General features: G+C 37.3%; 1 protein-coding gene across 2 annotated transcripts; it reads left to right on the top strand.

The window, feature by feature from the left end:
* Positions 1–55,476: 55,476 nt before the first annotated feature.
* ABCF1 (ABC transporter family protein) lies at positions 55,477–59,153 on the top strand. Of its 2 annotated transcripts, none has more exons than XM_086580062.1 (6): positions 55,477–55,759; positions 55,860–56,080; positions 56,215–56,288; positions 56,373–56,583; positions 56,678–56,912; positions 57,711–59,153. In XM_086580062.1, exons 2-6 carry the CDS (start codon positions 55,865–55,867, stop codon positions 58,766–58,768), a joined length of 1,794 nt encoding a protein of 597 aa, XP_086436188.1. In that variant the 5' UTR covers positions 55,477–55,759; positions 55,860–55,864; the 3' UTR covers positions 58,769–59,153. The 2 variants fall into 2 exon arrangements, with proteins under 2 accessions (XP_086436188.1, XP_086436189.1); XM_086580063.1 differs by having other exon boundaries at positions 55,482–55,759; positions 55,855–56,080.
* Positions 59,154–72,089: the final 12,936 nt, after the last annotated feature.

Raw genomic sequence — 72,089 nt, 5'->3', positions numbered from 1 at the left:
CTTACTACACCTCTAGCTAGTATACCACACACCACACCTAAAATAATGGCTGAAGAAAGAGAGTCTCCTCTCTCTGACTTTTACAAAGCCTTGAACGATAGCGCTAAATATTGAATTGTTCTATCAGACCTAGTGGGGGATTTTCGAATCCCCCCAAATATATTTAATTTGTTACCCGTTTTTCATGGGTTAGACCATGAAAACCTTTATCAGCACATGTGTAGGATTGACCAAGTCCTTACTACATTCCACCATCCTACGGTTGGTGCTGAACAAATTAAACTGAGGGTGTTTCCTTTCACCTTAGCCGATAAGGCGGCGTCTTGGTTAGCGCCCAAAGCGGCTTTAATTTCGTGGACTCGTGGGCTAAACTTGTTCAACTATTTATGGAACACTTTTACCCACCATCAAGATCGATGAAATGCTTTCCAAGATTCATTTCTTTTCGATTGTAATCCTCATGAATCATTTTCATAGGCTTGGAATCGTTTCACCGATCTTCTTATAGAGTGTCCACACCATAAACTCGAAAAGACACGTTAGTTCGTGCCTTTTTCAAAGGACTTTTACACCACCATAAAGAAGTCTTTGACATAATGAATGGGGTAGTTTCCTAAGTAAGGGAGCCTTAGAGGCTTATAAATTTTTAGAAGATCAAACTAAGCGTAATAATAACTGGCGGGGAGGTAGTGACGATATCTCCCGTTCCGCTAGTTCTTCTACAACAAAGCCGCCGGTATGTTTGAGATGAAACCCGATCCTGAACTTAAAAATTTAATCGAATCTCTCACTAAAAAGGTAGAGACTATTTCTGTTCAACAAAAGCTTATTCCTGTCATGAATGTCAACTCCAATCCATGTAATTTCTGTTTGAGTCCAGAGCATCCCGACTCCTATTGTCCACTCGCTTACGAACAACAAACAATACAACAAGATAACGTTTGCTCAATTAATAGTTATCCTATTCCTAACGCCCCTTGGAGATAACACCCCAACTTCAATTGGAGAAATAATCAACAAGTAACACCTCCAAGGTTTAATAATCAAAATGTTAAGCAAGCAAACAATTATAACCAAGCTCCACCACGACAAGGACAAGGTCAGGAAAATTATAATAATTATAACAATAATAATTATAATTCTAATAGTGGTATCATTCCGGTTAATAATAATAACTATCACAACCCACCCATTAATAATCAACGTAACATAGTTCCTGTCACACAATGATAAGAGCCTAAAACTATAGTTTTAACCCCTTAACAATCGTACTTTTAGACCAATTATGTGAATAATAAGTAAGAGTTAATACTGATTACGTATTTTTATGCATTTCAGGCTTCAAAGTCCATTATGTGCAGAAATGTGCCACTTTAGCAAGATAAAGGAGCAAAGGTCGGTTGCTAAGGAGTTCTGTGATTAAAGGCCAATTTTCAAGAAGACAAAGCCTCTGTAAAGCCCGGTCAAAAGATGAAAAGTCAAAGTCCACGCGGCGTAAATCAAGACAAAGTCGATGAGAACTTCCGAAGACCATATCTTTGGACTCAGACCTTGGAATTGGGCCTACCTTACGTCAAAACGACCGGCTCGGAAAGAGCTTTCCAATGGTCTATGCCTTGACCCAATCAGAGGAGTAAAAGTGGACGAAAAGTTTGTCAAAGGCAACTCCAGCTGAAGAGGCCTTTTTGGACTGAAAGAATTGGGTTTTGGGCCTGATTCTCTGGCCCAAAACATGGCTCCAAGCCCATGCACGATTTTGGATCTGAAACATATAAAAACAAAGAAAAGCTTAGTTCTTAAGTTATCTAATTTTATTTAGAAAACTAGTTCCTTGTAATGGTAGCTAGGGTTAGATTAGAATAATTTAGATCTAAATTTAGTTTTACATTAATTCATTAGTTAATTCTTGTTCAATTTCAGTATTACATTATTGTTATTCATTTGATTAGATTAATAAAATAGTTTATTATTATTCAATTCGTTTTTTTGTCATTACATTTATAGATCTAGTTTAAATTCTTGTTTATATAATTTCTTAATTATTAATTAGATTTCAATTATTGTTTGTTAAATTAGTAAAGTTGGAATCTTGATATTATATTTAGTTTAGATTCATATGGAAATGATTGCGGAATGATTCTCGGCTAAACCTCCATTAGAAGGGGTTGCGAAGCCTTGATGAAAGCTTGATTTGTGTTAGCGTAGAATAGTCGTAATTCCTTTCCACTCTAGAAATGATTAGTCACCATGAGAATGGGTTTAATCGTTCACATGCTAGTTATAATTGGTAGAAATGCCATGTGTAATTAGGGATTAGGAAGAACTAAATTGTTTTCCGGGCGATTGATTTGGATTACTGACGATTAGATGGATTAGCAAGTTAAGTTGAGTTAAGGTGGAATCAAATCCCCCCTAATTCCTTATCATAGAATCAACATAGTATTTCTGTAGTTGAATTATCGTATCTTGTTAGTATAAATTGAATCCGTAGTATAATCATAGATTAGAAATTTCACATAACACATTACTCTCACCATTGTTCTTTGTGTTTGTTCAATTGAATTTGTTTAAGTCTTGAGAGTTAAGAGTGGAATGAAACCTGACTCTATATATATTGTATGAATCTATATGTGAGAGTAGGAAATAAAATATTGATACCGTAAGAATAAGGTTAGAGTAATCTAATTGAGTTTTTACGGGTTATCACACAACCAGTAGCAAATACTACTCCACAACCGAATTGTTTCGATACCTTTATGTAATCTTAACACAGATTTTACAAGCCATCCAACTTTCCTTACAACAGTTAGCTCAAGAGAAAGTACAACCCAAATGTGTGTTTTCAGGTCAAGCAATAACTAATCCTAAAACAACAAACACAGCCTTTGAGGTGAACGGTAATACTAGTACGGAAAATACAAACGTAGGTGAGCTAAATGCCATCACCACTCTCCGTTCTGGGAGAGTGGTTGATAACAACGTAACTATGCCTATAGTTACCCCACCAGTTGTCCCTACACCATAGATTGATCTAGATACCGAAATAGAAACTGAAGAGCCTACCCCTGTAGAGGTACCAGTTAAACCACAACCTAAGAAACAGAAATCAAAGGTTAGACATCCAGTTGATCCATACGCTAAATATAGAAAGAAACAACCGTTTCCCCATAAATTAGCTATGTTAAACAGGGATACAAACTTTGACGAGATTAGGAAAGTTTTCAAAAATCTAACGATAAACCTACCCTTTCTCAAAGCAATTAAAAAATTACCTCACCACGCTAAGTTTCTTAAAGATTTGTGCACTACTAGGCGTACGACTAATATTCCTAAAGACGCCTTTCTAACTGAATAATTTCTAACTTAAACGAAACACAATGGAATCGTTAGGTACAAGGACCCTGGTCGTCCTACTATATAATGCATCTTAGGGGATACTCACACGACCACTGCTTTATTAGACCTGGGGGCGAGTGTTAACTTACTCCCTTATTATTTATATAAACAAATAGGTCTACAGGAAATGAAACCTATAACAATGACTTTGCAATTAGCTGATAGGTCTATCAAGTATCCTAAGGGTCTAGTGGAAAATGTGCTGGTTAAGGTTCAGGATTTCTACTATCCTGCGGATTTTGTTATCTTCGATACAGAAGTCGCTAACGGCTCTGTTCCGATCATTTTAGGGCACCCTTTCTTGGCAACTGCCAACGCACTTATAAACTGCCGCGATGGTTCGATGTCCTTGTCCTTTGGCCATCTTTCTGTTGAGGTCAATGTTTTTAAAACGATCAAACAGTTTCCTGATACGAATATCGAGGGAGAGGTTAGCATGATCGAGAGCTTAGCTCATGATTATTTCAAAACCATGTTTCCGAATGACCAGATGCACAAATTCCTTTCCTTTGGAAGTTCCAACTTTGACAAGGACTCCTTGGATGTAGATGAAATTGAGGAAGATTTTCTTAAACTCTTTTGCACCTCTTCCTTGCCACCTCGCGAGTCCCACCCTGCCAACATCCATTCATCCCTTGACACTATGACGGAAGATGAATTTTTCACCCTCTATCCTAGTGATTCATTTGACCCACCTATTGAGGAATGTCTGACATATCTCAAGGCTTCTACTGATGTAGACCTGAGAGCTTTAGCTGACACTCATTCATCTCCCATCATCAATTTTCCCCACCTTCCACCTTTTCAAAGGAACTTGGAGTTTGCGCTTGACCCTCTTATTTCTTCTGTGCTTAATGATTTTCTCAATCCTCTTAATATAGAAATAATTCCCAAGAGAAAGGCACTTGACACCTTTATTTTCAGAATTGAGACAGTTCCCACCTACACCATGAATGAGTTTTGTGCTAAACCTACATTCTCATTTTTTCCATTCCTTACTTCTAAAACTTATCCATATCCAACATATCTTCCACAAACATCCATTTTCTCATGATCATTCACTTGGACACCCTCTCATTCAAAGATAAAAAAGGTGCATGCTCGGTTACGTTTTAGATCTATCAAACGTCGCTTTCATTTCAATAAGTTGTGTCGTAGAAAATCTTGGTGCTTGATTCTGTTTGGGGGTGTATTCCATGTTATTTATTTATGGAAAGACCCACAACTCTTTAGGTTGTTGATATATGGAAAACTCGGTAGTATATATATATATATATATATATATATATATATATATATATATATATATTTATATATAATATCAATTATTTATTTTGATTTGACTATAAACGGCTCATTTTGTTGGTTGGTGTACTTCCTTACAATTCCATATATTGGTAAGTGCACCATTCAGGTAACTGAGCCATCTTTTTGGAGTGTGTGGCTGTAAGTACCGGATCCTAAGTCCACGTTGAACATAATTCACGTTTTCCACTCTTGCATGTTTTCTCGATTTTTGAGTCATGTTCCTCTATGGTGTGAATTATGTCCTTATTGCTTTTCATTTTTTTTTATAGTAAACATCATGCATAAAAATTAAAAAATTCTAAATCATAGAAATAGTAATTTAGGAAGTCTCGGGAATCTGACTTTAAAATACCACATTTAAAACAAATTTTCAAACTTCATTGCCAAAAATTTGTTTGGGGGTAGGGTATTCATTTTTCTGTCTGGGATTGTTCAACTTTCCATTTGTGTTGCTTAAGCTGTTTAATCGTATTTTGATTCGGGTTGACATTATCTATGAATTTAAATTTCATTCGTTCGCCTAACTTTCGTTATGCACACACTTTGAGGCATTTTCCATCTTTTAATATGTTACCCACAGTCAGAATAGAGTGTTATATAGATCATTGGATTGGAAATTCTCTCCTGATCATTTCCATAGCTCATTCGCAAAAATCGGACCGGTAACGAAGCGGCAATTTTAGTTTGAAGTTGCGCGAAAAATCGAAAAAAATTCGAAAAATCAAATTGGGCTTGGGCCCAATCTCGGGCGCACGTGCGTCTCCATCCTTCAAACCAACAATTCGTGTTTTCCATTTCCTACTGCCATTAACAAGCTTCAAACCCTAGAAACCAAATTTAATAAAAAAAAAAAAAAAAAAAAAAACCCTAACTAAACCCACGCCTAAAGTTTAAAACATCTCAAATCTTCTCCAAACCTCTCCCACACCAATTTCAAACAATTTCAACCACCGAAAAGATCCAAAAAACCAAGAATTTCGAACTGCCACCACCACCACCGTGCCTCCTCCCATTCTTTTAAGTGAGTTTGATTTTAACTCCATTCCCCACCTTATTCAAACCCATAAATCCACCCAAAACTTCAATGGCTCTAAGATGAAGAATTTTGCCGGAACAAGCTTTTACTGCCGCCCGCTTTACGCTATTTTTTCGTGACGAGATGATTAGGAGGAATTGGAATAGGTTGTGGTACTTGACAGATGATTTCTACCACTCCGATTTGGTCGAACAATTCTATAAGAAGAGAGAGTTGGATGGTCATAAAATTTTCATGAAGGTGGCTGGGACTAGGAGAGAATTATCGAGAGAGAAGTTGGCTGAGATTGTAGGCATTACGCCTGAACGCCACCTCGAAGCCAACGTGTAGGAATCCCAGTATACTGGAGTTCCTGCATTGATGAAAGACACTCTCATAGAGGGTCAATACAATTTGAATTCTCATTGTGCTTGACAATCATCTCTGTGAACCAACCAATTGGCTGTAGCTCAGTGGATTGGTAAGAACATCATTGGGAAGGAGAAAGTGAGCGACATCGGTTTGACATGTCTGCACGTTATCTGGATATTGCAAGAGAAGAGGTATGAATTCTCAGATCCTCGAAGTTTTGATAAATATGATTAGAGGAGTTGGGAAGAGTATTTCACCATTTCTGCTTTAATTACTTAAGATAATGTTGTCTTGGGGAGGAGGGGGAACCAAGAACTGAGCGGACTATATTGAAATTGCATTCAAATGAAATTATTTGTACGAAGTGTATCCAAAAGACTTGGATGTTGCCGGAGGATAGGGTGGTTGATTCGGATGAGGAAATGGAGGACATGACATGTTTGGATGAAGATGCCTTGGAGAGGTATACGTCTGATTCAGAATGCATCTCAGTGTTGCATACTGGTGTGCGTTGCATTTATGCTATTTGTGAAGATGTACGGGATAGGCAGATTATAATTCGAAATAAACAAATGAACCTTCAGACGAGTTTTGAAATCCTCGAAAAGGGTAAGGATGATCTCTTGTATAACATGGGGACACTCCTTCAGCGTCACGATGCGCATTATACAGAGATGAAGGCAGAGATGAAAGAAGCAATGGAAGCACAACTGCTTTGTTCAAGTAGAGATTCTACGACGCATGCCACCCCTGGAGGTTTCTGTTTCAGATGAGTCTGAGAGGCATGAGCGTCGTCGTCAAAGGACGGATGGCTCGGGCCCTTCTTCATCTTAGGCCCCATCTCCATCCCAAGGTCCATCTTCATCAGGTGGCTAGGTGTTTCGAAAAATTTGTTGTTTCGATGTTATTTAGTTGTTTTTATTATTTTTATTAGTTCGGATATTAAGTTTTTTTGAATTTAGTAGTTAAATTTAAATTCAGTAGTTAATTATATTTGAATTTGAATTTTAAATATAATGTGGTTCTTTTCAAATTGTGCATTGTTTTTATTGTTAATCTCACCTTCACAAATTGTTTGGGGGTGGTATTATTTATTCTAGCATAATTTTTATATGAACCTCAATTTTAGAAGTTGTTTTGGAATGATTGTTGGGAATATTGCCGATATTGGCATAACTATGATTAGATGTGGTGGTAGGATGAAATCTAAATGAGTTTAGAAATTACTATTCTAAATTCAGTATAAAAGATATTAGGGTTGTTTTAGAATAAAGAATATGGGTTGTTTCCGTTTTCGATTTCGGAAATATTTTGTTCCGGCAATTACCTTAAAACTTTTTGGCAACTTGCCGATTCGTTTTGGAAGCTCACAACCTATATTAACTTCTTTCATTCTACACTCACAACCCACACTACATCTGTCACACCCCGAATTTCGATAGAATTCGGAAAAACATTATTTGTCCCCGACTCTTCGATTTCCGAGGTGTGACGCACTCTCCACTCCCAAAAACCCATAAACAGTTTTTAAAATATGTGGATAATTAAAACCAATAAAATTTCAATTATACAAAAGTCCTCTTAATTACAAAATTCCCAATTAAGATTAGGTTACAAATCTCTTTTCAATAACTCTTTAATTAAAATATACAAATGAGAATACAAAAACATTGTCTAGACTGAAAAGTTATATCACCTCAAAGGAAAAACAAACGTGATCAGGAGATGTAACGCTAATGCAAACCACAAGCAAAGGCAGCCAACCTTCTTCAACACTAAACTCCGTCAAAACTTATCAACTATGTTCATTGAATGAACACACCCGATAAGCAAACATGCAAATCGGGTCCAAGATTATAAAAATCTTGGTGTGAGTAGCCCTAAAATACAACATATAATTATACATATACATACACAATCCATAACGACAGTTAGTTCCTCCATCGGCTTTAACTTTCAACGACTAATACAACATCCTTAAGTTCAATAACTAAGGCGTAGTTCCTCCACCGAGGCTTTAACTTCCCTACTAACCACACAACAACCTATACTCATAATAAATAAGGCATGTAGTTCCTCCATCGAGGCTTTAGGTTCTAACTAAACTATAACCAGCCCAAGCATATACAATCATCTATCTAAAGATACATCATTAACTAACATATTACCATAATTAGATTATTTCGGGGCTTTCTTTGTGTGTCCCTAAAATCACGCGTCAGATCTATGTCTTACCTAGTTTCCTGGCTACCACAATCGCAACCCAACGCCGAACATGTACATCCACATGCCTCCCCTTTACATAATGAGCCACTCCGTGCGTAACCACCACTGGCGGGATGCCGCGACACCGTAAATCCTCTCACACGGAAGCCAAATCTATGTAAGCCGCCCCATTATTCGGGCATAAAATATTATGATCATCGTTCTATTTTTGCTAACGGAATAATAAAGCCACTATTCGGCTTACGCCGGAGGGCCATTCAAACTTTTATCGAACGCCCGGAAGGGTCACCGGCGCCATTCAGATTAATCAAACGCCAGAGGGGCCAATCACATGAGTTGTGGTAGGTTCTAGGATTTTCGTTTCGTAATTTATTCAGTGTGTAATACATTAATGACTCATAAACATTTCTATTGTATCACGCGTGTGTCAATTACCTTATTGCACTAAGCCATAATATCTAGAAACATCTCAATTATATCTCATAGTCACTTTCATTCTTTCACGTGCCAATATATTATTGCACTACACCATCTCGTGGGCAAATATTCACCAATACTATGCTACCTCATAGTAGCATCTCACATATAAAATAATGGAGTGTATATACATTTCTCCAAGATATTGCATTAATATCAATATCCTAGCATATTATATCATGTCACAATGCTTCAACGTATCACATACGTTTTTTTATTATAATGTATTAGGAATATAATATCTCCTAACATCTCAATATCGATCCGTGTCAAAAAAATACACAACATCAATGTCAAATCTTTATTAGATAATGACAACCAAATATATACAAACTTCCACAAAGATTTTATTATTATAGTTGTCCATATAATATAACATACAACATAAAACGTGAAGCACAATTAGGCGATCCGGCGGTCCACAATCAAAGCCCAATATATATATGTTTTATACACTACTCACGTCAAATCTAAATTAGATAATGGCAACCAAGTTATACAATATCGACAATATTTTATTACTATATATATCCATATAAACAAACATATGAAAAACTGGGAAAGTCAACATTCACAGTCAACGGTCAACGGTCAAAGTCAACGGTCAAAGGTCAACACCTCATGGTCAAGGTCAAACTGTCATCGCCAAAGTCAAAGGCGAAAGTCAACCGTCCATGGTCAAAGGTCAAAGTCAACCGTCCATGGTCAAAGGTCAAAGTCAACGGTCGATGGTCAAAGGTCAAAGTCAACCATCAATGGTCAAAAGTCAAAGTCAACATGTCATGGTCAAAGTCAAACTGTCGTTTCCGTGTTCGACAGGTCCAGGGTCATAGCCATGGTTCATGGCTAAGGTCAAAGGTGCATGGTTCACGGGCTCGTGACCAGGGTAATGATTCGGACCCAACTGGCCAAGCCCAAACCTTAGAACCCGAAAGTCTAAAAGTCCACTTATTTATTCTACCTGACCCAATTAGATCTATTTTAAGTCCAATGGACTGGTCCATGCAATACTAGAAACGGGCCCAAAAATAGTTAAGTGGTTCGGTCCAAAAATTGAACTGATGCCGGACCAAAAACTTAACTTAAACCGGGTCCAAAGATTTAAACAAAACCGGCCCAAAAAACTTAAACATTTCGCCCAAGCAAACAAAAACAAAAGAAATGAAATTTGGCCCAAAATTCAGCCCAAGGAAACCGACCCCAGCCCAAGCCCACCGGTCATCCCCTTCCTCCAGTGACTCCACCATCATCACAACCGCCACCACACCTTCTAAACAACCACCCCTTTCAAACACACGGTTTTGATCCTCATCAAAACCCCTACCTCTTTAACAAAACCAAAACTCTAATATCGGTGATTCCATACCCTTCTTCAAACTAGATCTCGAGATTTTCTACCGCCATTAATGGCTTCTTTCACCTCCACTCGACCCCCCACGACTCAAACACACCCCTTCAATCCATCATCACTCAACCAACCAAAACAATCAACAAACAATCAAAACGTAAAAAAATCGATTCTTGGAGGGCGATGCAAGGCCCGCCATTAATGGCGTCAACCACCTCCGATGCCCTCCCACAATCCACTCAACCAATACACCAACACCCACACACCAAACAAACCAATCCAAATAAAAGCGATCCAACCACCGCCATTATTGCCGACAAAGACCACCAAACTTCCACTCACACCAATCTCCAAACCAACAATAACCCACCCAAAACAAAACAACAAACTAATAAAGGCAAGTAAGATAGAGTCATGGGTCGCTTTCCATGAATGCCCGATTTCACGATTCGACAGTTTTACATTTTAACGGTTTAAGTAGAGTTTTAACAACTCGATTTAAACACGACGTCGAATAAAAACAATATGATGAAACGATTACAAAAATGAAAAACCTTCGACAGTATACCGGTATTCGAAAACGATAAATTCGGTGATATAGCAAAATAGCTACTCACCTGTATGAACAGCTCGACGAATCCTCCTAGCCCGATTCGTCGCGCTCCAACGCTCCAGCAAACCAGCTTCTCTCTCTGCCTCCATTTTCATTATTTTATTCTTTTTATGAACCCTATTTTCTAGAAAAATGTGTTTATATACTTGGGTCCGAAACCCAAGCCCAACACCGACTCGGGCCCAAAACCAGGCCCACATATCCCGAGTCCGATCCGACGAATTTTGAAAATAAAATAATTTAATTAATTAATAAATAGAAAAAAATATATTTTAAAAATCACGAAGATTAAAAGCCTATACATATTCAAAAGAATCTCGTCCCGAGATTCGAAGTAAAGCTATACGAACAAGTAACGTTGGTTATTAACTTAGAACCTATACAAGAATGCACGTTGATTAAACTTAAACAAGATAACATTGGTACTAATTATTTTTTAAATAATACTCGAATATATATCCTCATGCCATTACAAAACCTATTATAGTTTAACTGTCTATATTAAAACACATTATTATTGTCACTTAAACGCAAGATAAATACATCCTTTCTCATTAGCATGCAGTTTCTTGACACGTAGCAAACTCTACGAAAATTAATATTTTACTTAAATTAATAAATACTATAGGGTAAGTTCATCCATGCATGAAACATTATAGAGTTCTCATTATCATGCATAAAAGAAAATTAGTGTCCGGATACACTTAAAACAAAATGTCACTCATGTCATTGATACTACAATAAACTTTATATTACTTTAGTCATGCTCTTAGAAATATTAAATTTAAAACACCCTTGAATCCTAATTCATGCTTGCAACTGGATCAAATATAGCACGTATCAAAAAAATAATTTTTTCATATTCAGGTATAAAAATCATATAGACTGAAACCAAACAAGTAAGAATAAATACTTGAATATGCCAAAATCATGTGAAACTAATTTAACGATATAAATCAATCATGTCATAATTTATAGGCACGACACACTTATATGACAAAATAAAAATCCGTTTGTTGTGGAAATACGATCATCATTATATTAAGACATCATCTACATAAATTCCAATCTAGTTTAAAAAAACAATTATCACCATTATATTAATTAATCATTAATAACGTGACATTTAGAAAACAACCTACACATGCATGTTTTCTTGGTAAAACAATTTTAATCATCACATACGCACGGTAATAGTTCCTCTATATATACAATAATATATAAGCGTGTATAAGGTATACACATCTCAAAAGAATACACGTGTATAATGCAAGTATACACACCTCAAAAGAATACACGCGGTATATCGCAAGTATACACATCTCAAAAAAATATACACATTATATTTTATTTATTATTCGGTCTATGTCTAACTAATCACCTCTAACAGATTAAGCTCTTATACTTTAAAATATTATTCATCCATTAAAGTGTAATGAGAGGAGGTGAGATAGTTCCTCCAACATCGAGGCAATTAGTTCCTTTCAAGACGTCACAAAACCATCGGATAATACAACTCATTCAATATAGATCAAAATATTTCATTATTTATTGAATAATAACATAACACTCAAATACAACATTCACAGACATGTTATCGCACTTAATCCATAATCCATGTGGAAATGAACACAAACAATAAAACAACATTGTAACAGCACACATCATCTTGATCAAACCCATTAATAATTAACATATTACACATATAACCACTCATCATATGATAAGAAAAATAAAAGCATTTCATATGCACTCCACAAGAGTAACTAATATAAATATACACATTACACGTACAAACAAATCAAGAAAAATATTGACTATCTTTATTTCTATATCTCTTTCATTTTCTTTGTAAAAACAAAACAACTAGCGGAAATAGTTTTGAAAATATTACTTCTTAAACACTACCCATAAACCACGATCCGAGAATCACCTAGACTCACCCTAGTCTAAGCTAACCAAATGCTCGATACCAAACTGTCACACCTTTAATTTAATTGCATCGGAAAAACATTATTTGTCCCCGACTCTTCGATTTCCGAGGTGTGACGCACTCTCCACTCCCAAAAACCCATAAACAGTTTTAAAATATGTGGATAATTAAAAACCAATAAAAATTTCAATTATACAAAAGTCCTCTTAATTACAAAAATTCCCAATTAAGATTAGGTTACAAATCTCTTTTCAATAACTCTTTAATTAAAATATACAAATGAGAATACAAAAACATTGTCTAGACTGAAAAGTTATATCACCTCGAGGAAAAACAAAACGATATCGAGGAGATGTACGCTAATGCAAACCACAAGCAAAGCATTAACCTTCTTCAACACTAAAACTGTCAAAACTTATCAACTATGTTCATTGAATGAACACACGAGATAAACAAACATGTAATCGGGTTGACATATAAAAAATCTTTGGTGTGAGTAGCCCTAAAATACAACATATAATTATACATATACATACACAATCCATACGACAGTTTAGTTCCTCCATCGAGCGCTTTAACTTTCAACGACTAATACAACATCCTTAAGTTCAATAATAACTAAGGCGGTAGTTCCTCCACCGAGGCCTTTTAACTTCCCACTAACCACACAATAACCTATACTCATAATAAATAAGGCATGTAGTTCCTCCATCGAGGCCTTAGGTTCTAACTAAACTATAACCCACCAAGCATATACAATCATCTATCTAAAGATACATCATTAACTAACATATTACCATAATTAGATTATTTCGGGCTTTCTTTTTGTGTGTCCCTAAAATCCGCGTCGTATCTATGTCTTACCTAGTTTCCCGGCTACCACAATCATGAACCAACGCCGAACATGTACATCCACATGCCTCCCCTTTACATAATGAGCCACTCCGTGCGTAACCACCTGGCGGGATGCCGCGACAGGTAAATCCTCACGCGGAAGCCAAATCTATGTAAAAACGCGCCACTATTCGACATAAAAATATTGCGCGATCATCGTTTCTATTTTGCGAACGGAATAATAATACCCACTATTATTCGGTTACGCCGGGAGGGCCATTCACTTTTATCGAACGCCGGAAGGGCAACCGAAGGCCATTCAGATTAACTGAAACGCCAGGAGGGCCAATCACATGAGTTGTGGTAGTCAGGTTCTAGGATTTTCGTTACGTAATTTATTCAGGTGTAATACATTAATGACTCATAAACATTTTATGTAGTATCGCGTGCGGTGTCAATTACCTTATTGCACTAAGCCATAATATCTAGAAACATCTCAATTATATCTCATAGTCACTTTCATTCTTTCACGTGCCAATATATTATTGCACTACACCACACTCCTGTGGGCAAATATTCACCAATACTATGCTACCTCATAGTAGCATCTCACATATAAAATAATGGAGTGTATATACATTTCTCCAAGATATTGCATTAATATCAATATCCTAGCATATTATATCATGTCACAATGCTTCAACGTATCACATACATTTTTATTATAATGTATTAGGAATATAATATCTCCTAACATCTCAATATCGTCACGTGTCAAAAATACACAACATCAATGTCAAATCTTTATTAGATAATGACAACCAAATATATACAAACTTCCACAGCATTTTATTATTATAGTTGTCCATATAACATACAACATAAAACGTAGCACAATTAGACAGTCCACAGTCCACAATCAAAGCCCAATATATATATGTTTTATACACTACTCACGTCAAATCTAAATTAGATAATGGCAACCAAGTTATACAATATCGACAATATTTTATTACTATATATATCCATATAAACAAACATATGAAAAACTGGGAAAGTCAACATTCACGGTCAACGGTCAACGGTCAAAGTCGGCGGTCAAAGGTCAACACCTCATGGTCAAGGTCAAACCGGCATCGCCAAAGTCAAAGGCGAAAGTCAATGATCCATGGTCAAAGGTCAAAGTCAACCGTCCATGGTCAAAGGTCAAAGTCAACGGTCGATGGTCAAAGGTCAAAGTCAACCATCAATGGTCAAAAGTCAAAGTCAACATGTCATGGTCAAAGTCAAACTGTCGTTTCCGTGTTCGACAGGTCCAAGGTCATAGCCATGGTTCATGGCTAAGGTCAAGGTGCATGGTTCACTTCGCTCGTGACCGGGGTAATGATTCGGACCTTGGCCAAGCCCAAACCTTAGAACCCGAAAAGTCTAAAAGTCCACTTATTTATTCTATTCGACCTAATTAGATCTATTTTAAGTCCAATGGGTGGGTCCATGCAATACTAGAAACGGGCCCCAAAATAGTTAAGTGGTTCGGTCCAAAAATTGAACCGATCTTGGGACCAAAAACTTAACTTAAACCGGTCCAAAGATTTAAACAAAACCGGCCCAAAAACTTAAACATTTCGCCCAAGCAAACAAAAACAAAAGAAATGAAATTTGGCCCCAAAATTCAAAGCCCAAGGGAAACCGACCAGAGCCCAAGCCCGGTCATCCCCTTCCTCCAAATGACTCCACCATCACCAAATCCGCCACCACACCTTCTAAACAACCACCATTTTCAAACACACGGTTTTGATCCTCATCGAAACCCCTACCTCTTTAACAAAACCAAAACTCTAATATCGGTGATTCCATACCCTTCTTCAAACTAGATCTGAGATTTTCTACCGCCATTAATGGCTTTTTCACCTCCACTGACACCCCCCACGACTCAAACACACCCCTTCAATCCATCATCACTCAACCAACCAAAACAATCAACAAACAATCAAAAGCGTAAAAAAAAAATCGATTTATTGGAGGGCGCCAAGGCCCGCCATTAATGGCGTCAACCACCTCCGACTGACCCTCCCACAATCCACTCAACCAATACACCAACACCCACACACCAAACAAACCAATCCAAATAAAAGCGACTCCAACCACTGGGCGCCATTAGTGCCGAAAAGACCGCAAACAAACTTCCACTCACACCAATCTCCAAACCAACAATAACCCACCCAAAACAAAACAACAAACTAATAAAGGCAAGAAGATAGAGTCATGGTCTGCGCCTCCATGAATGCCTTCCACGATTCGACAGTTTTTACATTTTAACGGTTTTAAGTAGAGTTTTAACAACTCGTGAAACACGACGTCGAATAAAACAATATGATGAGCGATAAAGACAAAACGTAAACCTTCGACAATTATACCGGTATTCGAAAACGATAAATTCGGTGATATAGCAAAATAGCTACTCACCAGTATGAACAACTCTCGACGAATCCTCCCCGATTGTCGTGATCCAACGCCTCCAAACAAAACCTTCTCTCTCGCCTCCATTTTCATTATTTTATTCTTTTTATGAACCCTATTTTCTAGAAAAATGTGTTTATATACTTGGGTGAACTTCGGCCCAAAACCGGGCCCACATATCCCGAGTCCGATCCAATTTAATTTTGAAAATAAAATAATTTAATTAATTAATAAATAGAAAAAATACGTATTTTAAAATACGGGCGTTACAACATCCCACTTTCATCTCTCACCTTTCACTCCCAAGTTTTCCCTTATTTCCTTCTCTCACTTCAAAGACTTCGAAGCGCTAAGGAGCCTGGCCTTTGGCTGAAGCCACTGGCGCTTTGAACCACCAAAAACTTCGAAAATCACCTGAGAGCGACCCCCCCATCAGTGCAAAAGTTAGCGCCCCCATGACTGAAGTGCCTAGAACTCGAAGTTTTTTCACGAGTGCGACCAGCCCATCAGGCAAGGGGTGGTGAAATGCGACGACTAAGTGCTTGGAACTTCGAAATTTCACCAAAGCATCCCTACCTGATAATTGGTAAAATGGTAGTTTACCCACGAAATGAACGATAAAACTCAAAACGTAAGTAAACTAAAACTTATTACGAAAGTCTATATTTATCAAGTTTTCTACTCTCAATTCTATCGAAATAGAGTGGAGTAACAAATTCGTTCCACTCCTAGTTCTCTAGCATGGAATGATTTCATAGTTAACTAATCGGTCTTAAGTCTAATGAGAGATTTACGAGGGGAATTCTATACTACGGGGGTGGATTCAATTGACAAGTTACTTAATAACGGAATGCTACGGAATCTTGAAATGTGAATCTAGATAAAGAATTAGAGGGGAAGTGAATCCACCTCGAATCCAACTTAATCACCTAGCATAGATCGTTGTAATCCAATTCTTATGTTCTTCACGGTAAGAATTGCTCGTTCTAATCCCTAATTAGCATGGCATTTTACGCCAATTATAACTAGCATGTGAGGTCGCCCACCCATTCTCATGGCTTAAACACGACCTTCTAGAATGGAATAGACTCTACAACGACTCTACACTATACAACGAAGTTTTCATCAAGGCTTCATCAACCCCTCTAATTGAGGTTTTAGCCTTGATTCATCAAACCATTATTTCTCATGGAATTATAACTAAACATCATACCAAAATTCTAACTTGGCTAATTTAACTAACAATACTTCAATCTAATTTAACAACTCAGAAATGATACTCAACAAGAATTAAAATTAGATCTATAAATTGAAATGACAAAATCGAAATTGACAAACTAGCTATTTTATTTATCAAACTAATGAAGAACAATGATTCTAAAGATTAATCTAAAACAAGAATTGAAATGAACTAAACTTAATTTTATTTAATGAAAACTAGATCTAGAATTATCTATAGTTTTAGGTATAACTAGCTACCTTTAACAAAAAGCTAAGCTTTAGTTTTTATATGTTCAAATCCAAAAATCGTGCATGGGCTTGGATCAATATTTTGGGCCAGAGAATCAGGCCCAAAACCTAATACTTTCAGTCCAAAAAGGCCTTTTCAGCTGCAGTTGACTTCGATAGACTTTTCATCCACTTCTGCTCCTTTGATTGGGCGAAGGCTTGGACCATTGGAAAGCTCTGCCAGAGCCGGTCGTTTTGACATAAGGTAGACCCAATTCCGAGATCTGAGTCCAAAGATACGGCCCCGGAAGTTCTCACGACTTTTTGTGTTGTTTACGCGCGTTGACTTTGACTTTCCAGCTTTGACCGGGCTTTAGAAAGGCTTTGTCTTCTTGAATCTTGGCCTTTAATCACAGAACTCCTTAGCAACCAACCATTGCTCTTTTATCTCATCAAAGTGGCACATTTTTGCACATAATTGACTTTGAAGCCTGAAACGCATAAAAACACGTAATTAGTATTAACTCTTAATTATTACTCACATAATTGGTCTAAAAGTATGACTGTTACAGGGTTAAAACTACAGTTTTGGGCTCTTATCAAACCACCCCCAAACAGCATTTTGCTTGTCCTCAAGCAAATATGAGAAATTAGAATAAGTGACCAAAAATGGAGTTCTAACTACTCTCGTTGAATTTGAGTTGCATTGCATTGACCATATGCAACAAGGCTTTAAACCACTAGGTATTCCCTAGTGGACGAGTTATAGCCTCGTAAGAGTTTTCTAGGGAAGGTACTCACAAACTTCATCTATACTACAACGACTAAGAAATAAAACTATTGTTTCCTCATTCATGTCTCAACTATCTATACATCTCACTAGCAAATGAATAAGAATAACCAAGTCAAAAACCTAAGCTAATATATGCATAATAATCAATCATCTATGATACAAATATATATACTATGAGTTATACTATGAAATGCCTAGCAGGTTTGTTTATGAAAACTCGGAATAACGTCCTTAAGTAGGTCCTCACATAAATGTCAAGACGAAAACCACTCTGATTTTTCCGCTTCAAGTTTTCTACTCCAATTAATGCGTGGGCACACTTTACCTTACAATCTCAATGACAACAAGGAAGCCGGAGTCGATCAAAACATCTGCCACTTACTATCACACTAACCTATTCCTAATTGAGCTAGAGGTCTTTATTAGGTGTTCAAGGGGATTAGGAGATGGTTTAAGAAGGAAGGAAATGGATATTCAAAAGGACAAGTCTGAGATAATAGAGTCTTCACATTATGTAACTTAGAGAAAACCTTGTTATTTTCTTTTGCTTCTATACTTTGTTTCCATCCTTAGCCATATTTTTCTTTTTCTTTTCTTTGGCTTTTGACTCCCTTTTATTCTATTTTTGGAGTTTTTATTTATTTCTATTTATTTATTTTTTCTTTTCCTTGGATGGAAACTTCTTTTCTTTTTTCGGAATCAACTAACTAATTTTTGTTTACACAGGTTTTTCTCTTCTTATTTCTTCACTCATTCTATTCTCAGGCTTATTCTAGATTAGGTAAGTTGAATTTTTTATTTTGTTTTGTTTTTGTAACAAGGTAAAGGAATTGTGGTTTATGGAAGCTAAAGAAAGGCTCAGAGGGGCTTAATTAGGAAAATAATTCATAGGTTTGAATTTCTGGCTATATCGATCCAAAGAGAGCCTAAATTCTCGTAGTAGGATATGACATAGTGATCAAGCAAGTGGACGTGTGATTTTCTATCCGGATTTTACTTCTCCCTTGTGTCATTTCTCAAATGTTTGGCTTCATATAAGGCTTTAGGCTATATTCTCACAGGATTTGTAGAATAAGTACTCTAGCCTAGATTTTAAACTTATCGCTAACAATCATAGATACTCATGTAATATATTTATAGATAGATGCAAAGATTATTACTTACATATTAACCTAAGTTTCTAACAATTATTCTGATGCAAAAGCTACGTGACACTTCTAGATTGTTAAGAGCATAGAGAAAGAAAACAATACCAATATTTCTACGTGTATAGCATAAACTTATTTATTTATATTTTTGAAATTTTTAACTTGAAAATAAATGCATGTTATACATATCTATATCATAACAGATGCCTTAATTACACGTGTTTCTATGCCCCCAAACAAGAAGCATGCTTTGTCCTCAAAGCATTTAAATAAAGATGGTAGAAAAATACCATGGAAACGCGTGAAATTCTGGAACATCTGCAAAACAAGGTTTGAACATACTAATATAGGAAGGAAAACTGACGCAACTCTGTAAGAGTTCCACCCATTATGGGGTTAACAGAATTAAATTGCTTGGGACATAAGCAGACAATAACAAAACTAAAAAACTTACCTTATTTCCCCTTAAGTATCCTCCTCCTCATAAAAAGAGGGGTTCCTTCAAGATCCCCGCCAGCCATTATAACTTGCCAAGCTTGCCGCCATTTATCATCTACTAATGTTAACTGTTTAAGTGTTATTATGTCCGATGGGATGTACGGGCGACAAATGAGGCTGCGACCGCCATCCCGCCAAGTCATAATTCGCGAATGAGCGAACCACCCAATTGGTGGGTCTCATGACTTCAACCCTTTTCCAACTCGTGAATTGGGCAACGGAATCTGAGGGTAAACAACTACGCGATGATGCGGCTTACCAAAACACGCATAAGAAGATACTTACGCCTCATGCTTTGGGCTCTCTTAAGACTAGCGACTAAAACTCGGGGAATGTCATATCGGCGACATCCCTCAACTAAAGCGAGGAAAATGTCACCAGCAGTACTATTTGCAGAAGTGAACTGCCATTCCCCCAAAATATTCATCATGATGAATAACATGGTGGTTCCTACATTTAGGGACAGGCTACCAAGCGGCAATGCTATATAAGCCCCGGTCCATTACCGAAATACCCTCCCCATAATACTCATGGAAATATGTATAATCATAAAGGTATGCATTATCGGTCATATATCCCCATGTGTGAACAGGATCAGGTATTGGTAATCCCCGAAACTAAAGCTACCACATATTTATTGAATTCTAGTGTCGTGCCATCGACTACGACGGAGAATTCTTGTTCTCCATCCTGATTACAATAGAAACTAACGTGGTCGTAGAAATAAGCGAAGTCGTCTTTGAATATGAATCGTCATCACTTACCAGTAGATGGCGCCATCCTAACTGCATGATCCGCTCGCGGAACGATGCTCCATAGGTATCGGTTCCCAACACGTCTTTGAAAGACTGTTCAGGTATGACTATAGGAGATGCCATCTCAACTACTTTTGAATAGCTCCAAAAAATCGAACAACCCCGAGAAAATTGGAAATTTTCGTGTTCCAGAAGGCGGTGGCGCGGGTGCGCTTCCACTTGAAGCAGTGCGCGCCGTAAGTTTTTGGAGTTATTGTTTAGGCGCCGAAGTCGCCTCGTGTTTTAGGAGTTACAGTGTTTGGCTGGTCGCCTCGAGTAAAATTCTCGACAGTGTCGAGTAGCGCAGCGCTCTTGGAACCGAGGGAGTGGCGCTTCGTAGAATCTTTGAAATAGATGTTTACAAATAAAAAAAAGGAAAAGCTTGGAGTGAGAGGTGAGAGATGATGGTGGGGTGTAGTGTGGGTTGTTAGTGTAGAATGAAGGAAGTTTAAATAGGTTATGAGCTTCCAAAACGAATTGGTAAGTTGCCAAATTGTTTTAAGGCAATTTTCGGAAATAGAAAAATTCCAAACCCGAAACGGAAACAAGCCATATTCTTGATTTTCTAACAACCTTGGTATCTTTTATACTGGATTTAGATAGTAACTTCTTAACTCTCCTAGGTTTCATGCTACCACCACACATATTCATAGATATGCCGATATCAGCCAAATTCTAAACCTTTACTCCAAGACAACCTTACAGAAAATGATCATATAACGAATTATGCTCGGTATAAATATTACCACCCCCAAACAATTCGGGAAGGTGGGATTAATGATAAAAACACGTACAATTCAAAAATAACCATTTATATTAAAAATTTAAATCCAAACAACATAAAACAAACACATTAATATTTAAATTTAACAACTGAATTAAAATCCAACTAATAAAACAATAAAAACAATGAAATAATAGCGAACACAAACTGATGGCGAACACCTAGCCATGTGATGAAGATGGACCTTGAGATGGAGATTGGTCATGGGATGAAGAATGGCTTGAGCCATCTGTCTTTCGGCGACGACGCTCATGCCTCGGGACGGCTGAAGCGGGAATCTTCCACGGGTGGCATGTGTCGTAGCATCTTTATTCGGAACAAGCGCTGTGCTTCCATCTCAGTCCTGAGTACTGCATACTGGGCTTGGTGATGCTGGTGGATAGTCTCTATGTTAGACAAGATATCGTCCTGACCCCTTTCGAAAGCATTTCAAGTCTCGTCACGAAGGTTCGTTTGCTTTATTTCGAACTACAATCTGTCTATCTGGATATCTTCACAAATACCATAAACGCGAACGCTGTAAGCCGGTTTGCAACACTTGCATGCGTTCTAAATTAGAATTACAACTATCTAATGCATCGTCATCCGGACATGTCATATCCTCCCTTTCATCCTCCGACTCAACCACATTTCCTTGAGATAACGGCCAAGTCTCTTGGATGCAATCCATTATAGATACTTGCATTAGAATGCAATTTGATCTTAATAGGAGCAGATTTTGTGTGACTCTAAATGAGAGCATGATCTTAGTGATTAATACGGGAAGAGGGCCATGCTCTTTTCCCACTCCTCTAATCACATTAAAAATTAAATCGAGGATGCAGAAATTATACTTATTCGTTTGCAAAAATCCAGAGAACGGCGACATTACAGACCGATATCGCCGACTTTGTCTTTCAGGGGGCGTTCCTACCAATCCACCGAAGCTACTGCCCGGTTGATTGGTTCTCGTGGTTGACTAGCTTAACGCCAATGAGAACTCGTATTGTATTCACCCTCCACGACAATATCTTTCATCAAAGCGGGGAACTCCAAAGTATCTTTGGGATTCCGAATGGTTGTTTCTAGGTTGCTTTTAGGCGTAATTCCTAACATTTCACCAACAATTTGTCGTTACTTCCCTCCTCGTTCTGCTACCTTAATGAAAATCCTATCCCTCCAATTCTCGCTTCTTATAAAACTGTTCTACCAAATCATAGTGATAGAACTCCTCACCGAAAGTACCACAAATCCATTTCAATTTCTCCTAATCATTTCAGCGTCGTAAAATGGCGCTGCGTCGGTCGTCGCCATAAACGCTGTTCCGTATAATTCTTTGTCGTAGCGCCATTGAAGTTTTTGAAACAACCAATGGTTTTGTAGACGGTGAAGGAGGCGAGTTTGATGTAAAACAACTAAAAACAATGGTGGTGGCGATGGTGGGTACGGTGGCAGGTTGAAGCTTGAATTGGTGGCTGTTTTCGGAGTTTTAAAATTGTTGGGGTTGGTGGTAGTAATGGTTTGGAGAAGATTTCAGTTTGGTTTAACTGCTTGGCGTGGGTGTAGTTAGGTTTTCTTTTTTTTTTTTTTTTTTTTTTTTTTTTTTTTAGGTTGAAAACTTTGTTAATGGCGGTGGTGGGATTAGAACGCGATACTGTTCGTGGAAACAAAGGGGGGCGCAGGTGCGCTGCCAGTGCGCGCGAGTTTGGGCCCAAGCCCAATTTGAATTCCGAACTTTTTCGATATTTCGCGCAATTTCAAATTCAATTTGCCGCTTCGTTACTGGTCCGATTTTGGCGAATGAGTTATGGAAATGATTAGTAGAGAATTTCCAATCCAATGATCCATAAAACACTCAATTCCAACCATGGGTGACGTATAAGAAGGTGAAAAAACGCCTCGAAGTGCGTGTGTGACGTAAGTTATGCGAACGAAGAAAATCTAAGTTTTAGATAACGTCAACCCAAATGAACTATAACTAATGGGCCTAAGCAACACAAATGGAATGTTTGAGCAATCCGGATGGAAAGACCGACTGCCCACCCCCAAACAAATTTTTAAACAGAAAATTTGTTTTAACGTGGGTCGTTTAAAGTCAGATTCCCAAGACTTGTTGGATTGCTATTTCTATGATTTTTTTTTTTTTTTTTTTTATAAGAAACACAAAAAACAATAAATACATAATTCACCCCATAGAGGAACATGACTAAAAAACTGAGAAAACATGCAAAAGTGGAAAACGTGAATTATGTTAATTGTGGTCTTAGGATCCGGTATTTTGACCACACACTCCATAGGGAGGGCCCGGTTACTGAATGGTGCACTTACCACTATATGGAAGTGAAAGGAAGTACACCAAATGACAAAGGTCAATCCTCATAGACAAGGTCCCGTAAAAGGACTTCCTCTACATCGGGACGAAGTTCGTGAAAATGTTTTAACCGTTGACCATTAACTTGAAAGGTACCGTTGTGCGTGGGATTTACCAAGGTGATTGCCCCGTAAGGGGTGACTTCAAGAACGAGAAAAGGACCGGACCAACGGTTTTTAGTTTCCCGGGAAAATATGTAGACGGAGTTGTAAAGCAAGACCTTTTGACCCGACCACAAACTCTTTGCGCGCAAGATTTGCTTATCATGAACACGTTTCATGTTAGCTTTATAATCCTTGGCGAGATCGTAAGAATCGCCACGGATTTCTTCAAGCTCATTCAATTGCAACTTCGTTTGACACCCGGCTTCATCAATATTGAAGTTAAGGCTTTTTATAGCCCACGAGCACGGTGCTCTAATTCAACGGGCACATGACATGGTTTCCCAAATACAAGTTTAAAGGGAGACATACCTATAGGAGTTTTGAAAGTCAGCCCTATCGCCATATAAGGCATCCGATAGACGCCGACCCGGCCTTCCCTATTAGAAACTTCTACTTGTCCAGTTTAGTTTGTGGATGATAAGGAGTTGCTACTTTGTGTGTAACTCCATACTTTTTCACTAGGGATGCAACAACTCTGTTGCAAAAATGTGTTCCACCATCACTAATGATGGCTTTAGGAATGCCAAACCGACAGAAAATATATTATTTAATAAAAAATACAACTGTCTTATGGCCATTGCTACGGCAAGCCAGGGCCTCTATCCATTTAGACACGTAGTCCACGACAACTAGAATATAAATATAACCGTGGGAAACAAGGAAGGGACCCATGAAATCAATACCCCAAACGTCAAAAATTTCTACTATCAAGATTGGATTTAATGGCATCATATTACGGCCATGGATTCGCCAAGTTGTTGGTAAACGAATACACGTCTTGCAATGCACTTGGGCATCCTTAAAAAGGGTAGGCCAATAAAATCCACATTGAAGAACTTTAGCGGCTATTTTCATTCTACTAAAATGGCCACCACACTCTTTGTCATGGCACAACGATAGAACTTCATTATATTCCCCTTTCGGGAATGCAACGAATAATAACTGATCCCGCGACAATACTTAAAAAGGTAGGGCTTATCCCAAGAAGTATAAGTTTAACTCGCCAAGAACTTCTTACGTTCATTTCTTGACCAATTATAAGGCATAATATCAGCCGCTAAATAATTTACAATGTCAAAGATACCATGGTCTTTGAAAAAATAGCATACAGATGCTCATCGGGAAAGGAGTCCCTGTATGGACTCGTAATCACTATTATCGCCGTTTTGTAAGTCTAGATAAGTGGTCGGCAACTACGTTTTCAACCCCTCTTTTGTCCTTTATTTCTAATGTGAACTCTTCTTGGGAGAAGGATCCATCGGATTAATCTTTGCTTAGCATCTTTCTTTGCAAGAAGGTACTTAGCGGCTGCATGGTCCGTAAACTAAAGTTTTAGAACCAACCAAATAAGGACTTAAACTTATCTAAAGCATAAATGATGACTAAGAATTCTTTTTCGGTAGTTGAATAATTCCGTTGAGCATCGTTTAAGGTTTTACTAGCATAATAAATAATAGTGGACTTATTATCTAGTTTACGTCCCAAGATCGCACTAACCGCATAATCACTAGCATCACACATGAGTTCGAAAGGTTTAGACCAATCGGGAGGTTTGTATAATTGGTGCAGAGGTTAGGGCGGCTTTTAAAGTTTCAAAAGCCTGTTTACAGTTAAAACTAAAATCAAAGATTGCATCCTTTAAAAGCAGATTAGTTAAAGGCCTAGCTATTTTCGAGAAATCTTTAATAAATCGCCTATAAAAACCTGCATGACCTAGAAAGGCTCTAATATCATGAACAGTCTGTGGTTTAGGTAGAGTCGCTATCTTATCTAGTTTGGCCTTATCTACTTTGATGCCATCGCTAGATACAATATGACCTAGTACTATGCCATTTTTCACCATGAAATGACACTTTTCCCAGTTTAAAACGAGGCTCTTTTCTTCACACCGTGTCAAAACCTTAGATAGGTTAGACAAGCAGTCTGTGAAGGAGTCTCCATAGATAGAAAAATCATCCATGAAAACTTCCATAAAGCGCTCTACCATGTCACTAAATATATGAAGCATACACCGCTGGAAGGTACCAGGAGCATTACAAAGGCCAAAAGGCATTCATTTATAGGCATACGTTCCAAAGGGACATGTGAAGGTAGTCTTTTCTTGGTCATCAATATCAATAATAATCTGAAAATAGCCTGAGTAGCCATCCAGAAAACAATAAAAGCATGACCGACTAGGCGCTCGAAAGCATCCGATCTATAAAAGGTAAAGGAAAGTGATCCTTTCATGTCATAGCATTTAAACGTCTGTAATCAATACAGATTCTCCATTTCATAGGAGGATGTGTGACAACATAGTCACCCTTTCGATTACGCACCATGGTAACTCCCCGATTTCTTAGGAACTACATGAATGGGGCTTACCCATTCGCTATCGAGATTGGGTATATGATACCGCGATCGAAAGTAATCGTAAGACTTCTTCCCTAACCACCTCTTTCATGGCGGGGTTTAGACGGCGCCGAGGTTCGCGAGAAGTCTTCGCGTTATCCTCCAAATGGATCGCGATGAGTGCAAACATTAGGGTCAATTCCTTTAATGTCGGCTAGGGACCAACCAATCGCGGACCGATGTTCCCCTAATCACCCGGATTAAACGTGTCTCTTCACCCTTAGTTAACTGAGAAGATATAATTACCGGATGACTACCATCCGGATCAAGTTGAATATATTTTAACTCCGGGGGAAGAGGTTTAAGCACTGGGGTGGAAGGAAAATCAATAGATGTTTCATCAGGGTCCCCATTTTGCATAATGAATACTTGCTTAGGTAGCAAGTCTTCATACTCAGTATATGAAGCAACCGAAGGGTCTACAATTGGTGTGGACTCAAGGATGGTGTTGACTTCCTCTAAGTAGGAGTCATTTACAAAATCTGAAGTTCCAAAAGAAAGGAATTTATACATATTGTTTTCGGGAAAAATGTTGTTAAAATAATCTTGAGCTAAGCTCTTAATCATGCTAACCTCCCCATCTATAGACGATTCTGGTAACTGTTTCATCATTTTAAAAACATTTACTTCAACAGAAAGATGGCCAAAAGATAAGGACATCTTACCATCGCGGCAATTTATAAGCACGTTTGCAGTTGCCAAGAAGGGGCGTCCTAAGATGATCGGTACAGAGTCGTTAGCGACTTCTGTATCGAGGGTAACAAAATCAGCAGGATAGTAGAAATCCTGGACCTTAACAAGCACGTTTTCCACTACACCTTTAAGATACTTAATTGACCTGTCCGCTAACTGCAACGTTATTCTTGTAGGTTGCATTTCCTGTAGACCTATTTGTTTATACAAATAATACGGGAGTAAGTTAACACTTCGCCCCCGTGTCTAATAAAGCGGTCGCCGTGTGGGAATCTCCTAAGGTGCATTTTACTGATGGGATGACGGGGGTCCTTGTACTTAACAATTCCATTATTTTCGGATAAAGTTGGGAACCGTTCAGTTAGAAAAGCGCCTTTAGGTATGTTGGTCTTACGCCTAGTAGTGCACAACTCTTTAAGAAACTTAGCGTGGTTAGGTAGCTTTTAATAGCTTCGAGAAAAGGAAGGTTTATCGTTAGATTCTTGAAAACGCTCATAATCTCCTCAAAGTTTGTATCCCGGGTTAGCATGGCTAATTCGAGAGGAACGGTGGTTTCGCTTCTATATTTAGCGTGCATGGCTCGACTTGATGTGTAACCTTGGCTTTTCGTTTCTTAGTTTGTTGTTTAACCGGTACCTCTACGGTGGTAGGCTCTTCAGTTTCTATTTCGGTATCTAGTTCGATATCCGGTGTAGGGAGTACTGATGGGGTAACTATAGGCATAGTTACTTTGTTATCAACCACTCTTCCAGAACGGAGAGTGGTGATGGCATTTAGGTCACTTACGATTGTAGTTTCCGTACTAGTATTACCGTTTACCTCAAAGGCTGTGTTTGCTATTTTAGGGTTTGGTATCGCTTGTCCTAGAAACATGCCTTTTGGTTAGGCTTTCTCTTGGGCTAACTGTTGTATGCCCTGATTTATGGATTGTAAGATCTGTTGGTTTGATTGAGTCATTGATTGGAAAAGTTGTTGGGTAACCTGTATAAAGGCGTCGATACGATCCGGTTGTGTAGGTGTAGTAGTCACAGGTGGTGCGACTGGAACTATCTCACGTTGATTATTTATGGGTGGGTTGTGATAGTTACTATTGTTAACCGGAATGATACCTCTATTGGTATTATAACTATTATAATTACCTCGACCTTGTGCTAGACCTTGTCGTGGTTTAAGGCTTTGGTTGTTATAATTATTATAATTCCCCTGACCTTGTCCTTGTCTAGGTGGAGCTTGGTTATAGTTGTTTGCTTGCCTAACATTTTGGTTATTAAACCCTGGAGGTGTAACTTGTTAATTGTTTCGCCAACTAAAGTTGGGATGTTGTTTCCATGGGGCATTAGGAATAGGATAGCTATTAATGGAGCAAACATTATCTTGCTCTAATTGTTGTTGTTCATAGGCGAGAGGACAATAGGAGTCGGGTGCGCTCACTTGGGGCGCGGGTCTCGCTCCGTGTAACTTCAAGTTCTGATGTTTTAGAGTATGGTCGCTTCGATTTGAAGCTGGTCAGCTCAAGGTTCCAGCGCTTCGTTTGAAGCAGTCGCTTTCAGTGTAGTTTTAAGCGGAACTTTTCAATGAAACGCAGACAAACCACGGTATGAATCAAACAAGGGTGGGTGGGTTTAATGGGACTTAAAATGACTAATTATACTATGAAAACAATACTATGAGGTAACTAAGATGGCAGCGGCGCATTTGATAATTGGTAAAAATGGTAGTTTACCTACGAAATGAACGATGAAACTCAAAACGTAAGTAAACTAAAACTTATTACGAGTCTATATTTATCAAGTTTTCTACTCTCAATTCTATCGAAATAGAGTGGAGTAACAAATTCGTTCCACTCCTAGTTCTCTAGCATGGAATGATTTCATAGTTAACTAATCGGTCTTAAGTCTAATGAGAGATTTACGAGGGGAATTCTATACTACGGGGTGGATTCAATTGACAAGTTATGAATAACGGAATGCTACGGAATACTGAAATGTGAATCTAGATAAAGAATTAGAGGGCAAGTGAATCCACCTCGAATCCAACTTAATCACCTAGCATAGACTGTTGTAATCCAATTCTTACATTCTTACGGTAAGAATTGCTCATTCTAATCCCTAATTAGCATGACATTTCTGCCAATTATAACTAGCATGTGAGGCCGTCCACCCATTCTTATGGCGAAACACGACCTTCTAGAATGGAATAGACTCTACAACGACTCTACACTAGACAACTAAGTTTTCATCAAGGCTTCATCAACCCCTCTAATGGAGGTTTTAGCCTTGATTCATCAAACCATTATTTCTCATGGAATTATAACTAAACATCATACCAAAATTCTAACTTGGCTAATTTAACTAACAATACTTCAATATAATTTAACAACTCAGAAATGATACTCAACAAGAATTAAAATTAGATCTATAAATTGAAATGACAAAATCGAAATTGAAAAACTAGCTATTTTATTTATCAAACTAATGAAGAACAATGATTCTAAAGATTAATCTAAAACAATAATTGAAATGAACTAAACTTAATTTTATTTAATGAAAACTAGATCTATAATTATCTATAGTTTTAGGTCTAACTAGCTACCTTTAACAAAGACCTAAGCTTTGGTTTTTATATGTTCAGATCCAAAAATCGTGCATGGGCTTGGATCCATGTTTTGGGCCAGAGAATCAGGCCCAAAACCCAATACTTTCAGTCCAAAAAGGCATCTTCAGCTACAATTGACTTCGACAGTCTTTTCATCCACTTCTGCTCCTCTGATTGGGCCAAGGCTTGGACCATTGGAAAGCTTTGCCAGAGCCGGTCGTTTTGACATAAGGTAGACCCAATTCCGAGGTCTGAGTCCAAAGATACGGCCTTCGGAAGTTATGCTGACTTTGTGTGCTGTTTCTGCCCACGTTGACTTTGACTTTTCAGCTTTGACCGGGATTTAGAAAGGCTTTGTCTTCTTGAATCTTGGCCTTTAATCACAGAACTCCTTAGTAGCCAACCATTGCTCCTTTATCTCATCAAAGTGGCACATTTCTGCACATAATTGACTTTGAAGCCTGAAATGCATAAAAACACGTAATCAGTATTAACTCTTAATTATTACTCATATAATTGGTCTAAAAGTATGACTGTTACAGGGTTAAAACTACAGTTTTGGGCTCTTATCAGGGCCCTACCCAGGCATAGCTTGAGCACCCCCTGCGCTCTGACATCTGTAGGCACAAAAAATTCCAATTTTTTTGTGGGGTGTTCCAGGATCGTTTGCAGTTGTTCCAGCGAGTAGGTTGGTGATGACATCCCCTCGTATTATACCGGAACAATCTTTTGAAGACTTGTTCCAAAGTGACCCCTATGGTGCGTGGTTTCGCGAAGTGAACATTGTAGCAGGCTGGGAGCCGCTATTGGTAAGTCCTGATGAACTTTATTCTCCCACACTTACATCTTATTTTTATGATAATTGTAAGTTCTTTGATAGACCAGATGGAGAACAAGTGTTCTCCATCACCATTGGTCGTTCCATGCAATGACTTGGCAAGGGTGGAGGATACAACCTCATCAGGTTGCACCTTACACCCCATCCGACCAAGTGGTGCTTGACAAGTTAACTATAGTAGACGATAAGTGGTGTGAAGCCTGGCAAATTACCATGGCGTGGCAGGATGCGAAGGAACCTCATCTCTTTGGAGAGGAAGAGGAGGAGGATGACACTTAAACGGGAGTTAAGGTAAGTTTTTAGTTTCAGTTAGTGTCTGCTTATGTCCCAAGTAATTTGATTCTTGTTAACCCCATAACGGGTGGAACTTATATAGAGTTGCGTCTTTTTTTTTCTCTATATTAGTATGTTTTAACCTTGTTTTGCAGATGTTCCAGAATTTCACGCGTTTCCATGGTATTTCTCTACCCTATTTATTTAAATACTTTGAGGACAAAGCATGCTTCTTGTTTGGGGGCATAGAAACACTTGTAATTAAGGCATCTGTTAGGATATAGATATGTACAGTATGCACTTGTTTTCTAGTAAAATTCAAAAAATTTAAAAATATAAATAAAAAGTTTATGCTATACACTTAGAAATATTGGTATTGTTTTCATTCTTTATGCTCTGAATAATCTAGAAGTCTCACGTAGTTTTTGCATTAGAATAATTTTTAGAAACTTAGGTTAATATGTAGGTAATAATCTTTGCATCTATCTATAAATATATTACATGAGTATCTATGATTGTTTGGCAGTAAGTTTATGAAATCTAGGCTAGAGTACTTATTCTACAAATCCTGTGAGAATATAGCCTAAAGCCTTATATGAGTGAAACGTTAGAGAAATGACACAAGGGAGAAGTAAAATCCGGATAGAGAAATAACACGTCCACTTGTTTGATCATTATACCATATCCTAAGCGAGAATTTAGGACCTCTTTGGATCGATATAGCCAGAAATTCAAACCTATGAATTATTTTATGCTAGTTGCCCCTCTGAGCCTTTCTTTAGCCTTTCATAAACCGCAAATCCTTTGCCCTGTTAAAAAAAAAAAAAAAAAAAAAAATCAACCTACCCATTGTAGAATGAGTTTGAGAATAGAGATGAAGAATAGAAAAGATAAAGACCTTTGAAATCAAGAATTTATTAGTCGCTTCAGATAAGAAAAGAAAGTTTCCATCCAAATAAATAAATAAATAAATAAAAGAAAATAAAGAGTTAGAACTCCAAAAATAGAATCAAAGGAGTCAAAAGCCAAAGAAAAAAAATATATGGCTAAGGATGGAAACAAAGTGTAGAAGCAAAAGTAAAGAACAAGGTTATCTCTAGTTACATAATATGAAGACTCTATTATCTCTTGTGTGTCATTGAGATTGTAAGGTAAAGTGTGCCAACTGCACACTGGAGTAGCGAAACTTGAGCAGAAAAATCCGAGTTGTTTTTGTCTTGACATTTATGTGAGGACCTATTTAATTAAGGACACTATTCTGAGTTTTCAGAAATAGACATGTTAGTACATTTCATAGTATTACTCATTGTATATATGTTTATTCGTAGATTATTGATTATTATGCATATATTAGCTTAGGTTTTGACTTGATTATTCTGTATTCATTGCTAGTGAGATGCATAGATAATTGAGAGCATAAATAAGGAAACAATAGTTTTATTTCTTAGTCGTTGTAGTATAGATGAAGTTTGTGAGTACCTTCATTGGAAAACTCTCACGAGGCTATAACTCGTCCACTAGGAAATTCCTAGTGGTTTAAGGCCTTGTTGCATATGGTCAATGCAATTGCACTCGGTGAAACGAGATTAGTTAGAACTCCATTTTTGGTCACTTATTCTAATTTCTCATATTTGCTTGAGGACAAGCAAAATGCTGTTTGGGGGTGGTTTGATAAGAGCCAAAAACTGTAGTTTTAACACTTAACAATAATACTTTTAGACCAATTATGTGAGTAATAAATAAGAGTTAATGCTGATTACGTGCTTTTATGTATTTCAGGCATTGAAGTCAATTATGTGCAAAAATGTGCTAAGAAAGAGCAAGGGTTGGTTGCTAAGAAGTTCTGTGATTAAAGGCCAAGATTCAAGGAGAAAAAGCCTTTGTAAACCCCGATCAAAAGCTGAAAAGTGAAAGTCAACGCGGGCAGAAACAACACACAAAAGTTAGTAGAACTTCCGAAGACCGTATCTTTGGAATCAAGCCTCAGAATTGGGCCTACCTTATGTCAAAACGACCGGCTCGGAAAGATCTTTCCAATGGTCCAAGCCTTGACCCAATCAAACGAGCAAAAGTGGACATAAAGTCTGTTGAAGTCAAAGTCAGCTGAAAAAGGCTCTGTGGACTGAAGAAATTGGGCTTTGGGCTCGATTTTCTGGCCCAAAACTTGGATCCTTAGCCCATGCACGAAAATGTGGATCTGGTCTCCTCCATTTCCACATTGAAGACTTAGCTCTTAAGAAATAATTAGCTAGGGTAGAAAGTAGCCATTAGAGAATAGTTTAAGATGTAGATCTAGTTTTACATTCCATTAATTAGTTTTCTATTACCTTGTTTTAATTTAGATTATTGAATGATTGTTAATTCTTTATTAGATTAATAAAAATAGTAGTTCTTCATAATTTCAGTTTTGATTTATTAAAGTACTTAGCTCTAAATTAAATTACTTAGTTGTTAATCATTTCATAGTTATTAGTTTAGTTTTGAATTATTGATTATAATCTTTATATTATTAAAGTTAAAATCTTTATATTATGTTTTATTTAATTTCATTGGGAAATGATAACATAATGATTCTAGGCTAAACCTCCATTAGAGGGGGTTGAAGAAGCTTGATCTTTGTTAACTTAGAAATCGTTGTGATAATCTATTCAATTCTAGAAAGTAATTAGTTCACCATGAGAATGGGTTTGGTTGCTTCACATGCTAGTTATTAAATGGTAGAGATTGTCATGTATAATTAGGGATTAGAAATACCATTTTGATATGTGAAAACATTAAAAATTGATCACGACGAATCTTTGTTAGTTGATTAAGTCGAGTTAAGGTGGAATCAATCCCCCTTAATTCCTTATAATATAGTCAATTTAGAAATTTTGTAGTTTGAATTAGCGTATCTTGTTATTTGAATTCACATCGTAGTATAATTTTCCACCATTACTCTCACTAACTTTGGATAGATCGATAGTCGTAGAAAACATTGAATGCTAAAGAACTAGGTGTGGAACGAATATTTTATTCCACTCTATTTCGATAGATTCGAGAGTAGAATAATCTTTGATAAATTAGACACGAAAATAATTTTAGTTTTACTTCCTTTTGAGTTCCATAAATTATTCGTGAGTAAACTATTCATTTTACGTTTATCAGTCAACACGGCTTGTTTAGTGTAATTTTGTTATGCATGTCAGAGTTTTATCTAGGAAGAATGTTTTTATGTGCGGTTTTTTTATTTAGTTACTATCTTGGAGCTTTGGACTGTTTCAGTGTATGCACCTACTGAAGTTGATGTATTAGTGGTAAGTGTGAAGTTTCTATCCTAAATCTTAAGTTGGGAGGAATGAAAGATGAGTGAAAACAATAACTTTTTAGCTTTTCTCAATCATCTTTTTCTTCTATTTCTAATGAGTATGGAAAGACTAGTGTTTAAAGAGAGGAAATCATTAAAAACTTGAAGTTGTAGGATTAAAACATGAAGAATGAAGAGTAAAGGTGGTGACTTTATCACCAAGTCACACTCATAGATAACTTTAATGAGTGCAACTAGTGTTCTTTGATATTGAAATGACAAGAAGTGTAGAGACAAATAGATTGAAATGAAAAGATTGAAAACAACAAGTTGAAAACAAGGATTTGAAACAAGTATTGAAATGAAATGAAAACAAGAAAATAAGATAGATTGAAATAAGCAAATAACAATACAAGAAAATAAAATGCAATAAATGTAAATCTACCTAGGAAAACATGATAAAATTGATCTCAATTTTTGGGTTGTCAAACCAAAATTTGGATAATGCTTTCTCTCCATATTTTTTGGTTTTATACTCCTATTTTTACAATGACTGATTTGCCCTCTCCCTCTACAATCAAGATACCTCACTATGTTGCTTTTTTACTTTTCCTTTATGCTTTTGCTTTTGCTTTTTCTCTATCTTCTTGAGCAAGTCTTCTTTTGTGACAAGGCCATCCATCTCCATTCTTCTGAGTTAAGGACATGACTTTCAGTCCTCTGGGTTTGAGTCATTGACCTTTGACTTTGACTTTTTTAGCACATTTTCATAGCAATTTGAGTCTTCATAAGAAGCGTTAATAAAGCTTCTTTTGGCGCTAAAATGCATATCCTACCTACATTAATATCCATTCTCCCAGGATGCTCATAGTGAGCCACGTCAGCAAAATTTTCAAAAAAGTCCTCACTTAACAAATAATTAGTTGGTTGATTACCAAGTTAACCTTATTATTGGCGAGTATAGTAATTTATAAAAGAACCTTTTGGTCTTTTCAATTGTGTCTAAAATGAAAAAGTAAACACACACATGATTTTCCTATTCGCCGTTAGAAATACAAAACCCAATAAACAATCACAAAACTAAGTTAAGAAACACTAAACAAACAAACATTTGTCTATTAAATCAAGAAAAAGAAAAAGAAAAAGAAAAAATGAGATGATGACAATCGAAGGAATGTTGGAAAGGGCAGTAGTGGATGACATAATAAGGAGATTACTAGAAGGTAAAGTTAGATTAGGTGGAATAAAACAAGTCCAGCTTTCTGAAGCTGAGATCGGTCAACTTTGCGTCAACGCTAGACATCTCTTTCTTTCTCAACCCAATCTTCTCCACCTCCGTGCTCCCATCAAGATTTGTGGTAAGTTTTCTTTTTTAATTCTTGGATATGTTTTTTAATGGTTATGCATGATTGCTTATTCTTGATATTGTAGTTTTGTTTTGGTGAATGGGCAAATGGCTTTCATTACTAGTAGTTACAATTCAAGATTGTTGATTGCTGATCAAATATCTAAGATCAACATGCTTTGTTGACATAGGGCTCAATAATTATTCTTTACAACTACTTGTGGATGCTTGGTGATATAGTGGCCTCTTTCTGATTTTATAGGTGACATACATGGTCAGTACCAGGACTTTTGAGGTTGTCTGAGATGGGAGGCTTCCCTCCTATTGGTAGCTACCTCTTTCTTGGGGATTATGTAGACCGCGGCAAGCAGAGCCTTGAGACAATCTGTTTACTACTAGCATACAAAATAAGATATCCGACTTATGCACTGTATCTTGATCAGAAGTTGGAGTGTTTAGTTTTTGAGAAGAAATGGCAAAGTAGTGGTGGTGATGATAGGTTTGGTGGAAGGCGAGATGATCCTTATAGATCGGGTAGTGGAAGTGGGCATGATGATAGGTTTGGTGGAAGGCGAGTAGAGCCTTATAGATCGCCACCTGGAGGGTATGGTGGAGGGTTTAGAGATGATTTTGGTGGGTATGGAACAAGGTCACCTCCGAGATCGGGGTCTTATGGGGATGTGATTGAAGCCGGCCGTTGTGGTGGTGGTGATGATGAGAGAAAGAAAGGGCCGATGATGCCAAGAGAGATGAAGATGGAGAGTGTTTTAGGGAGGATAAGTCAGTTTCAGCGGTTACTAAACGATAGATTGTCGCCTTTCCATCATAGTAATCGACATCGAGTATCGACATTGATCTCCCAAGCTTGAAATCAGCTGTGTTTCACCTTCAATCAACTGCTGTTCAGGTACACAATGTTTAACAACTGTATTTTGGTTTTTAATCATCAATGTTTGATCACCAGTTGGTTTTTAATTTTTTATATTTGTTTATATTTTTAATTATCAAGTCCTTAGTAGTATGAGACTCTGAGGCAAAGGGATACACTTAATGCTCCTTCAATCCTTGGCTACAAAGTCTTAATAGAGGCCTCACAAATGTGTAATGTGGTTACACATTATCAGTAAGAAGTGCTTGAATATACACGTGTTTTACTTTAATCTGCTTTTGTATTCTAGGAGAATTCAATAATAATAATGAATTGAGCGTCTAGAGATTTCTAGGGTACACATGAAGCTTTTTAAGGTTTGTTGAGAGATGAGTATATTAGTCTTATTTATCTTCATTACAAAATAGCTCATTCTTTCTTCATTGATGCATACCATCATCAATTTGTTGTCGGCACATTTATATGAGTACAATGAATCATCGATATGTTGTACATACTATGCTTTATATTTTTATTATAAAGTTCAGCTTGATAGATTGCACGCATAGTTCAACTATATCTTCTTTCTGCGTCTTTGTCTGATATTGGATTCTGGCCCTTCATTGATTTTTCATTTGTGTTTTTCTCAGAAAAATGCAATTCACATGGTAGTTCGATCTTTTAGTTATCGGGTTTCATTTAGTTTATCTATAATCTTTATTTCCTTTGATTCTATGCAATTGTTTTATTATGTGTTTCATAGTTCATGGTTCTAAAGTAGTTAGTGATTACTTTTTCGTTCCATACTGATTAACTTTCCTACACCTAAAGAGAAAGCTAACTTTGTGGTGTGTCACATTGGTGGAAATATAGGCCTAATTTCCGCTAATGTAACTTCTATTTTTCATCAAAATAATATTATATTATCTGACTTCAATTTACTATGTAAGATGTTTGCAAGTCAGTAACGGGCAGTTGAATGCTTAGTATTTTTTGGAGCTCTTAGACATTGCGGTAGCTTTTGGTTGTCCCTCATAATAATTAATAATATAGATTTTTGCTTTCTATGAAAGTTTGATTTTTGTTTTCCTATTCTTTAGTTGTATTAATGGCTATTTTTTTTATGTGATCAGATGGTTTTAATTGTGAGTTTGACTGTTTGAGGAGTTGTCTCATAGAATGGTTTCATTAGTTTTGATCAGGCACTTTGTTATCTATGCTAGGGATGTCGGTAAGTATATATAACAGTGACAAATGTGATAATCTATTTACTCTTGCATTTAAAATTTCTAATATTGTTTTCATCAATAATTTCAGCAGCTATAGAAGCTTAAAAAATTGAAGAACCAAAGGCACTCGCTTGGAGGCTTTAGAAAAGTTGTACGGTGATTTGAAACAAGACCATTACGAACCAACGACAAGCAAAGTGAGTCCAATGTACCCTGCTTAACAAATATTATGGTTGTGATCTATATGATATATGTAGTTAGAACTACCACTAAATATATTTATTTGCATTTGGCAACATATTAGATATTCCATTCAAGGTTTAGGCTAGACATATTGGTAACAACATAATTTGGCACATATACAAAACCGACATGTACACAATATGCATGTTTGTTATATATATAAGCACATATATAGCTTAGATTTTTTGTATAGACTTTTGAATTGGTGTGGTATACTGACCTTCTTTTGGCATTGCAGGACGAGTGGTAGAAAAAAATTTAGGGTGCAAAGATCAGTGGTTAATCACATGGCCACTTTCAAGGTGCACAACAGATATGTTCATGGTGCACAACGAATTGCAACTATTTATGGTCGTACAAGTACCAAACAATGAAGGATCACCGTAAAAAACAATTATATTATGTGGTATACCATAGAGAGTGATTAGACTATGCAGATAGTTTTTTGTATGAAAAAGCAAAAAAAAAAAAAACATATACACTTGAACGAGTTTTTGGAGTATGTGAGAGTTTAGGACTACTAATGAGATCATTTAGTTATGTAAATGTATTGCTCTCTATGTGAAATGTGAAAGAGAAATATAAAGTTGATCGTGCGAAATTTTGTCGTATTTTTGTGTCTATTGATATTTTTGTGTATCTACTTATCTACTGATATGTTCAATGGCAATGGCAGTTCATTTTTGTGTTTCCAATGATCATCTTCTCTTTATTTCTTCAAGCTTTTTAGTCTTCTTTTAACTTTATGTTCTTTTCAAGGCAAGTTAGAAGTTTGCAACTACTCTTCAACAACAAATATCTCCTCTTTCACCAAGTTGCAAGCATCACAGCCCTTACCTTATCTTTTGTTTCACGGCTAGGATTGCATCACACAATCATTAGGTGAGGTTCTTTGGCTAGCTATGAATAAATAATAGGAAAATAAAAGACCATTGATCGATATAATACCATGTTAGGTTCTTAGTGATGTCCACGTCTTAAAAGTTATAACTCATGTAATTTCCGTTCACTGAGAAACTTTGAATACAATGGTTTGCTAACATTGTTAAATAACATGTGAGAAATTTCTTACTCTTAAAATTGTTCTTCAATAACATTCATTTTTCTCCATTGTTATGTTAACAAGTTTGGGATTAATTTGAAAGGAATCGAACTTATAATCTTCAGTTAATTATATTTGTAACTTCATAATGTTGCTGTTTCGGCAAAAGCTAATGCTAGGAACTATATATATATTATACAAATGGGCTTAAGCACATCAACCAAAATTAAAAGCCTGAAAATTAACATGCCTACACATAATGGGTTTAAGAATAGCAGGCCCGACCACAGGTCGGGCTACATGGCTAGTTTTATGATAAGTGGTCTAAAATGGCCTGTAACCTGCAAAAGGAAGTAAAAGTTATGAGTTGTCTGTTTATTATGCTTAAGAAGGGCTGCAATGCAGTAATGTAAAGGTAATAAAATACACATTTGGGAGCTGATCACCTACCAGGAGAAATGTATGGGCTAGATGGTACTGCCAAATGTACCATACCAGTCTATCACTTTCTCTCGATTTGCTTCTTTGTGATTTATGTATCTATAACATTGATCTAGTAAGCAAGTTTAAAGAAACCTTGCATTTTCTGTTTACATAAGCAACAAATAGATGATCTAGTTGAACTTGGGATGTCACACACCTTATCCATATTAAATGCGTGCTATTTCTGTCATTTAGGACACCAAGTTGACACACTTACACTCACAGTGCTCTTTGTTTTAAGGGGTGGCCTAAAATAGTTCAATGATCTCTTCATATGAGAAGCAAAATGTGAAAGAAATACTATTATATCATTTAACAGGAACAAAATAATGGCACAATGTCACAAACATCTCTTAGAATTTTTGTAAACTTGAAAGCTTCACCCTGATATTATGTAACACAATGGAAGGCTTTTGCAAGACAAAAGTTCAAAAAACATAATGCACAAATGACCAATTTTATTACTCTAAGTATATGTCAGAAACAAAAGAAGACAAATGAGTGCATGACCAATTTTATTAGTTTAAGTAAATGTCAGAAACAAAAGAAGACAAATGAGTGCAAAACTCATTCTAGCCATACATCCATGCCCATTTAGCTAGTTCATATCTATTACAACTTCGATCTAGGAGTATTTTTAAATAAAATGTTATTGAAACTAACAATCATCTGAGAAATAGAACTCTAAATAAGGTTCCAACTCCAATATGTAGGTTCACTTCCTTGTTGAGTACCTTGGTAACTTGCTCTGCATCATCTTATTACATTGCAAATTGTATAGCCATCTCTGCTCCTAGAATCTCTGACTGTCCTGCTGAAGAAGCTTTATCTTTCTTTGTTTGCCCACCCAAACAACTACCTGTGCTATCTCTGGCCACCACAACAAGTGAACACATGCATGTTAGCATTGTTATGATATGTGGCATCATAGTTTATTTTGACCCATCCAGGTGGTGGACTTAACTAACAATCATCTCTCACAGTAATATCATTCACTTCAACAAACGTATTTAAGCCATCATTGTCACATACCGCAGACCATTCCTCCAATCTTTTTATACATGAAAGAAGACTATGATCAATATTAGGATGAATCCTTTTAAAGATCAAATCATTCCTAGACATCCAGATGGCTTCAAATATAAAACAAGCAAGTGTAGTTCTAGAGACTGAAAATTATCCTCGTTATCTAAGTCTAGGATATATAATAGATGGGAGATAACCATTGATGATTTCGCAGCAAATCCTTATCAAATTAAATCTGATGCATAATGGTGAAACAAACCACAACTGAAAAGCCCAGAGACAGAGGAAAAACCTATGCATTATATCTTCATGTAAGCTACACACTTGACATAGTTTTCCAACATAGTTTCATTCCATCTACCATCAAGTAATAACACATATGACACCTTCAAATCTAATCTTCAGTCTAAGACAATAACACCTTAACCAACCACTTGATAATATACAAAACCACTAAGAGAAGACAAACCAACAACAACTTAAATATTAACATTCCGATTGAGTTAATTTCCGAATCAGTCGTTATCCTCCTTGTGCAAATAGAAGCTCTACTCTCAGTTGGAAAAAATGTTGGAGCTAGAACAAAAAAAAATAATAATTTCAATTCTTCAGTGATATTCGACGATGATGAGCTTCCATAATTTTTTTCATTATCTGCCCACTTAAAAAAACTACATCTCTCATCGTCAGGAAAACGATTGGAATTTTTTTTTGCAAACAGAGAAATAAGATCGTCCAGAATTCCTTGTGGTTATCGAGATTCTCTTAAATACTGAACTTCTATATATTGGGCACCTCATTTATGGATTGAACTTCACTGTATAGGAAAAAAATTAAAAAATATCAAATAAAATTGCAGTAGATTAGTTCTGACCAATTTCAACATTTATAACTAATGAAATACGTACATTAGAACAAATATAGTGGATTTCAAATTAAATTATTTAAACAATCATAACTCAACCTTCATCTTAAATAACGATTTGTTCAATTTGAGAGAGAGAGAACAAAATTTACCATTATACCCTTGCTTTGATTCAAGATCTATTAACGTGATGATCCAACGATGGAAACTGGTTGTAAGATGGCTGTAAGAAAACTGGTTGTCAATCTAGCTGCCCCCTATATATACGTGTAATATATTAAACATGTACACTTATATAAATATTATTATGTACACGTTTATTAGTTAAGATATTCAATTTATGAATTAATTTATAGTATACGTGTGTAGTTGTTGACATTATCTATCTAATTAAAAGGGTCGGTGTGGGGTGGCACTGGATCAGACTTACAAGTCAACAAAGGCTGTTGGGTTTGGAGAAAAGGCTTAAAGAGTCTGGGCCTTGACTGATCATTGTCGGGCCATAGGCACGGGTAACCCTTAGTTATTAATATTTACTAGCCTTAGCACATGGTTCCCACATAGGTATTGTCGATCTCTCTTTGCTTTTTTTTTCTTGGTGGGGTCAACAAAAGATACCAAAATTAACAAAAAAAAACAACAACACGTGTCATGAAATTGAAACACATTAGAATTGTAGATCGATAGACAGCTCTATCGGCTCACTCACCCACGCCAGTTATAAAGTAGTAGAGATATACACGTGTTCAATGTAATGTTACAAAACATGCATTTAATAACATAAATTCACTATTATGCTACTCCTATATATTTAGTAGAATTTTACACCTAAAAAAAACCTATATATTATAATGTTTGAGTTTGCATTTATTTAGTGTAATATAATACTAAACTTTATATGTCAAAATCACAATAATCGATTTCGGTTCGGGTACCCACCGGTTTTTAAGTATTTGGTAATAACGGGTTCGGTTCTTAAAGACCCATAACCGCTATAAACGGTTCGGTTCCAATTCGGTTTCGGGTAATCGGATACCCATGCACACCCCTAGTCATACCATAAAAAAAAAAAAAGTAGATGCGGGTTCGGTTGTGGTTCAGTGTTTTATACAGTGTTTACGTCACTATTCATATTTTCTCCCTTTTGAGGTAGATAAACAGTGAGACCCCAATCGGTTTACTTGATGGTTAGAAAAGACACACCGATTCTAAAAATTGTGGTTTCTGTGGCAATAGGAAATACTCCTAAATGCTTGATGTAGATGAGCGTGGGATTGGAATCATGTTGGTAACAATTGCTGCAACAAGGACAAACTGTGAATAAGAAGGCTGGCTGAGGCACGGATCAAACGCTTTCTTTAAGGTTGTTTCGCGTCTGTTCCTCTTTGTACAGACAAAGCGCATCAACCTCTAGGATACAACAGCTAGATAGACTCTCCTTTGTTTACTGCAGATAAACCAAAGAAGAAAAGAATAACCACGATACTATTGTTGGTAACAATTGCTGCAACAAGAACAAACTGTGAACAAGAAGGCAGGCTGAAGCACAGATCAAACGCTTTCTTTAAGGTTGTTTCGGGTTTGTTCCTCTTTATGCAGACAAAGCGTGTCAATCTTTAGGATACAACATCCAGATAGACTCTCCTTTGTTTACTGTGCAGATAAACCAAAGAAGAAAAGAAGAACTACAATACTAATCTTATGATAGCCTTCAAGTTAGTATAGAAAATAGTTTAACCCCCTGTTTTCAAAAATATTAGTGATACCCCCCCAATTGCAAGATCCAACGGTTACGAGATGAATTTTTTTTTTCAGATGAAGAAATCTGACCGTTGGATCACTCAAATGGGGGTAAGTCTAACTAACCCTAGTTTTTCACATATCATATTAGCTGCTGCTCTAGGAGTATTTATAGAGGAAAAACGTGGAGCACTTAGTAGATACGGATTGTAGGGAACTGATCCAGTTTCCCGATAAGGATTGGATTCTACAAGTCTATCACATTTATGTTTCCTAATCCATATCCAATTCTGTTTCCAAACTTATCCAGAAACAATTTAAGGAAAATGGTTTACCAAAAAGATGATAAGGGATCAAAGAGAGCCCAAGCCCAAGCCTCAAGCCCGAGACCGGTTCAGTTTGGTTCGGCGCGCGTGCGCGTGTGGCTTTGTGTGAGTCCTCCCTCTTAACCCAAAAGCCTTTGTACCCTAAGGGCATGCTCTTAGTATGAGGTCTTCACATAAAAATATTATTCATTAGTGTTTCCTTTCCTATGTGGGACTAAAGTTCTCTACTTAAACAACTATCCTACAAAGAAGTCAAGGGATCAAACCACCACAAAGACATCCCAAACATAACCACTTGTTTTATTGAAAAAACTCAACAATCCCCCACTTATTTTTGATAAAACAAAATAGAAAAATATACTTTAGGGCAATCAATATCAGTATTAACATGTTATGCATAGATGAAGGTGTCCACGACTTAAACCTTTACGTAGTGAAAATTACTCAAAGTATAAGAGCCATAAGTGGCTAAGTCTTAAACTTAGGTCTTGAGCATATAATAAGTCATAATCACGCACAACATATCCAGTGTTCTCCTTCCATGTTCTGCACATTAAAGGCCCTGTGCTCTCGTGGATTCGTGAATGATCTAGAGAATCAGCCCTCATTCTCATAGAAAGCGGCTCTACTTTCACATTCACTAGGTGAGTCTATCAAGAGTGCTCCTGTAGCTATGCAGTCCTCCCATAAGGACCATAGAACTTCATTAAAAGTTTTTCCCAAAAAACCTCAACCTCTATTTATCGCTGCATGATTTCGTACATTTTACTATCCAACTATGGGACATATAAGTAACAATGTATGTCTCACAACCAACATTCTATGACTTGTTCTTCCCTTTGAACCTAGTTCTTGGGATCTCCAGTCCCTAGGTTAGGTTACCATCATAGATGTTCATCTTTCAATTGGCTTCAGTCCCATGCTTCTGGCAGTAGTCCATAGTTTTTCTTTGGCCAAAGCTTTGGTAAATGGATCCACTAGATTATCATTAGATCTCACAAAATCAATAATCACTACACCTTTAGATATAAAATCCCTGACAGTACTATGTTTACGATGAATCTGTCACGATTTACCATTATAAAACTTACTGTGGACACGCCCGATAGCAGCAGTGCTATCATAATGTATCAAAGTGGCTGGTACCGGTTTATGCCAAACCGGAATATGAGTGAGAAGATCTCGTAACCAACCAGCCTTCTCACTTGCACTAGCCAAAGCAATCAGTTCAGACTCCATGGTAGACTGCGCTATAATAGTCTGCTTCTTGGACTTCCAAGATATAGCACCTCCACCAATGCTAAACACATAGCCACTGGTGGCCTTAGAGTCTTCTGAGAGAGTGTTCCAGTCAGCATCTGTATACCCTTCAAGAATAATAGGATATCTTTGATAATGAATACCCAAATGACTGGTTCCCTTTAGGCATCTCATTAACCTGCCAATTGCTTGCCAATGCTTAGCACCAAGATTACTAGTATACCTGCAAAAAACACCTACTGCATAGGCAATGTTAGGTCTAGTACAATATGTAGCATATCTCAAACTACCAATAATACTTGCATATACATTATAATTCATAGTTCACCATTATTTGCAAATAATTTAACACCATGATAAAAAAAGAGTACCAATAGCCACACAATCGAAGTAGTTATACTTCTTCAATATTTTCTCAATGTAGTGTGACTGATCCAGCCATATGCCATTAGACGATCTTGTAATTTTGATTCCCAACATTATATCAGCCTCACCTAAGTCCTTCATATCAAAGTTAGAAGACAACAGGTTCTTAGTTTCTTTTACAACATGTAAATTGGAACCAAAGATTAGTAGATCATCAACATATAAGCATATAATAACACATATCCCATCAAAGTACTTATAATAAATGCAATTGTCATTTTCATTTATCTTGAACCCACTAGTAATGATAAAGTTATCAAATTTCTCATGCCACTGTTTAGGTGTCAGTTTCAACCCATAAAGTGACTTAAGTAATTTGCATACCTTTTTACCCTTACCTGGTTCCACGTAACCTGTTGGCTGATCCATATAAATCTCCTATTCTAAATCTCCATTTAGAAAGGCCGTCTTAACATCCATCTGATGAATAACAAGATTATGAACAACAACAACAGAAAATAATACTCTAATGGATGTTATCCTCGTAACAGGTGAATATGTGTCAAAGAAATCATTAGTCTTTGTAAGTATGGAAACCCACTATTTCTAGATAGGTATGGAAACCTGTCTTCAAGAAATTCAGCATCAGATGAATCAAACAAGACATTAGTCTTTATATCTAGAAACCTGTAGGCTTTACTGTTCATAGCATAGCCTAGAAAGACACACTCATAAGCTTTGCTCTCAAGCTTTGAGATCTTGGGATCATGCTTCCTTACAAAAGCTAGACATCCCATGTTCTGAAGTAACTCAAATTAGGCTTCATATCCTTCCATAGTTGATAAGGTGTAACCTTCGTCATAGAATTAGCAATTCTATTCAGCACATATCATACGGTCAAAACAGCTTCACCCCATAAATTTGAAGGTGCTCCAGAACTAAGTAACATAGCAACAGTTAATTCCTTGAGAGCTCTGTTCTTATGTTCAGCTACTCCATTCATTTCAGGTGAATAAGGAGTTGTCGTCTCATGGATTATACCATGTGATTGCAAGAAAAGGTCAAAATCAGTAGAACCATATTCGGTACCTCTATCATTTCAAATTACTTTAATGTTCCTGTCATGCTGATTTTGTACCTCAAGAATATAAGCTTTAAAAGCATCAAACGTATCACTTTTATTCTTCAACAAATAAACATATGAAAACTTCGAGCAATCATCAATAAAACTACTAAAATATCTTTTACCACCTCTAGTCAAAACTCCTTCAAGCTCACAGATATCGGTATGTACCAAGTCTAGCAGACTTGTACTTTTCTCAACTGATTTGTGAGGCTTCTTTGTGATTTTCGCCTTAATGCAAGATTCACAGTGTGCAAAATCATCATCCAAGTTAGGAATTAAACCAAGTGTGCTAATGTTCTTAACATACTTTCTATTAATATGACATAATCTACCATGCCAAACATTAACAGAACAAGAGATCATGTAAGCAGAAGTAGAAGTTTTATTCATATCAGTAACATTCAACTTAAACATCCAAGTACATGCATAACCCTTACCAATAAAAACCTCAGACTTAGTGATCACATACTGATCACTACCTATGACTTGCTGAAATCCATCCTTGTTCAAAATAAAACCAAAAACCAAATTCTTCCTAATCTCAGGAGTATGAAGCATGTCTTTTAACAAAAGTTTCTTCCCAGAAGTGAACTGAAGCTCAACATCACCAGTACCCAGAACCTTGGTCGTATGATTATCACCAAGTAGGACTTCCTGATTCGTAGTTGTGGTATAACTCTTGAACTATTTCCTATTATAGCAAATGTGCCTAGAAGCACCAGTATCAGCCCACCACCCTTCACATACATTAACATAATTGACCTCAGTTATCATAGCAACAAAAGGTTCCTCAGTAACATTAACCTCATTGACTTTACGACTCTTACAGTTCCTAGCATAATGCCCCTTCTTCTTGCAAGTATAACAGACAACTTTTGACATGTCAACGGGTGGTTTCTGATTTATATGCACCTGATTCTGGTTCTGATTTTGTGGAGCTTTCTTGTTAACATGTTTGTTCTTCATGACCTTCTTATTAGGTTTCAAACTAGATTTAGTCTTACTGGTTTGTTGGTTTACCACATTAACCTTAGCCTTAGCAGATGACATGGAAACTTCCTCATTAAGGCCTTGTTTTCGTGATCCCTCTTCTATACGGAGTCTCATAATAAGACTCTCCATCGAAAACTCTTTAGACTTATGGCTTAGTATGTTCCTGAAATCCTTCCAAGAGGGAGGAAGCTTATCAATGACGATAGCAACCTGAAATTGCCCATCAATTTTCATCCTTTCTGAAAGTATCTCATGAACAATAATTTGTAGGTCATGGTATTGAAACAGAACAGATTTGTCATCTACCATCTGAAACTTAAGATAACGACATACATTGTATTTTTTGGAGCCAGCTTCCTTAGTATCATTCTTCTTTTGTAGGGCTTCCCAAACATCAGAAGCATACGGAAGTTCAGAGTATAAGTCGTATAGATCATCAGCAAGCGAGTTCAGGATGTAATTCTTACACTTTAAATCCGCAGCGATCCACTTATCAACAACAACAGATAGAGCAGGTTCCAGCAAGACATCTTCATCAGGAATCGGTTCACTTAGAACATTTTCCACTTTCACCAAGGTCAGATAGAACATCATCTTCACCTTCCACCGCTTGAAGTGCTCACCAGCAAACTTGAACGGTCGATTATGGCTATTGTCATTATGGGACCTGGACTGGTTACCTTCTTCATGTTCCATTGTCAAACAACCTTAAAATTGTTGGTAACAATTGCTGCAACAAGAACAAACTGTGAATAAGAAAGCTGGCTGAGGCATAAATCAAACGTTTTCTTTAAGGTTGTTTCACGTCTGTTCCTCTTTATGCAGACAAAGCGCGTCAACCTCTAGGATACAATAGCCAGATAGACTCTCCATTGTTTACTGCAGATAAACCAAAGAAGAAAAGAAGAACCACGATACTAATCTCATGATAGCCCTCAACTTAATATAGAAAATAGTTTTTCGCATATCATATTAGCTGCTGCTCTAGGAGTATTTATAGAGGAAAAACGTGGAACACTTAGTAGATCCGGATTGTAGGGAACTGATCCAGTTTCCCGATAAGGATTGGATTCTACAAGTCTATCACATTTCTATTTCCCAATCCATATCCAAACTTATCTGGAAACAATTTAAGGAAAATGGTTTACCAAAAAGAAGATAAGGGATCAAAGAGAGCCCGAGCCCGGTTCGGTGTGCACGTGTGGCTTTGTGTGAGTCCTCCCTCTTAACCCAAAAGCCTTTGTACCCTAAGGGCATGCCCTTAGTATGGGACTTTCACATAAAAATACTATTCACTAGTGTTTCCTCTCCTATGTGGGACTAAAGTTCTCTACTTAAACAACTATTCCACAAAAAGGTCAAGGGATCAAACGACCACAAAGACACCCCAAACATAACCACTTGTTTTATTGAAAAAACTCAACAAATCATCATTGCTATGCGAGAGTATTTGCAATCCTATAATTGAAGTAGGAAGTGCAGTAGTGGAGCTTGTTGTATGTGAATAAAGAAAACAATAAAGAGACAAGGACAGAAATAACAGGTAATTAATAACCAAGGTGCAGATTAGGCTGTCCTTAATGAAAGATTTTGCCCCTTCCAATGGTGCAGAAAGGCAGCAGTGGCGACTTCCTCACAGGATTCAATGGTTAACAGCAGTTTGACTTTGCATTAGAACAGACTACCCTCTAGAACAACAATATAACTATCTCTGGCGGTTATAGGAAGAAGAGAAGGAAAATATGGTAGGTTGCGAGTTCTCTCTTTCTCTGGAACGAGTTCTGGTTTTGTGTGTTTGTTGCTGTCTTTAGGATACTCTCTATGGATGCACAACAGTGTTTATATAGATGTTAGGTCGGTCGGTTTCTAGATATGAGAAGGACTGCTCAAAGTCGGTTTTGCAAACAGATAAGGAAGCAGAAACCAACTCGAAATAGGACACCCACCGAAACTTGCTGCTGAAGTAAAACAAGTTTAGGCAATTGGTAAGCCACTACCCACTAGATAGTAAGCCCAAGCCCGAACCGACACAACGCGACGTGACTCGGCTCAGTTTGGTGTGGTGCGGTGCGGGCGCACGCACGCGCTGTGGCTTTGGGTGAGTCCTCCCTCCTAACACAAAAGCATTTGTACCCTTAGGGCATGCCCTTATGGTAGAGGAAAGTCTCTTATACTTCACTTGCTAGTGGTGGTTAACTAATGTGGGACTATCTATAATGCACTAAAGTGGAGAGAACACACTTTGTTCATCTCCTCCACTTTGCACACACACACACACTAGTATTTAGAAATACTCATAGAGATTCCAACAATCCCCTACTATTTCAAAATACTAATAGTCCCTAACTATTTTGGAATATGATATTACAAAAGAAATGGGTTAACGAAATGCTAGAGAGAATCGAAAAAACAATACATAAGATAATGGTGCTTTACGGGCTTGAACCAGTCATAGGGTAACGTGTCTTCTAATACGTAAAAATGGTGGATTAAAAATCTTTGAACCAATATTCCCTTGTAGTAAAATAGATCACATGCATCCACACTGCTCTTTCATTATATGCCTGTTCTACGGTGTTGTGCTTTTTGGCCCCTGCGCTGCCTGTGTTCCATGAATGCTCTAGAGTACTTGCCCGAATACTCATAAAAACCGACCCAGTTTTACATTCACGTAGGTGGATATCCATGAAGTGTACATTGCAGTTAAAATACACTATCTCATAAAAAATAATATACTATGAATTCCAATAAGAGTAAAATAACTCATCCTTTCTCATTGCAATTCAAGTTACACAAAGTATACAAAAAATGCTATCTCATCATAGGGTGGGATGTCTCAAAGAAAGATGATAGCATACTAGAGCAACGAGGTGACTTGTTTTTCCCTTCGAACCTACTTCATGGGATCTCCAATCACATAGGTGGGGTTGTCGTTAGTGTCGCCCTTTATCTAAGGCAAAAGTCCCATCCCCCTCGACGTTTCAATCACTTGTCTCCTATGAAGCGGTTTTGTCAGAGGATTGGCCAAATTTAACTTTGACCTCACATAATCTAGAGCCACAACTCCAGATTCCAACAACTACTTTATAGACTGTAGTCTCAGACGAATATGCCTGCTTTTCCCATTATACAATTTGCTCTTTGCCTTTGCTATCGCGGCCTGACAGTCACAATGCATAGGTACAGCTGGAGGCGATTTTGTACCAATAGGAAGATTTGCCAAGAGGTTTCTAAGCCACTCAGCCTCAGCACTTGCTTTATCTAAAGCAATAAGCTCGGACTCCATGGTTGAACGACCTATCAAGGTCTGTTTAAAAGATTTCCAAGCGACTGCACTTCCACCTAGGGTGAAAATATAACCACTAGTGGACTTGATATCATGAGAATCAGATATCCAGTTTGCATCACAATAACCCTCTATCACAGGTGGAGTTTGTCTAAAATGTATGCCGTAATTTATTGTTCCTTTCAAGTACTTGGCTAGTCTCTCTAACGCACTCCAACGTTTCTTGCTAGGACAATGAGTGTATCTGCTTAACCTGCTAACTGCATAAGCAATGTCAGGTCTAGTGCAATTCATCAAGTACATGAGACTACCAATAATTTGAGCATATCTAGACTGAAGGACACTATGTTGATCATATTTCTGAAGTTCACTAGTTGCCTCATAAGGTGTCGACACAGGCTTACTATCATAAAAGTTAAACTTCTTCAAAAACTTCTCAACATAATGCTCTTGTGAAAACGTATAGACATCACAGTTTCTAATAGTTTTGATTCCAAGAATCACATCAGCTTCTCCCAAATCCTTCATTTCAAATTGGGAGGATAAGAACATCTTGGTGTTTCTCACAACATCAAGGCTAGGACTCATGATTAACATGTCATCCACATATAGACAGATAATCACATATGTATTCACATCAAAAGATTTAAAGTAAATATATTTATCAGCATCATTTATTTGATATCCATTAGACATCATGACACTGTCAAACTTTTCATGCCATTGTTTTGGAGCTTGTTTCAACCCATATAAAGACTTAACTAATTTGCATACTTTTTGCTCATTCCCTGGTACTATAGTACCCTCAAGCTGCATCATATATATTTCTTCATCAAGATCACCATTAAAAAATGCAGTTTTTACATCCATTTGATGAAAAAATAAATTATGAATAGCAGCGAGAGCCATTAGAACTCTTATAAAAGAAATCCTTGTTACAGGAGCATAAATATAAAAATAGTTAATGCCTTTTTTCTGGGAGAATCCCTTGACTACTAGCCTAGCCTTGTATTTCTCAATGGAACCATCTAGCTTCAGTTTCTTTTTGAAGATCCACTTGTAACGTATAGGTTTCGCCCCAGGAGGTAGATCAACTATCTCCCATGTGTGATTAGATATAATCGAATCTAGTTATGAGTTTATAGCATCTTTCCAGAAAGGTGCATCTCGAGAACTGATTGCCTCATTATACGTCACAAGATCATCATCAAGAAGAAACGTGTAAAAGTCATCACCAAAATTGGTGGATTTTCTGTCTCTTTTACTCTTTCGAATTTCTTGTTCAGAAATTTCAGGATCTGTTGATTGTTGTTCACTAGGAGCAACCAACCGCTCAATGCCAATTTTCAAAGGAAACAAATTCTCAAAAAAATCAGCATTTTTACTCTATATAATAGTGTTAGCATCGGCAATGTTATTATCATATTTTACTACTAAAAATCTATATGCAACACTATTATGAGCATAACCAATGAACATACAATCAACAGTTCTAGGTCCTAATTTTCTCTTTTTAGGTTCGTTCACTAGAACCTTTGCAAGACACCCCCACATTTTGAAGTATTTCAGGTTAGGTACATAACCTTTCCATAATTCATATGGTGTCTTATTCCCTTTTTTATTTGTTGGGTTTCATATTCTGTATATGGCAAGCATATAGGATTGCTTCCCCCCCACAAGTTCAGGGAAGCTCCATAACTTACAAGCATAACATTCATCATCTCTTTTAGTGTTTTGTTTTTCCGTTCGGCTACTCCATTAAACTCAGGAGAGTATGGTGGAGTAGTCTCATGAATAATGTCATTCTTATCACAAAAGTCCTGGAAGGGGTTAGACTCATATTTTCCACCCCTGTCAGACCGAAGTTTTTTAATCTTACAGTTAAGCTGGTTTTTAACTTCAGCTTTGTACTTAAGAAACATCTCACCTGCCTCATGCTTGTTTCTAAGTAAATATACCATGGTGTACCTAGAGAAGTCATCTATGAATGTAATATAATAAAACTCCCCTCCTCTAGACATGGTATACGAATTCACCCAAATGTATGAATAAGAGTTAGTAATCCGGTTTTATCTCTAGAAACAGTTTTGCAGGGTTTCTTTGTGGCTTTAGTCTCAGCACATATCTCACATTTATCATTAGAAAAATCAGAAATATCAGACAATAAACCACATGCTTTTATCCTTTTCATATACTGAACATTCACATGTCCTAGTCTACCATGCCATATATTAAAAGAGTCAAGCAAGTAAGCAAAAGCAGATTCATTCTTATTAATAATAATGTTGTCAAGTACATTCAACATGAAAAGACCACTTTTATTACAATAACCTTTCCCAACAAAACCCTCATTCTTTGTCAGAACGAACTTGTCACTCTCAAAAGTCACCTTAACGCCAGCTTTTCCCAATAAGAACACAAAAATCAGATTCTGACGAATCTCTAGAACATGAAGAATATTACTAAGTGAAAGGGTTTCCCTTGAAGTTAACTTCAGAAGAATCTTGCATGTTCCCTTAACAGGAATAGACCTTGAGTCACCCATATAAACCTTTTCATCTTTCACTAGTATGTAGTCTAAGAAGGCTTCAACATCACCACAGACGTGGCGGGTGGCACCAGAATCTAGTACCTAGTTCTTCTTCCCAGTGGCCATGAACACTTGTGGACCACAGCAGTAATAATATCATCTCTCTCAACTATATTAGCATTGGGAGGATCATCATTGTCTTTCTTGTGCCTGCACTGAAAAGCCCTATGTCCAGGTTTACCACAAACATAACAATTTCCATTGCCAGTACCACTCCTTTTAAAAGAAGTGCCTTTGACCTTGAAATTCTTATTTTTTGTTGTAATTTCCGCTTTTAGAGGTTTTGTTAGATTTGCTGAGATTACCTTCAATGATATTGGCTTTAGAATGGAATTCCTTAGACAACACATCATCCCGAGTCTTGTTCTTTTCCTCTATGTGAATGTGAATGATCACATCTTTAAGAGTCATCTGCTTGTGCTTATGTTTCATACTATTTTTATAGTGTTTCCAAGACTTGGAGAGTTTCTCAATCAAACATCCAGCAACAAAGGTTTCGAGTAAATTAATATCCTCAGTTTTCAAATCATTAATCAGCACATGAAAATCATGTATTTGAGACGTTACATCTCTATCCTCTCTCATCTGGAACTTTAGAAAAGTCCCAATAGCATATTTCTGAGTACCAACATCCTCTATTATGTATTTTTTGTTCAAACTCTCATATATATCATGTGCATTCTTATTTGAACAATAAATATAAAAAATTTCATTGGACAAGGTACTCAAAATAGCATGACGACATGCCTTATTCCCATTCAGCCAAGCAGCGTGATTTCTTTTGAAATCATTAGAATCCTCCACGGGTGCTGTATTAGTGAGATACTTTGCATAGTTGAGTACATCTAGGGCTGTGAACACCCTTTCTCTCCATCGCTTCAAGTGTGAACCGTTGAAGGATTCAATCTTTGACACATTAGGTAAGTTGCGAGCATTCAGTAAAGGTGCAACATCTCTCATAGTCGAAGTAACTTCCAAGACTCCAGAACTAGTTTCTTTGTTCGGCGTGTCAACTGGTGTAGACATCTTGATTCTTTCCTTAAGATTGTTGTATGTGAATAAAGAAAACAATAAAAAGACAAGGACAGAAATAACAGGTAATAACCAAGGCACAGATTAGGCTGTCCTTAAGAAAAGATTTTTCCCCTTCCAATGGTGTAAAAGGCAGCAGTGGCGTCTTTCTCACATGATTCAATGGTTAACAGCAGTCTGACTTTACACTAGAACAGACTACCCTCTAGAACAACAATATAACTCTCTCTGGCGGCTATAGGAAGAAGAGAAGGAAAAGAAGGTAGGTTGCGAGTTCTCTCTATCTTTGGAACGAGTTCTGGTTTTGTGTGTTTGTTGCTGTCTCTAGGATACTCTCTATGGATGCACAACAACGTTTATATAGAGGTTAGATCGGTCGGTTTCCAGATATGAGAAGGACTGTTCAAAGTCGGTTTTGCAAATAGATAAGGAAGCAGAAACCAACTCGAAATAGGACACCCACCGAAACTTGCTGCTGAAGCAAAACATATTTAGGCAATTGGTAAGCCACTACCCACTGGACAGTAAGCCCAAGCCTAAGCCCGAACCGGCGTGACGCGGTGTGGGCGGGCATGCGCATGTGGCTTTGGGTGAGTCCTCCCTCCTAACACAAAAGCATTTGTACCCTAAGGGCACGCCCTTATGGTAGAAGAAAGTCTCTTATACTTCACTTGCTAGTGGTGGTTAACCAATGTAGAACTATTTACAATGCACTAAAGTGGAGAGAACACACTTTGTTCATCTCCTCCACTTTGCACACACACTAATATTTAGAAATACTCATAGAGATTCCAAGAGAGCTTCTGTAAAATATTTGGGGGTGGGGTGGAGTGCAAATCTTTATACTCTAGTCATTTTTTTTAGCAAATTAGTATCACATTATGTGACTCTTATATACCATAATAAAATGTAAAATGTAAGGACATATTTAACTTAGGGTGTGTTTGTTAAATTTTAACTCATGGAAAGGAAAGGAAATAAAATGGGTGGTCCACTATGGAATGGAATGGAAAGAAAATAATTTTAAATGGTATGTGTTTGATAAACTGGGGAAATGAAAGTAAAAACTGGGAAAAGAAAAGTAAAAACTGGGGAAAAGAATAATCATGTTTGTTTGCAAAAGCTATGGAAATGAATAATTGTATTGTTGGGTCATGAGTGTATTAGTAGTAAGTCCCTATCTATTTATTTTCTTTCCTTTCTTTTCCACAAAATTTTCAGAGATTAGCTAAGGACACAAAACTTTTTCCATTTCCATGATTTTGTTTCCATATGGAAAAGCCCATTTCCTTTCCATAGGTAAACAAACACCTTAAAAACTATGGAAAAGGTGAACCACTCTTATTTTCCTTTCATTTCCATAGTGTTTCCATCATAACAAACACACCTTTAGTTTGAAGTTTGAAGTTTGAAGTAGGAAGTTTTAAATTCAGCCACGCATGCCGCATGGTATAAAATATAAAATGATTGTAGATGGAATGAAAATTAGAAACAGTAGAGCTTCGAATCCTAAAAGACGGAGAGAGTGAAGCATTTAGTACTTGGGCCTTGCAGCCCATATTGTATATACGCATACGCAAACAAAAGTTACTGGTCACCTCGTAGTTTCGCTTTTTTAGACTCGAAAAAAGATCTGGGAATTGAGTTGAAGCCGACGCACGTTTGACCCTTCTCTAAAAACACAAAACATCAACACGTGTAGATTTAGAGGAAGTAACCTAAAAAGAACTACTACCACACTTATAAAACCTCATTCCCCCACACAACCTCCAATTCTCTCTCTCTCTCTCTCATCGGCTTTTGTTGTTGCCTACAAAAGCCCACCCTCTCTCTCTCACACCCAAATACCAACCATACCCTAAAAACTAAAAAACTCCAGATCCTTCCTCCCTCCTATTAAGGTTTGTTACTCTCTCTCCTAAATTTACGGATCCTTTTTCTTTTTAATAGATTAAATTGAATTAAAAAATAATTATAGGGTTTATTTTTGTGATAGTGTAGAAAAGATGGTGTCTGACGCAAGCAAGAAGAAATTAGCACAAAAGAAGGCGGCTGCGGCTGCTAAAAGAGGAGGTAAATCAGGTACATCATCATCATCATCTAAGGCTGGAAGTGCATCTAATGGAGTCGATAAGTTGGCTAATGGAGTTGGTGAATTACATATTTCCGATCGGACGTGTACTGGCATACTCGCTTCTCATCCTATGTCTAGAGATATTCATGTCAGTTGATTAAAAATTCCATTTTTTTATTTACTTAGATCTGTAGATTTGTTTTTTTTTTTTTTTATTGGCATTGTGTATATCCTCCTACATCACGTAGGTTTTCTTATTTGTTTTAAATGTGTATTTTCCAGATCGAGTCATTATCCGTTACTTTCCATGGTCATGATCTCATAGTGGATTCTGAACTGGAGCTCAACTATGGAAGGTTTGTTTCATGTTTTTTTATTTGCTCTATCTGATGACATGTAAATATTTGATTTCTAAATATATTTGATTTCTCTTAACCCAGACGTTATGGCTTGCTTGGATTGAATGGTTGTGGGAAGTCTACACTTCTTACATCAATAGGATGCAGAGAGATACCAATTCCAGAGCACATGGATATCTATCATCTTACAAGGGAGATTGAAGCTTCTGATATGTCTGCGTTGGAGGCTGTTATAAACTGTGATGAGGAGAGGATGAAATTGGAGAAAGAAGCAGAAGCGTTGGCAGCAGAGGTGTGTGTGCCTTTATGAGATTGAATGTGTTATATGTCAACAGTTAGATTATCAACTTCAACTTTTTTTTTTAATCCTGTATTATCTCATGCAGGATGGTGGGGGTGGAGAGGCCTTGGATCGTATTTATGAGCGCTTAGATGCATTGGATGCAGCGACTGCTGAGAAGCGTGCGGCTGAGATTTTGTTTGGACTTGGGTTCGACAAGAAGATGCAAGCTAAGAAAACTCGGGATTTTTCTGGTGGATGGCGAATGAGAATTGCATTGGCACGTGCCTTGTTCATGAATCCAACCATACTTCTCCTTGATGAGCCTACAAATCATCTTGGTAAGAGGGTTTTGCATTTTTCTATTAACTTGTTGTGATTGCATTCATGTCTTTGTTTCTTATCTACCTCTTGTTACAAACTTGTCCCTTTATCTGTATTTCCTATTGCAATTGGTTTCCCATTGGGAAAAAAATTCTTGCATGCCGTTATTTATCTTTTTGACTGGGTGAACTAAATATGAAAAACAAGAGTTTTGAAAAGATTATCCTTTGTATTGACAAAATAGATGATATTTTCAATTAACAATTGTTGATGTTTTCCTTTCTCTTTACTATAATTGGCAAGGGGATGAGCTTGTGAGTGTTTTTTGGATTGATGAAAAACATTTGTTCAGAGGGTTTGGTTTTTTTCCTCACGAACCATTACACACACAAACACACTCATTTTTCTCATACCCAGCATTTGCCTCTGTAAATCTGTTAGTGTTTACGAGCAAGTTCCCTGACTGTTTCAGGGTATACTTGGAATAGTTACACCGTGCACATAATATTGTCGTCCTAAATTATTGCTATTCATGTTACAGTGGACCTTAAGGAAATTCCACGTGTATAATAAATTAAAGTATAATATCATGCAGCATGCAGCACACAATTTATTTGTTTGGAAAGGGTAAAAGTGGAACAAAAATTTACAGAGAAATAATGTTTCTCAGTTTTCTACTAGAAAAGTAGTAGAGATCACTGTGATCAGCATCTGTTTGTGTTTTGTTTGCTCAAATTGTAAGTTTTGGACAACTTTAAATTATATCTATGCAGTATTTTGAAAACTAACTTGCCAACTCTTTGCTCTGCTTACAGACTTGGAAGCTTGTGTCTGGTTGGAAGAGATGCTGAAGAAATTCAATCGCATCCTAGTCGTGATATCACACTCGCAGGATTTCCTTAATGGTGTTTGCACTAATATCATACACATGCAGAGCAAGATGCTGAAGTTCTACACTGGTAACTATGACCAGTATGTGCAGACCCGGGGAGATCTGGAAGAGAACCAGATGAAGCAGTACAAGTGGGAGCAAGAACAAATTTCAAATATGAAAGAGTATATTGCTCGATTTGGGCACGGTTCTGCTAAGCTGGCTCGCCAGGCACAGAGCAAAGAGAAGACACTGGCAAAGATGGAGCGGGGTGGTCTTACGGAGAAGGTGGTCAGGGACAGTGTTTTAGTATTCCGTTTCACTGATGTTGGAAAACTTCCCCCACCAGTACTTCAATTTTCAGATGTCACATTTGGCTACACACCTGATAATCTTATTTACAAGAATCTAGACTTTGGGGTGGACTTGGATTCAAGGGTAGCACTAGTGGGTCCCAACGGTGCTGGGAAGAGCACGCTTCTGAAGCTGATGACAGGGGATCTTGTTCCTCTTGATGGCATGGTGAAGCGGCACAATCATCTGAGGATTGGACAGTATCATCAGCACTTGACTGAGAAGCTTGATTTGGATATGCCTGCCCTTCAGTTCATGATGAGGGAGTATCCTGGCCATGAGGAAGAAAAGATGAGGGCAGCAATTGGTAAATTTGGACTGACAGGTAAAGCCCAGGTGATGGCTATGAAAAATCTATCGGATGGGCAGAAAAGTCGTGTGGTTTTTGCATGGTTAGCGTGGAGGCAACCACAAATGCTACTGCTGGATGAGCCTACAAACCATCTGGACATTGAAACAATCGACTCACTTGCAGAGGCACTCAATGAGTGGGATGGTGGATTGGTTCTTGTCAGCCATGACTTCAGGCTCATCAGCCAGGTGGCCAAAGAGATTTGGGTGTGCGAGAAGCAGGCCGTGACTCGATGGAACGGAGACATTATGGATTTCAAGGCCCACCTCAGAAGCAAGGCTGGTTTATCTGATTGAGGGAAGTAGTACGAAAATTGGGACTTAATTTCATGATGGTTTATCAGCTCATGATTGTGTTATGATATGCAATACGGGGTCCATGCTACTGATTTTGGTGAGCGTGGCTCTATTTTGACGATGATGACGACATCAAGAAGGGACGTGATATTATTTTAATCCCACAGAATTGGTATTTTGAACTCCAAAAGGTTTGATATTTCTAGTAGATGACATACTTATCATTTTATATAGGTCCTAGATATTATAATGATGAGGATTTCTTATTTGTAGTCACAAGTATTATCCAGAATTTTGTTATATTCTGCTTCATTGCATTTGGATTCTATGTTTTAAGCTGTACTCGGAAGAATAAGTGAAAAGACATCAGTATTGTTTAACCTTCCATTATACATTCAATTGCTAAATGATTGTGAAGTAGGAAAGGCTTTGTTTGTGCAATTTGGTTGTCAGAGCTGGACGCACTAAAACTTGGATCTTATTTAGATACCTGTAGTGGTTGCGATATTCAGGATTGTATTACTCAGCTGCACGAGACGCTCCTTAGTTCGTTGTGTGCGCCAAAACATGGAAAATTCTTTCAGTTTTCCTTTCTGGGTTACTGTTGCCTGTTGGTCCAGAAAGGGCTTGTGAGGATTCTCAGATGGTCTTTTGTGCATATGACACTGGCTCAAAAACTGATACAATAGTTAGGACACCAGAAATGAGGATTCTCAGATGGTCTTTTGTGCATATGCCACAAAAACTGATACAATAATTAGGACCTTAGTAACACAAACCGTGTATATCACCTCCACAAAACCGCGCTCCTTGAGTTCTTGAAGAAAAGCGTCTCCTTACCCATGATACAACAACGCAAAAATTATATAAATTTTAAATTTAATTTTCATATTTTCTTAAGTTAGACTACTAATTCTATTTGGCTTGAGATTTTAGAGATTTAGGGGGTTATGGGAGTTAATTTTTCCAATGTGCTTCTGGTTTGGTTTAACTGTAAGTTGAAAACGGGGAAGAGAGACAGAGGAGTGAGAAAGTGAATAAATTATGGTTATTTTAAACGGGCCCTATTTTCAAACAGACTATTCTTTCTTTTGTTTCGGACTTATTGATACTTGTGCCTAGCTAAAGTGGTAATTATGAGCCAGCATCCATGAATCTGGGCTTTGGACTTCATGGGTATCAATGTATTATTAGGCGTTTTTTCTATTTTTACAACATTTGTCTATGTAAAATTGGATGCCTACTTAAATTTAGTTGTGAAAGTTGTTATTTGATCAAAAATAAATATGTATCATAGTAATATGGTATGTATTTATTGTAAAATTATTTAAAATATCCTATGTATATACGGCGCTCTAAAGACGCTTTTGATTATGGAGCTTCCAAGTTAGCAGCTTTCTCGCTTCCGTTTCCGTTTCTGCTCCCGCTTTACGTTCTGGTGACTAAGATTAGGACAACACAAGGAGCACTGCATGCGCAAAACATCAACTACTTCCTCTAGTCTGCCAAATAGAGGTTTCATATTCTCTGAAGAAACGAAAAAGGAGTCGTAGTTTTCGAAAGATAGCATGAACATGGCTCAATTGAAGAAATAAAGCAAAACTCGTCTCTAAAGCTATTAATGAAATTTCTGCGGATGAGCTGCTTTAGGATTTGAGAAGCCTACATGTGTAGTTACAACTTACAAGCCTACAATTTACAAATATCGAACTGATAGTTGTAGCGGTCTATGCTCCGAAAAAAAAGTGGGCTTGTTAATCTGCGGTGGAATGGTTTTTGGGCTGGCTGGCAACAAACAAAAGAAACGGTTTACATTGTGATTCCAGTAAAATCATACCATCACATCCCTCCCGTTTCTTTGTTTCTAATACCTCTAGTTCGACAATCTTGATTTTGCGTGACCTTTTAAAAACAAATTGTTGAAATTCGGAATCTGTTGAAACAAGATGGAGAAATTCAACCACATGTGGGTGAGTTTGTTACAGTGTTTGAACTTTGAAGAAGTAAGCAAAGTTTAACTTGGCCATCTCTAACTTGGCAAGTTGTTGGAAATATTTAACTTTTTCAACAGTTTGTTAAACGTTTTATTCAGTTCATTATTCTGAAACTAATTCAGCATAGAAAGGCCAGTATTACGGACTTACGGCTTCTGGTGTGACTTGGTTTTACTAATGACCCCACCCCCCAAATTATGTTGGGCAGTGGCGGAGCTAGGAACTCGGGTGAGCGTTAGCCGTTAGCCCAATTAAGATACCAATCACTTCACTAATGAAGGGAAAAAATAAATAATAAATGCACGATTTCTATGGTATTTTTACTTTCACTAACATGTATCAAAAAGATATAATTAACTTTTGATTGGAGTATATTATTGAATTTTATTAGGATGATCAACTTTTATTTATTGAAGTAATTTCATAGCTCACTTGCGAGATGGGCAGAGTAGCCATTTGAAGCCAGGGCAAAATGTACAATTATCAAGGATTATATATATAGCACTCACCACAATAATTTTGAAAAAACAAGAAGAATTTTTTTTTCAAATTTTATGTAAATACATAGGCTTAGCTGCTTATGAGGCGTAAGGGATCAGAAATTAGCCTACCATTTAGACTTTGAAAAAGAATTTGGTGGTATTTTCTGAAGGGTTTTTCTTAGGGCTAAAACATTGAGACTAATTTATACAGCAAATTGTAACACATAATTTTTCTGTGAGACTAGCAAGTAGAATTTGACAAAAGCACATGTCTGGAAAACACTCTCAATCGCTAATTTTCCCTGAGGCAATGTCAATGTTTACCATTAAACATGTTATCGCCTGTTTGCATGGCAACAATGGCTACTGAATGAGGTCTCAAAAAACAAATAGTTATAATGGGTGACGTAAAACAGACACATAGGCACATAGCTAGCTAAAGCCGTACATAAAGTATGGAATGGGTCACAAAAAACAAAAGACCAACTACAAATACAAAAGTCAAAGTGATTGCTGAAGGAATGAGAACACATTTACACTTTGTATGTTTTTTTTTCTACTATCAAAATTTGAGGGTGAGCCAGGGCGTATCTTGGACCCTCTGGCTCTGCCACTGGTGTTGAGCAGACCCCAACCCAACTCAGTTAAATTTGGGATATGTACTTATGTTGGGCACTAGCTACACAAGTTCTCATAGACCCCCTACCCAATTCACCAAAAACCGAGAAACTGGTACTAATCAATTTCAGCCTTAGTATATTTCTTCATTCTTCGACTACTCTCTAACCGCATTCACCAAATTAACATATAAAAATTGAAACCAAATCGAAATAGAATAGAATAAGTTAAGGGTTAAACTTGCTTGTAATAGAAGAAGATGAACAAACACGTCGGTATCCATCCGTAGAGGGCTTTATGCTCTAAAAAGTTAGGCCTTCCATTTTATTGTTTTGATTATGTTTAATTAAGTAGTTTAAGACTTAGGGTATAGTTTTGAGGGATTAGAGTTTAGGACTGGTTTAGTTATGACGTTTGAGTTTAAATGTATAGAGTAAAAACAAGGAGGGGAGAAGGGTTATAAGAGGTTGCTAATAAGTTAACTTGATGTATTTGGGGTTGCCAACACAAAACATGTTGGGTCCTGTATTGGGCACCACCAGAATTGGATTGGGCAGCCTCCAACCCAAGCCCAAACATCAAAGCCCAAACAAAAGCCAAGTACACCCCCCACCTAAATCGCGAAACCGGGAAAACCTTTTCCACCGGTATCATCTCTCTCGTGAAACCCTTCGAGCTTTGTAATCTCAAACCCAAACTCGTGAACTGTGAACTCGCCCAATCCAATTCTCGTGAACTCATCAGTAACTCTTCGATGTAAGTTTTCTTCTATTGTCTGTTTTCATCTGTTGTTTGAGTTAGGTTTTGTTTCGATCTGTGTTGTTTATATGTTTTATATTGCAAATGCTTATATGATTAATGTTTTAGATGAATGTTGATGTTATTTATTTCTAATTATTACTTATTTGTAGTTATTATTTCGATTCAACTTGAGATATACTGTATTGCTACTTAAGACATTGTTAATGAATATATGAGTTTCTGGTCTGGCATTGTAAGATTGTTTGTTTGTTTCATTGTTTGATTAAGTAAGATTGGTAGTTTTTAGGAACTATTGCTCTTTAATGAGTTCAATATGGATGCATTGTTGCTTTGTTTAGTAGGTCATTGATTCAATGATTTAGAGTTTTGCATTTGGAAAGTTGAGCATGCTACAGTAGTTGCATTATCCAATTCTAGTCATCCATGTTTTTCATGTAATCTTTGGAGAGTTTGTTTTCCATTATCAGTTGTTGTTCTTTGAGGAGAGAGTAACCTAATTCGAGTAGGGCTTCCACAGTTTGCTGTTTCACCATAGCCAACAAAAGAAATTTCAGTCTTACTATTATGAAAAAAGAGAGTTGCAGACTAAAATTTCAGTTAAACATAACAGAGTCCTCGGCCAGTTTGGCTGGAAAGACAGTAATGTGCATTCCATAGACTAGCTACCCCAAGGCATCATATTCAATGAATTTTGAAATGCACTAGTGTTTACTTGTACTCTTTGTTGATCGATTCATGACTCAGCTTATCGTTTGGTTATTTAGTTTTGTTGAATGCTACGATGAGAAAGGACTTGTTGATAACCTTTCATGGTTTACCTACAGTTGATAACCTTGTTTCAGTTGCAACTTGATCAAATAATGATTTTTAGAACGAATTTTGTTACCACTGGCGTAGTATAACAATGATTTTTTAATCATTGTTATAATATTCCATAGTATAATCGTAGTACGATCGTAGTATAACAACGAATTTTTTAATCGTAGTATAACAATGATTTTTTAATTCTGATTCGCAATTTTCGATTGGCCAGTGATTGCGTAAATTCGTAAATAACTGGCCTTTGTATATAATGATTGCATTCGTAGTATTTTAATCTATGTTTTTGTAATTGGCCAATCGTTTTTCCACTTATGAACTCATGCCTTGAAGAAAGTCAAGATTTCTAGAAGTTCATTTTTTTTGTCATTACCTGTCGACCATGTCGTAATCTCAAATTGACGTGAAGTATGAATTGTGCTATTTCAGTAAGGCTTTTTGGTTACTTTAGTTTACAATTCTATCACTTGTTGAGTTTTATATGGAAACCTGTAACTCAGAACTTAGAACTGAGCATGATTATACTTATATTCAACTGTAGAGGGTAGACCACGACTTGATTGCTTATCATAGAGGTCGTTCCTTTTGTGTTGCAAAAACAGCCATCTAACACGTCAAGATAGAGTAGTTAGTCTATTTCAATCATGATCCATCAATACACGCATGCTAGATGCACATTAGTTGGGTAATTTGGGACAGTGGAGGTAATATGTGTACGTTTTTTTTTTGTTCTGTCTCTGTTTTTTGTTTCTCATTCTTCTTAGTATGGTTTGAGCTTTTTGAACTCACATGTTTTTGTTTGGGTATTTGTTGGATGTTGATGGTAGAGGGGACTGAATTGGGGTGGTTAAAGTTATATTATGTTCTGTTTAGCATTTGGGTAACTTGTGACCAAGTTTCTAACATAGGTGTAGATTTGATTAAACTTATTATAGTTACTAGTACTTGTTTTAATTTTCTTTGTAGCAATGGGTCCTCGATCAAAGAATGTCAAGAATGTAGCGAAAACTACATTCAAGGGTGTAAAGAAGTTGTTTAGTGGCAGCGGTTCCTCTTCGGGTCGCGGTGACGCGCCTGAGCCTGAGAAGAAGATGAATGCATCTCCGCTCGTATTCTAGTGAAATGGCGAATATGCATTGCCTATCACAAACTTAATGCAGTCACTCGTAAGGATCACTTTCCACTGCCCTTTATCGATCAGATGCTTGAACGGTTAGCTGGTCATGCATATTACTGTTTTCTTGATGGTTTTTTAGGATATTTTCAGATAGTCATGGATCCTGCTGATCAAGAAAAGACTATGTTCACCTGTCCTTTTGGTATATTTGCTTATAAACAAATTCCTTTCGGCCTTTGCAATGCACCTGGTACTTTCCAACTCTGCATGCTTCACATTTTCAGTGATATGGTTGAACGTTTTATGGAAGTATTCATGGACGACTTCTCAATATATGACAATTCTTTCGATAGCTGTCTATCAAATCTAGAAAAGGTTTTCACACGTTGTGAAGAGAAAAATCTTGTTCTTAATTGGGAAAAATGTCATTTTATGGTTACGAAAGGAATAGTTCTAGGACATATTGTTTCAAAGGATGGAATTGAAGTCGATAAAGCTAAGATTGAAAAAATTGCTTCACTTCCTATACCAAAACAGTTCGTGACATTCACGCATTTTTAGGACACGTAGGTTTCTATAGGAGATTTATTCAAGATTTCTCGAAGGTTGCTCGACCTTTAACCAATCTCTTGCTTAAAGATGTCACTTTTGACTTCAGTTTCAATTGCAAACAAGCTTTTAAGACTTTAAAATCCGCCCTAACTACCGCTCCTATAATTCAACCACCTGATTGGTCTAAACATTTTGAATTAATGTGTGATGCGAGCGACTATGCTATTGGAGCTGTACTAGGGCAACGCCGAGAAGATAAATCAATTGTCAGTTACTACGCGAGTAAAACTCTTAATAAAACTCAACGTAACTATATCACCACTGAGAAAGAGTTTCTCGCCGTTGTATATGCTTTGGATAAGTTTCGTCCTTACCTAGTGGGTTCTTCTACAATTGTCTACACTGACCATGCGGTGCTTCGTTACTTATTAGCGAAAAAAGATGCAAAACAGAGGTTGATCCGATGGATTCTCCTTCTGCAAGAATTTACTCTAGAAATTAGAGATAAAAAAGGTTGTGAAAATGTGGTTGTGGACCATTTATCACGACTCGTCAGTGAGGTCGATAATGGTACAGAACCCATCTGTGATTCCTTTCCTGATGAACACTTGTATTCCATTTTTTCGTCCCCTTGGTATGCTGACATATTAAATTACTTAGTTATCGAGGAAGTCCCTTCATCTTGGTCTCGTAATGACCGAAAAAAGTTCTTATCCACTGTGAAATTTTATTTCTGGGATGATCCCTACCTCTTCAAGTATTGTTCAGACCAACTTATACGCCGTTGCATTCCCGACTGGGAACACAATGACGTGTTATCCTTATGCCATGAACAATCTTGTGGTGGTCATTTCAGTGGAAAGAAAACAACGGCCAAGGTTCTACAATGTTGATTTTATTGGCTAACACTGTTTCGAGATGCACATGAGCATTGCAAAGCGTGCAACCGCTGCCAGCAGCTAGGACGCATTACTCAACGCAATATGATGCCCTTAAATCCCATTTTAATTGTGGAAATCTTTGATGTATGGGGCATTGACTTCATGGGTCCCTTTCCAAATTCTCATGGCTTCCTATACATACTAGTAGCCGTTGACTACGTGTCGAAATGGATTGAGGCTTTGGCATGTCGTTCTAATGATCATAAAACGGCCGTTCTATTCGCAAAGGAAAATATTTTCTCACGATTTTGTGTTCCCAAAGCTATAATTAGTGATGGGGGAAAACATTTCTGTAATAAATTTTTTGAATCATTAGTAAAGAAATATGAAGTCACGCACAAAGTGGCAACTCTGTATCATCCTCAGACTAGTGGCCAAGTAGAAGTCTTTAATAGAGAGATCAAATCCATTTTGGAAAAAACTGTTAATCCATCTAGAAAAGATTGGTCTCTAAGATTATCTGATGTCTTATGGGCATATAGAACAACTTTTAAGACACCTATAGGGATGTCTCCTTATCGCCTCGTTTTTGGAAAACATTGTCATCTGCCGGTTGAACTTGAGCATTGTGCTCTATGGGCCATCAAAAGCCTAAATTATAATACCAATGCGGCAGGCGAGAAGTGAAAATTGCAATTAAATGAGCTTGAGGAAATTCAGAGTGATGCTTATGATCTCTTGAAATCCTATAAAGCCAACATGAAAAGAGTGCATGACAAGCACATATTGAGAAAAGATTTCAAAGTTAGTCAAAAAAGTTTTGTTGTACAACTCGAGATTACACATTTTTCCAGGAAAATTAAAAACTCGATGGTCTGGTCCTTTCACTGTCTCTGCTATTACCCCTTATGGGGGAAAAAATGGCCGTTTTGTACTATGAACTTTGCTGGTTTTATCAATTTGGGCCAAGAACTTTTTTTTTGAGCAAATTGGGTCATGACCTTTCTTTTTTGTATCAGTTTGGGCCACCGTTACCATTCCGTTACTTCACATGCTTATGTGGCGTGCCGGATGTATATGTGTCCAACCAAATGCTTATGTGTCACCGTTGAAGTGCACACCTAATCACCGATGACGTGGCATCAAAATTTCAAAATGTTTCTAACCCGAAATTTCACATAAGTTTCATAGAAATTTCACCAAACCAAAATTTCACATAAGTTTCACTGAAATTTCACAGAAATCCCTAACATAAAACACTCAAGCCCACATATTGATTTCGGCCCAAGCCCAAAAAAATTCACTGTTCATCTTCCTCACCAACTTGATTAGTATTCTATCCTATTCTATACCAACCTTCACATTGATTGAAGTCAGTCACCGATTTATCTTGTGTAAAGTTGCAAACCATGGTCCCATCCGCCTATCCGAAATCCAGCAGACACATACAAGAAACCCCAATAGCTCCTTTTAACCGATTTATCTTGTGCTAAGGTACTCCTGAAAGATTGTTGGCATGGTCTTAGTTAGGTTAATTAGGCGCCCGGTCGTGGCATAGGACTATGGAATATCCTTGATTGTTAATTGGACTCCTAAACAAAGTGAAGTTGGCAATCTTTGGTGCTTTGATGAAGGAAGCTTGAATCTGTAAGGTGGCGATCTACCTCTTTCTTTCATGGGTGACTGCTTTATGACCTTGCTCTAATGTTCTTGGCTTTCTACCTTAAGACTTTTGCTCAAAGGGCTAGAATGAAAATTGGCACAACCAAAGCTATGAATGAAATAATGTTCCAGCAAAGCTCCTATATGCTACTCTCAACCAACTTAGGATTTACTGAAACTAGTAGAGCAATCAGGATGATGACGACAAGGATAAGGATGAGGAGCAAAATCAAACCAATGCACATCCACTTCCTGCTACTCCTCTGGTGATCTTTTGCTGTCTTCAGATTCTTGGTCCCATCCTTAACATAATGTGCGGTGTGGAACACATGGTGTTCAATATCATCCATCCGCTTTATAACCTGACAACCTACGATTCACTTCATTGGCTTGATCCATGTCCTCAATTCGAACCCTAATAGTCCTAGCCTTTTTCAAAACACTCAAAATCTATGAAATCTTTGTACTTTGACTGTTTCCAACTTTCTATTTTGGTCAATTTCAAAATTCAAAATTTGATTTTACGATGACGACATTATGACATCATCATGCCACATCAGCTGTTTCTAGGTGTCGATTACATCAGCGCCACATAAGCTTCTGTTAAGCCACATTTGCATCTGTTAGTACACATCAGCATTTGAAGTAACGGAAACACACCGGTGGCCTAACGTGATAGATTTTGCAAAGGTCATGGCCCAATTTGCTAAAAAAAAAAGTTCTTGGCCCAAAGTGATAAAACCAGCAAAGTTCATGGTACAAAACGGCCATTTTTTCCTTATGGGGCTATATCTTTGAAAAATTTAAACGATAACAGCGAATTTCAAGTAAATGGCCAACGTCTAAAACATTATCATGAGTTGCGTTCTCCAGATGTCGAAAAGACTTTTCTCCAAGATCCAGTCTACACAGACTAATAGATTCGCTAGTATACTTCCTTCCATGTGATTTAAACAGGGAAAGTATGCCATTAGGGTAGCCGGGCCCTCTTTTATTTTCTTTTCTAAAAATCCCTAGAGTGTGTGGTTGCAAGCGCCGGAACCTTAGTCCACAAAAACTCTAATAAGAACTGAGTATAAATGTCTTCTGTTAATCGAGCAAACGTGCCTTCTGGTAAACAATGTGTACCCAAAATTTCCACTCCTTCCTTCTCTTCCCTTTTCTATTCTCTTCCGCGCGAACTTTAGTTAATCATTTGGTGTAAGTCTCACCCATCTCGAATAGGTAATGGTCGTAGTACTTTAGCTCGAAAGCGACGTGCGAAAAGAATGGGGTGGTGTATGAATTGTCAAACACCTTTCTGTCCAGGTCTTGATCTACTATCTGATATGAGCTGGTATGAGGTATATTATTGTCTGACACCAGCTCAGCAGGATAAACTTCATCGTCGTCCCGTTGCTCCCATAGGTTTAGCTTCGTCGTGAGGATCTGACGTTAAAAGACTCACATTCTTCTTGAGGATCTGATGTTAAAAGACTCACATTCGTCTTGAGGATCTGACGTTAAAAGACTCAAAATGTATATACTTGTGTCTTTTATTTTCACCTTTGCACTAAGTGTTGTGCACAAAGAGAGTCATGATATGCAACATCGGATGGTCCCTCGTTCGCACGGGCAATGGGTTTCACTAGGCTAACCCCGAATAGTTTTCTATTTGATGACAGTTAGGGGCGGTTTGAGGCTATACCATATATACTAAGGGTAATATTATTATTAGACCATTGCACATTAGTCAGGGATGGTACCGTCCTGAACTCTAGGCCCCCAAAACATAAAGGTTAAGCCACAGTCTGGCTGGATTGGGTTCGCTCCAGAGCCGACATGACAGTTGCCTGATTTTACACTAATGGTTTTCTTCTTGAAGTCCGAGGTTGTTGACACGTTCATCTCCCATTGTAAATTTGTAAAGTTCTTTTAAAAAAAAAAGGGGCGTTGCGTTCTGTTTTTACAAGATTTAACCCCCCAAATAAAAATAAAAAGGTTTGAATATGCCTTAGCCATACTCCATTGGATGGCATTTTTAATGCCGAACATTTTCACATCTCGTTTGTTCAATTTGGAATTAAAACGAATCGAAATTCTACGTTTGAAATTTCGAAACATTTCGAGACATAAGGGTAATTTCTGGAAATCATTTGGGCTTGGGCCAAAAATTAGAACCCGACCCAAACCACGCGTCCGGTCACAAAACCCAGCACGCGAGACAATCCACGCGTCAACCTCCCTTATTTCTTCCCCCCTAAATTACAGATCTTGGTTCCCCTCACACTAAACTCGCGAACGCGGCTTAGCAAGCCTAATTTGGACCCGCGCACGCGGGCTAATCACCACCAATTCAAAGCCCTTTGCTCCAGCACCATTTACTCCATCACTACAAGCAATTTAAACCCTCAGAATATCATCTCGACCTCCCTATGGCAGCACGTCGACGAATCACAGTTGAGAGGAATTTTAAAAATCTATTCGATTTGGGCATGTTTCATCCCTTTCTCGATGAAGAAATTGCGAATAGGGAGTGGGAGTATCTGTTGCACAAAGTGCCAGCTAATTACTCGGAAGATTTAGTTTTAAAGTTTTACAACAATGGTGGTTTTCGGGGGAATGAGTATTGGATTACGGCGGATGGGTTGGAACGTGAACTCACGTTGGAGTTGATATCAACTACGACAAATATTCCAATCAACTCCGATAGTCCGACACTGCTGATATCGGAGTATCCGAATACAATAGAGTTGATGTTTGACACGCTTCTCGAGGGCGAATACAATGATGCTCGAGATGCGTGTACCAACATTCTCTCCTACGGAACCAACTGGCAGTCACGCAATGGCTGGCCTACAACGTCATCGGTACATCGAAGACTTCTGACATCAACAAGACGTTCTTGTATTTGCTCTGGATACTTCAGGAGAAGAAGGAAACTTTCTGCATGGTCCATTTCCTTGGCCATGTACTTACGACTGCTTCTGACAGGTCAGCTCCTCTTGCTGTACTTGTTACACAAATTATGATAAATTTAGGGTTCCAGTCCGCTAGTCCTTTAATTCAAACAAGGTCTTTCAAAAATTTTGCGATTTTCGAGATTTGTGTCATGGACCACTGGAAACCTATAGCGAGAGATGATATTGAGTGTGATAATGTACCACCTCCTCCTCCTTCACCACCCAACTGTTTTAATGAGGATACCATATATGCGCCGAATCAGTACTCCCATGGAAGCTTTGAGACACATCAACTCGGGAATGCGTAACATGTTTGTCCGCTAGGATAAGTTTCAGCAGGAATTACGTGATAGTCAAGGCCATTTCCAGTGCATGATGATGGCTAATCAACAACAGTTTCAAGAACAAGTGGTTAGGTCTTTGGCAACCATACAGGAACATTTATCTCAACTAGGAGTTCGCAGTACTCGTCGTCGTCGGAACCCTGGTTCATCATCAGCTAACCCTGAGGATTCACAATAGCAGCTTGTTCCTCTTAGTCTAAAAAAATGACTCTGTCATTTATTTCCCTTATGCACTGTATTTTTATTTTTCTAGTGATGAAAAATGATATATCGTTTTATTTCTCATAATTTTGTATCTGCACCGGGTTTGAATGAGAAATTAGTTATGTTATGTGATTATTGTCTTTCCTAAAATGGTAGCTTGTTCCTTGATGCATTGGGCCTACTATCTAAGCCCAACGGTCAATACCCAACGGACTGATCCAAATGGTCAGATACCCAACGGTCAGATTTTCCATTATAAAACCAACTCTCCTCTTCAACCTTCATTCATCCCCTTCTCTCACTTTCCTCAAATTCATCTTCACAAATTCTCATTTTATTCAACATAATGAATCCAATCGAGCGATTGTAAATGGAGCAACGCGAATGGGCTATCACAATATTCGTAATAACAATGTTTATCATTGTTCTACTGTCGCTCATGCATAGCATGTTGCAGAATATCTAGATCTATGTAACCGACATCTCTCTTTCCCTATGTCGTTTTATATATTAGTATGGTGTGTTAAATAATTCTCACACATTTTACGGTTTACGTATTAAATGGAGAAGTTTCCTATTTTATATTTGTGTGTATTAGTTGTATTCTTAAACTAAATAAATAATAATAATAATAATAATAACTCACCAAAATAATTCAATTTCAACTCATGGTGTTCATAGAAGATCGCACACGCTACATGATACACCTAAAAACCATCGAGCACGCTGCTCGATTATTCTTTTCATCTTCCATTATTGAGGTATGATCAACAATTCATAAATTACCTGTAGGTCTAACAGCACTGTGAAACCTTCATCCATATTTTCTAACAATGAAACATCTCATTAATTGTTTTTGGTAATCTAACATGAAAATACTTACTATGGATACCCATGTTTGTTGTTCGTAAAGGTATGTGTCACAACAACACATGAGTCACTTG

Source organism: Coptis chinensis, chromosome 8 (genome assembly GCF_015680905.1).
Source record: "Coptis chinensis isolate HL-2020 chromosome 8, ASM1568090v1, whole genome shotgun sequence".
In the NCBI taxonomy this organism is placed as follows: Eukaryota; Viridiplantae; Streptophyta; class Magnoliopsida; order Ranunculales; family Ranunculaceae; genus Coptis; species Coptis chinensis.
Note: the sequence above shows the minus strand (reverse complement) of the source record. Positions and strands in the feature narration are given on the sequence as shown.

Excerpts from the sequence above, each read along its gene's own strand:
- ABCF1 (XM_086580062.1), top strand. The coding sequence starts at position 55,865 with ATGGTGTCTGACGCAAGCAAGAAGAAATTAGCACAAAAGAAGGCGGCT. Across the intron at positions 56,289-56,372 it reads CTGGAGCTCAACTATGGAAG|ACGTTATGGCTTGCTTGGAT; the intron begins GTTTGTTTCATG and ends CTCTTAACCCAG. Across the intron at positions 56,913-57,710 it reads TGAGCCTACAAATCATCTTG|ACTTGGAAGCTTGTGTCTGG; the intron begins GTAAGAGGGTTT and ends CTCTGCTTACAG.